Source organism: Onychomys torridus, chromosome 11 (genome assembly GCF_903995425.1).
Source record: "Onychomys torridus chromosome 11, mOncTor1.1, whole genome shotgun sequence".
NCBI classification, from domain to species: domain Eukaryota; kingdom Metazoa; phylum Chordata; class Mammalia; order Rodentia; family Cricetidae; genus Onychomys; species Onychomys torridus.
The window spans coordinates 61002591-61054386 of NC_050453.1; the positions used below are offsets into that span (position 1 = coordinate 61002591).

Consider the following 51796-nt stretch of genomic DNA (forward strand, 5'->3'; position numbering starts at 1 on the left):
TGGTGGCGCACACCTTTAATCCCAGCACTCGGGAGGCAGAGGCAGGCAGATCTCTGTGACTTCAAGGCCAGCCTGGGCTACCAAGTGAGTTCCAGGAAAGGCACAAAGCTACACAGAGAAACCCTGTCTCAAAAAAACAAAACAAAACAAACAAAAAAAAATTATAGCTTCCTTTAAAAACTGAAGGGAGGTTGTTTAACAGAACTCAGCCTCACCAAGTTATTGGGAAGATGAAGTGAGTCATAGTGTATGATACTTTTGTTTGTTTGTTCATTTTTGGGGGGAGTTGAGGATTGAACCCAGGGCCTTGCACTTGCTAGGCAAGCGCTCTACCACTGAGCTAAATCCCCAACCTGATACTTTTTTTTTTTTTAAATAAAAACCCTGTAAAAATATTTAGAGAAAAAACAATGGAATCCAAGAGACTAACCTGTCTTGGCTGGGGTGCTTATTTCATCATCTTAAGCAAATCCCTTGGCTTCTCAGAGCTTTAGGTTTTATTGTTTAGAAGGTGGAATTAAGCCTTCCCAGTGAAAAATCACTCCAAGCCCTTCATAGATTAATACAGAAAACTCTATAATAAAAGCGCACATCCTGATCCTGACCAATGCCTATGGGATTCTGGCCATGAACGGAAATCTTCCACAGCTAATATAAGTTGAGTTATAACACTATAATCACACATATGCTCTTATCAGTAGGTGGCTTTTTAGGTTCCTGCCCCAAGTTACATTTTCTGAACCATTGGGGTGGGTTTTGCAGAAACAGAAAGAAACTGCAGTCTGGATTATCCATATACACTCTCTGGGCTGCGAAACACTGATGCAGCTTTCTATTAAACAAGCCAGGTTTGTTCTCTGAGCAGCTGGCAACCAAGGTTATTTTCTCTTTGCTTCTACCTCTGATGAGATGTGGGGCCCCTCAAGAGCAAGCAGCCCCAAATGAGTGAGCTCTAAAGAAGCATATGCTCAGTGAATCTACATCCCGATTATCTTAGAAGTACAACTCTACCGCCCTTACTTTCCATGGTGTCTAAGAAGTTTGATTAGTATGTTGGAGGCAATGCGTCTTCAGACAGCAAATTCTACTGCTGTGTGACTATTTTCTAAGCAAACTTATTGGTAAATGCTCTAAGACTTGTTTGCCATTTTTAATTCTTTTCCTCAGTGGTCCTTACTCCATAGCATTGTGAAGGTTAAATGATGTAACAAGCCAAGCAGTTACCCGCTCTCTGTCCTGGGTCATGGCTTCCTGTCTATCACAGCTGTGCTCATTCAGGATTATGGGTTTTTTTTTTTTCCCCAAAGAGGACAGTATTTCTAAGAATATTTTGTTTTTGCTTATGAAATTGTCTACATGAATATTTATTAGCTAGAGGATTAAAGATCTATAAAATTGAACTGCTAAATGCATCCTACTTAATTATACATCAAGTATCATCCCAATGCTGAATATTTTATCAGTGGCTTTCCCTGGCTGTGAGGATGCAGAGCCTGGGGAAAGAAGGCAATCAATTAAAGAGAATTTGGTACAACTCCCAACAAAAATCATTTTTATTTTACGCCAAGTGGAAGAACAAGGTTTTCCAAAAGGGTTTTTGTTGTTATTGTTGTTGTCCTTTTGTTTTGTTTTGTTTGGAATAACTGACCCAAAAAATTTCAGAAGAAGCCCTGAACATAGCATGGCCGTGATTCATTTTCCCTTCAGTAGTGTCAGTAGACTAGTATTGTTTTCCTCCATGGATACGGACTGGCGCTGGCGAGATGGCTCTGTGGGTAAGAGCACATACTTCTCTTTCAGAGGACCCTAGGTGGTTCCCAGCATCCCTATCAGGTGGCCCACAACTGCCTGTAACTCCAGCTCCAGGGCATCTGTCACCCTTCTCTAAGGGCATCTGCATGTGACTGGTGTACGTAAACTCACACAGGCACACATTCACATAAATTTAAAAAGTAATACACATAAACGGTTATATCCTTTCTTCACCATGTCACCTGACAGTTCAGTAGACACCATCTGTGTTGGTTTGAATGAGAAATGTCTCCCATAGGCTCGTGTTTTTGAACACTTGGTTCACAGTTGATGGCGGTGTTTGAGGAAAGTTATGGAATCTTTAGGAATGGAGCTTTTACTGGAGGCATCACATCACTGGGGGCAGGCTTTGAGGGTTTATAGTTTTGATGAATCCCACTTCTGGCTTGACCCCTCTCTGCTTCCCATGTGGATGGAGATGTGATCCGCAAGCTTCCTGCTCCTTCTGCCTGTGGCCGTTCCTTCCCACCACTATGGACTCTAACCCTCTGGAACCACGAGCTAAAATAAACCATCTTTTCTTTAAGTTTCTCTTGGTTGTGTGTTTTATCACAGAAACAGAAAAGTAACCAGGACACTGTCTTCATTTGATTTCTTTATCTACATAGAACCATCTTACAATGGGTCATACTCTTGGAGTCACTCCTGTATGGAGAAAGATGGACAAATGAAAACCTAGTAATGCCGCCTTCTCCTGCTTTCCTGCCTTCCTGCCTTCCTTCCTCCCTCCCTCTCTCCCTTCCTTCCCCCTCCCCTCCTTCTTTTTAAAATTATTTTTCCTTTAAAAAAAAATAGAGCCTCACTGTGTTACATAAGCTAGCCTCAAATTCACAATTCTCCTGTCTCTGTTGCCTTGAATGTGTGCATCACTGTGCCACCTTTCCTAGCAATCTTTTCAAAGTCAGTACTGTCATGGTGAAGGTTGTCTGGAAGATTCTGAAGCCTGACTTCTGAAACATAATTCAACTGTCTACATATCCATAGTTGAGAAACACAGTGCTCGACACTAACGGCATACTCATATGAATCAATTCAATGCTTGGTTTCATCTCCCTGCCTGCCCCCATTTCTCATAATCTCAGTCCCGCGAGGAGGTGTTTCGATGGAGAAGAGGTCCAGGTTCTGAAGCAAGCGGAGATAAGAGGCATTTGGTCAGGAGGGTATTTCCAGCCCTAAACTTCAAAGGGAAAAGAGACCTCCAAGGGACAAGCTTCACTAAAGTCTGAACGTGCCACCTAAAGCCACATTCACCTGTGTCTGTTTCACGGTCGTATGCCCTCCCAGAGCACTGATCTAGTATCTTCTCAGAACAGGGCTCAGTGATCCCTGCAGGTAAGTTTCCAGTCCATATGAACATACTTCTTAAACAATGCATATGAAGACGTCAAAAGGGGAGGGGGAGGGGGAGGGGGAACAGCATTACATTTATGACATCAGAGAAAAGCACTTCGATTACATTTTCAACATCCCATATTTGAGCATCAACCATGATCATTTCTTAGTACTCCCTATCCTTACTCATGGTTTACCCAAATTTTATCTGTGTAGTTGATGTCATTAATTCTTACAATGACCCTGGATATTTTTAGCCCTACTTGACAGTCGTGTTAAAGGATTGGCCTAAACCCACATAGATAATAATACAGGTTTGTCTGGTTCCAAAGCCCTAATCCCAGCTCAACACAGTGTTGCATTTTAACGCTGTCACTTAATATACTTAAACATTGCTTTTTAATTTTTTTTGCCCCACACCACCCTCGCTTTTTACATTTTAATTTAATTTTTTATGCCTGCCTGTTTGTTTTTTGTTTGTTTGTTTGTTTTGCTTTGTTTTGTTTTGTTTTGAAGACAACATCTCACTATGTAGCTCTGGCTGTAGCTCCTGGAACTCACTCTGTAGACCAGGCTGGCCTCGAACTCAAAGAGATCCGCCTGCCTCTGCTTCTGCCTCCTGAGTGCTGGGATTAAAGACATGCACCACTACATTTTGCATAAGCCCTCCTGTTTGTATGTGCACCGTATGTGTTCCTGGTGTCCATGATGGCCAGAAGAGTGTAGATTCCCTGGGACTGAAGTTACAGGTGATGTGAGCTGCCATGTGGATGCTGAAAGCTGAATTTGGATCTTCTACAAGAGGAGCAAGCACTCCTAGCCACTGAACCATTTTGCCAGTCCCTAAGGGTAGATCCTGCCCCACCCGACTATGCACTCAATATTATTTTCTCCTTCACAGCAGCAAACCATTCTGTCACACCATTGCCGCTCATCTCTCTGTTCTTGGACAGTTAGGTTGTTTCAGGTTTTTTTTTTTTTTTTCCCATTACAATAAATAATGGCACTATAAATTGTGGTTGCTCCCGTACCTTGTTTTCTTCTTTCGCATTATTTCCCAGAGATAAATTCCCTGGAGGTTTCACTAGGTGAAAAGTTACAGGATCCATGTGGCTCTAGCTACGTATTATCAACCCTCCTCTAAACCGACCGCACTGTGGCATCACATCTTGAAAACAAGTACTATCTTTTCTACACCAGATGTAAGGCAGGCCAGGGTGGAGTCCTGCTGCTGCATGGGTATGCCCCGGGGCTTTATAATGCTCCCTGGAGATGATGTGTGACACGAGTATGTATATTCCTGAATAAGATCTCACGTGGGATGGTGTCATTCCAACTCCCATGAGAGGATTCCTGGATTAAGTTCCTCTTTGGGAAGTCATAAGATCAACAGAAGTTACTCATTTGGGTTTTTCAGTTTTTTCTTTTCAAGAAACTGACATTTTCTTCTTGAATCAGATAGTATCTCTCCACTCGTATATCCGAAACAAAGTGTGGCATCTGTTAGAAATAAAGGCTAGACTTCAGCGCGTGGTTTGCCATTCCAAACTGGGTCCCAAGGGGTTGAGATAAACTATACCAAGGAAAGGAAGTCCTGCAGAGCTAGATTTTCAGGATCTGTTAGGAAAGGATAAAAATGGGGGAAAGCTCTTTTCAATCATGTGGAAAGTTATTTGGAGATTGCATATTAATATCATACATGGCCAAGGACCCATTTAAAGGAATGGAAAGGTTTAGGTCTGAATCATACAGCACACAGTGGGACTCACATGACAGACATGATTATTGCCACACACAGCAATCATCACGTAGTCTAGGTGACAGTGCAGTAGGCATTGTGGGAAGTCTGGACAATGAAAGTAAGCAGACCTGGTTTGGCCTTCTCCCCAGCCACACAGGTGGGCTTGGACAAGATTTGATCCCATCTCACCTTCCAGGAAATGAAAGTTACACTGCTTCCTGATGAACTTCGCTTTACAGACGAAATGAAAGCGTGTGCCAGGCAGCCAGTGAGTGGTCATTTAATTCACACATGGGCCGATAAATGGCCAACCAAGTCTTTCCCTACCCTCATGCTTCTCAAGCTTCAGGATGAAAATCACCTGGGCCACTTCTCCAAAAAGCAGATTTTCAGATTCCATCTCCAGAAATTCCAATTCTGTAGAATAAAAAAATGAAGCCCGGGAATCCACATATATAACTAAATTCTAAAGTGTTTATGTTACTATTTCATAGGTCATGCTTTGAGAAACACTGTCTTATGATCTCAGAGAATTAAAAAAAGACAAGAGATTTCTACCACCAAGAGGCTACAAAAACTTGATAGTATGCAAGAGGCCTAAACAGTAAGTGATTTTATTTTCAAGACACCGCAGGTAGTTCCTACCTAATGGAATTAGGATTGTCCTAGACAACATCTTATCTTTTAGCCCTTGTGATGGATGACTGTGTCCTTGATCAGTCATAGCAATCTGTCCCTTTTCTAGACTTTGGTACATCTCTCCCATTCAGCAGGCTGATAGATGTTGCATCTCCAATCCTGTGTTATTGCACATTGGATGTGTGCCTCATTTCCCACAATTGGACTTTAAGTATCTTTTATTGTTTTATCCTCCACGAGCAACATGGAAATCCTTTGCAGTGGTAAGTATTTCAAATACATACTTTAATAAATACAGATATATGGGAGCTGGAGAGATGGCTCAGCGGTTAGGAGCACTGGCTGCTCTTCCAGAGGATCCAGGTTCAATTCCCAGCTCCCCCATGGCAGCTCACAACTGTCTGTAACTCCAGTTCCAGGAGATCTGACACCCTCACATAAATGCATAGATAATAAAATTAAATTAAAAAATCAGAATAAACATAGATATACATATTGAACTGTTGACCAATAGTCACTGTCAAATCTTTTGCCATGTAAGTGTCTCAGACTCAGCCGTGATTGGTTGAGGCCTAGGCTTTGGAAAAGGTGGGTAAGTGCTGTAGTCCCACAGGCTGCTTCCTCCTAGAGAGCAGGGAGAACTCTTACCTCTCAGGGCTGCTGGGAGGATTAAATAAGAAAATGTTCACAGCATTTCCAGCAAAATGTCCAACACTGTGGTTACGTTTAAGTGAGATACCAGCTCTTGCTAGTACACCTGAAAGGGCCACACAGAGTATACAGAGCTGTTATTTCTAAACAAAACTGGTATTTGATCTTTCTGCATGTGTGTGTGTGTGTGTGTGTGTGTGTGTGTGTGTGTGTGTGCCCGTACACTCAAGCATGCATGGATGGCACATGTGTAACGGTCAGAGGGCGATTTACAGGAATTGGTTCTCTCCTTCCACCATGTGAATTCTGGGAATTGAACTCAGGTCATCAGGCTTGGCAACAAGTGTCCTTACCCACTGAGCTATCTTGCTCATTCAGCTTGCTTCATTCAGTTTTCTGGCATAAGCCATGGGACCAGCACAGGCATTTCACAGGTACTGTTTACTAGACTCTTCACCTTGCTTTTTGAAACAGGGTCTCTTATTGAACTTGGAGCTCACTGATTTGGCGAGGCTGTCTGGCTAGCAAGCTGCAGGGATCCTCTGCTCTCTGTCTCTTCAGCATGTGCTATCATCACATCAGGCTTTTTACGTGGGTGCCCTCATGTTTGTGTGACAAGCGCATGAGCTGTCTCCTTAGCCCCTTTTTCTTTTATTCCAAGGTCTAGAATTTTAACCTTTAGGAAACTGGTTGTCCAGAAATGTGTGTGGATTCTCTATAGAGAAGAGAAAGTCATTTTACCATCCCAGCTTTCACAGAGCAGTTCAACAAGGTTTATGCTTCACAGACCTTCTCTGGTCATGTGATGATCATGAGTCTTCTCCCATTACTGAGGAACATCCAGCTCTCCAAATAAAGACTACCTGAGACAAGACACACAAACTTTCAGCTTTGTGCTGTAGTTAGGAAATGCTCCAGCCTGAGTGAGGCAGACAATGGGCTCTCGGGGCTATTGTGAGAGCAATGGGTTTGCTTAGTCCTTTGGAATATATTCAGTTAACTGTAAGAGGGACTGTGCCATGGAGGAAATGATATAAAATACATAAACTCTGTACATTTAGGAATTTCAGCCAAAAGCAAGAAACAGACAATTCTCGGTGTATAAGAATAAACTGGCTAGTGACTAAACCATGAGAGATTTATTTGATAGATTGTAATAGAATTGTTCTAAATGGTTACAGAGACCAAGAGAATATGAGTAAGTAATAACCTGGAATAATGTAAGAAATGCAATAACATGTAAAAGGCTCTGGGCACATTTTAAGAAAACCAGGGGAAAAAATGGCAAAGATTAGTTTAAACTCACAGCTTTCAGCAATTGTGGAGTGATATAGACCCTTCCCAGTGCTCTCTGTCTCTTACAAGAGCCAATGAGAACCATAGGCTTAAGTGGTGGGATTGTGACGTCATTCACCCTCCAGCCAATCTCTGTGATGATTATTTGCATAGTTTACTCCTCCTTTTCCAAAAGAAGTTTTCTTTTCATGACAGCACTGAGTGGAAGTGTTCATCTCTGACAGAAAAGGAAGAAGAAAACTACAGTAACAAAGAAATATTTGTAATTGACATTGGTATCAATATTACAGTGAGCAAAACTGTAACTAGTCCTGAGAGTGCTTTTCCTTCCTAAGTGTTTCACTCTACTTGGTATGCTAAATCGTAAAATAGCTCTCCAACAACTTGACAGCTCCTTATCCATTCGATGTTTAAATGTTTTAAAATGGATTCCTAGGGAGGTGGAGACAGGAGATCAGAAGTTCAAAGTACCCTTGGCTACAGTAGTGAGTTAGAGGCCAGCCTCAACTACCTGAGATTCCGCCAAAACAAACAAATAACAACAACAAAAACCCAAAGATTTAAAACAGACTTCTAACTCCAGACAGAGTAAAAGAATAATACGTACCAATTTTCTGAGATGCCCTACGAATCTCTCAGTGTTAAGAAAAAGAGAGAGCTCTAATTTCACAGCCCTAACTGTTTTTATAGAAAGCAGGAAAGGTCACCCACTCTAGACTTACCTGCCCATCTTCACTCTTTACCATCTATAGGGAAAAGCATCAGTTCACCAAACTGCCCTGGGTGTTGACAAGGATTCTAGGGTACTCTTCTTTTTATATATATTCGTTCACCAGGTTAGCAAATGCAAAACTAGTGAGGGCCGACTTGTTTATTATTCCAATTGAGATTTCTACTCAAAGAGCATGTTTAGTAGGTCAGTTCTGCCATCCTCCTGCAACCTAGGGGTGTGGAGCCATCGCTTGCTCCATTCGGGTTTACTGACGTCAGCCTTGTGTTCAGCATGGGTGTTTCGTAGGCCCTGTCCGCTTGGCTCTTCACAAAAGCAATGTGAGCATACACATCACAGCCCCTTCACAGTTGAGAGAAGAACATGGGTTAAAGAGGCTCATCGATTTGGTTGCCCAAAAGAGAACCAGAATTCTTACATAAAATTTTTGACATAAGACTAGCATTCTTTCCACTCCACCATATTTATTTATTATAATTAGACATACCAAAACAGAATGGAAAATTCTACCCCTATATGCCAAACATAGCCTCTTGTTTTGTGAGTCTGCAGATGTTCGTCCTATCTTAAAATTTAAACATATAGTTAGTGCTTGTATTTTCTCAAAGCAACAGAGGATGATCGACTCAATGCTTAAGCAGAATTTCAATCAGCCAAAGTGCTTCTGAGTTGTATCCATCTCAAGTACTTAATTGTTTATTAGGGCCAATGAAAATCTGCCACTGACTACAAGCCAGCATCCAGGTCTCTCCAACGACATCACTCCCAAACTTCCTTCGAGGTAGCATATTTGTTATGTAGTATGTCCCTTTGTGAAACTTAGAAATGGCTGGAACAGATCTGAGTTTTATGGTACCATCTGGAAACTGGATGACATCTGTTATAGAAGTCATGACCTTTAACCCTGTGCCAGGCAGTGTCTACATGCCTTCTATATATTACCCAACATTCTAAAAGGCAGACAGCCATTACCCCAATTTCCAAATAACTAGGAAACCTGGACATGGTTTAGAGATGGAGGTGTAGTTTAGTGGTAGAGTCTAAGCTTGGCATGTGTGAGTCTCTGGGTTCAGTTCCCAATAGCATGCCCCCAAAAGAAGGGAAACAAAGTGAATTTTTTGAAAAACACTAAAGACTTCCCATTGATGTGTCTCACGCTTTGTACATCATGTATAAGTATATGATGATATAAAAATCAAACAAGCTAGATGCTTGGAATCCCAATCCTTGGGAGGCTGAGCCAGGGGGATCCCAAGTTAGAGCCTGAACTGTATATAGTGAATGGCTTCCTCAAACAAATAAACAAACAAAATCAAACTCAAGGTGAACATCGATGTAGTAGTGAAATGAGGTATAAATAAAATAATACAATGTTTCTGTTTCCTGAAGGGTCTCTTAAGGTTTTCGTTATGTATATATTTACTTTGTTTTTTTTTTTATGTGTATGAGTGTCTTGCCTACACAGATGGCTGTGCACCCTGTGTGTGTACCTGGTGCCCAGGTAGGCTAGAAGAGGGTGGCCAGAGAAAGTGTTGGACCCCCTGGGACTAGAGCCACAGACCATTGTTAGCTGTTGTTTGAAAGCAGAGAATGGAATCCGGTTCTCTGGAGGAGCACCCAGTGCTCTTAGCTGCTGAGCCATCTCTCCAGGCCCATTCTTGAAGGATTCCTGAGGAACTCCCTTCTGCTTTGCTTCAGCTTGGAGTCCGTTCGTGAACATGGGTCAGGGTGGGCCCACTGCACTCGCCACACTCCTTACCACCCAAGGCTCACCCGGGGTTCTGCAGTTTTCCCAGCTCAGGCGGAGAGCAGTATGTTCCTCTCCTTTATACCTTGTACCAAGGGAATCTGCCCCCACCCGCTGTCTGGTCCTACCCACGTTCTGCTCTGGCACCCTGCCATTCCTCACCATTGAAAATTCGAAAGGCTTATAGCTTTGCATTCCCAAATTGTGCCTGATACTGTGTAGTGAATTATGGGAGGTGTTTCTGCATTCCCAGCCCATTCTAGATTCCAATTTTCTAAAAACGGAGCAGCTTAGTTTAGAAAGTGGCTCCCTGACAGTAGTAAATTCTTAACAACTTGGTCTCTTTTAGGATACACATCAAAATAAGGGGTTGGAATGGGAAAAGAGGACTTAACAGAGTCAGGAAACTCACAGACTAGTGGGACTGAAGTGAGGCGACCGCGGCCTGGGGAGTGTGAACGAGATGATTGGTAAACTGTAAAATCCTTCAGAGGAAGCTCTGTGACTCACTGGCAGCCCAGGCCAGTGGCTCTCAGACATAGCACGCATCAGGATGATCCAAAGGGCTAGATCTCTGGGTCCATAACTTTTGATTTAATAGTGTCCAGGAGCTTGTATTTCTGTCTGGATCCCTAATGACACTGATGCTCAGGTCCCTGTTTAGGCCTTGAGAAATTCTGGCTGCTGGATAAGGGCAATCCATCGCTGCCACAGTAGGCATACAGTTTGCAGGGGGAAATAGTAATTATTAATACTAGTAGTACTTCTCTCCATTTCTTGGTAACCCCAGCATCTGCTCTCATCTTCCACATAGCTCAGTGCTAGTATGGGGCAAAAATAGCATTCCTCCTCTGTTCTGCAGTATGTATCATTAATACCTGCCAGCAATGACCCATTCTTGTTTAAAAGCAGCTTTCAGGGAGCAGGGGACTCTCACATGTTTTTGTGCACCTAGTTTCTGAACGGAAAGCCTAAGTTCTTATGAGACGTGTATTTAAAACAGAGAAAGGGGCAATGTGGCGGAACACACCCTCTTCTTTGCATTTGTAGCTATGAATGCAGGCATAGGTTTGTGACTCAGACCACGTACCCTAGAAGGGAACAGCCTGCCCCTCACTGAAGGGACCAGAGATATAAGGTGCAAAGTTAGGGGAGTGATGATAAACACCTTCCTGTGCCCCAACATAGCGAGGAGACGGGATGACTGTAAAGGCCTAGCCTGGGAGAGGTCGCTCCAGAGCCCGCCCTCCGCAGAGCTCCTACGCAGCCTCCTGTCGCCCTCCTCCAGACCCTCCCGGGGGACGCGCGGTGCAACCAAGCCTACAGCGGTGTCCGCGCGCCGCCGCGCAGCCCTCCGGCCTTCCCATTGGCGGGCGGCGCCATCTGCGCTCGCCTCGCCCTGGCGCCGGCGGGCGGAGGCCCGGGCGGGGTAGGCCGCGCTCGCGGCGGGCTGTGGCCGCAGCTTTGCGCTGCTGCTGGCGAGGAGCGGGGCGCGCGGCGGGAGGAGGCAGGCCCATGCGGGGCGGCGGCGGGCGGCGGGGCCCGGTGCCCAGGGCGGCCCTACCGGACCCGCCCGGCCGGCTCCCGCGCGCCCTGCCTGGCCCAGCAGCCCGGCCTGCGGGCAGGGATGCGCCGTGTGGTCCAGCTTCCCGCCGCCCTGCGGGGCCCTGAGGCAGAAAGTTTGGGGGTCGGGAGCCGCCCTCCTCCCCGCCAGTGACTGCCCAAGGACTCCTGCAGCCCGGCTTCGCCCGCCACCTGCCTCCGCTCCCCAGGTCGGAATGAACTATCCCAAGGCTCCCTCTCTTCGCCCCTCCCTCGCCCTCCTTTAAAAAGAGATTTTTCTTAAATTCAAGAACTCGTGATCTGCCTACTCCCCTCGTCCATAATTTGAACCCCAGGTCTTTTGAGTGCAAGAGGGGGTGCGGTCTCCTCCAAGACAGCACGCTAGAAGGACAGATTCCCCTTGCCGACCCACTTACACCATGAAGAGGTGCAAATCGGACGAGCTGCAGCAACAGCAGGGCGAGGAGGATGGGGCTGGGATGGAAGATGCGGCTTGCCTTCTGCCGGGCGCGGACCTCCGGCCTGGGGAGGCCTCGGGTGCTAACTCCGCTGGCGGGCCAACTTCAGATGCTGGCGCTGCGGTGGCACCCAACCCGGGTCCCCGAAGCAAGCCTCCTGATTTAAAGGTGAGCGCAGACCGTCCCCAGGCAAGCCCAGCCCGCCACGTAGCTTTCCCCACCTCACGCAGAGGTCAGAGAGGATGAACGATGTCCCGCTAGGACCCCAGGGGGAAGTTAGATACCATTTGTGTCTGTCTATCAGTTCCATTTCAGGCCCCCGTGTTCTTCATTATTCAGCAAACGGTCTAATGACTCACCCATCCGAGATTGTTTGAAGAACGTGTGTGAAATGCTATTTGCAGACAAAGGGCTGGAGAGATCTAAGATGCTAACTTAAAAAGTTCACAGTACTCTTCCTTCTGTGGGAAGGCTGGGAAAGAAGATTGCAGCATGGGATGCTAAATAGGTTACCGTTACCTTCCTATGCCAATTAACCTCCTCCGGGGGGGATTTTTGAGCACCTTCCTGAACGAAGCTCAGTTTGTCCATCTATGAAAGGGGGGTGTAGATGTCTTGCCGTTAGGTGGAGCCAGAGGTTAAGCTAGTGCTTGGAGATCGCTGTCTGCCTGCTAAACCAACCCCCAGGGTGGAGAACTGACAGGTGGCAGGGCAGAGCTTGGGCTGGTTGGGGCCTCGGTTCAAGTTGCACACATGCTGAGCCGGCAGCTAGAACCAGAATTGGAAAGGGCCGTTCACATGGAGCTGTTTATTTTCCAGCCTGAGGTCTTCTAGATTTGTGAGCTGGATTGAATATATCTCTTGTGTGGATTACGGCAGCAGCCGGGATAAATAATGCGCCTTTGCTGGAGTTACCACTAAGACTGCCGGCTCAGGCTCCTCAGGCCAGTTCACAACTGGGCTGAGAGAGATGTCAGCCCCAGGAAGGAACTTAGATGCCTTCGGGATTAATGCCTGGGGAATTTTCTCCGGAGAGGTTGCAGGGTCTGGGATAGCGGAGCAGAAAGGACTCCTGTTCGTTAGGTTAAAGCCTGTGTCCCTCTGACTGTGGGCACTGAGGAGCTCACCAGAGTAAGCCAATGACATTCCTTCTTTGGCCTGAACAGCTCAGAGTCAGGAAGCCAGGTGAGTGCATGTGCTCTTTTGTGTGGTGCATTCATGTGTGTGTGTGTGTGTGTGTGTGTCCCTTGGGGGGGAGGGAGCTCCCTCACTCCTTGTGTGTACTTTTACAATTTTGTAGAAGTTTTGCAAATCTGACCTCTTGTCCACCAACCTTACGCCTAAACGGTGGGCTCTGTTGGCCACCTAGGCTCTCTTCACAAAGCTTGTCATCTCATCAGACCCCAAGAAGTCCCTCCCCCCAAGTGACATGTTTTCTGTGTTAAGTGAGATGTGCAGCCGAGTGGAATGGGGAGGGGATCCTTTGGCCTTGCTCCGCTGGCTGTGGTATGTGGGGCTGCAGTATCTCTGTAAATCTAAAGCTGCCGGGAGGCTGCTGTCTGTCCCCTCCTGTATCGTCCGTCTCTTTTCACTGCACTCATTTTGGTTGGAGCAGCAAGCCCTGCCCTTGACTGCAACATAGTAACTGCTAAACTGTCCTGAAGGAGAACTGTGAACTGAGGACCCGCACCCACACCTCACCTCCACCCACACACCCCACCTCCACACAACCCGGCAGTGTGGACCCAAACAAGGAGAACTCAGCCTCTGCAGCTCATGCAAGCACAGGGAGGCACACAGAGCCTCTGCCTGCTTATCTCGGCCTGCTTCATCACAGCATGTTTACCGCATCAGAGACTTCTCCGCCAGATGTGACTTAGGGGCCACCCCAGTCTGGCATGTCATTTAACTTTTCTGAAGAAAGGGACGAGGGGTCTTGGACTGTGGCCAAATTTGTTTTCCAGGACTGAACCGAGTTTTCCATGGCGGATGGTTTAATGGAAAAATTCCCTCATTGTCTCTACAAGTGGGTAGAAGTTGACTTGTTCTCAATTTGACGGCGGTGCCAAAAGGGACGTGTTTTCTTTTTAATTTGAGGTACTGTTTGTCCCGCACCTGTGGTTAGTGGATGCTGTTCAGCAGTCCTGGCTTGCCTTTGCTTTTCATTTTGGACTTGGAGCTAGGAACTTTCTGTCCCTTAGTCCCACTTCTATATCCTTGTGACAGCTCCAGGCATTGTGACCGATAGTGTGCCTTGGAGGGAATCATCTTGAGCAAGGAGCATGTAAGGCGCTGTCTAAAGCACCTCCACGGTAGGAGAGGAAGTGGAACAATCAGTCGTTGCTAGAAGCATCTGAATAATGCTTCACTGGTGATGGGCAGCAGTGTCAGGGGCTTCAGCTGTCTCTGGTCCTTTAAGAAGCACCATAGCATGTGTTGTACATTTCTTAGTTTATTTTGTGTCGGGGAGAGGTGGACGGCCTGAGATCATGACTAGAATCTTGGGCTTGCTAGCCTGGGATCTGTGATTATAGAGTGGGTAGGGCTGAGGGTGGGGGTGGGGGGAGGGAGGAAAATATCTACGTAGCAGGGATTTTTAACCGGTAACTATAACAGAAAAGCAACCTGCAAATGGGCCTGGCCCCACAGGAGGCTTGTGTAAACACTTCTGAGGCTTGCCACAACTTCACATAAGCATGTATCCTCCAGGGGCGATCTAGCAGACAGTATGCAAGGGGAGCGTGACAGTCTAGCGTGGATTCCTGACTAACCACCCCAACTTATGTCTCCGTTCATTTGTTCTCACGATCCCATCCTTTGCTGCTGTCCGAGTCCCTGCTCGTTGAGGAGAGAGGCTGGGGTGGCTTGTCACAGCGTCTGCTGTCTGACCAAGAGTGTAACAAAAGTCTCCAGTGAGGAGACTGGCTGCAGTGAGAAGGGGTGGAGAGGAGCTCAGGAGAACTCTGAAGACAGAGGTCCTGTTCAGTTGGGGCCTGGGTGAACCGCTGAGCTGAGTGTATGGTTCTGTCCTGCACACTGGAGAAGCCTGAGGTTGGGGGCAGGCATTGTCCCACTGTTCCCACCAAACTGTTCAGTTGAGGAACAGGGCCTTTCCCGAGAGGAAAAGCCTGGGGATGCTGGTCAGCGAAAGTTCCCAGAGGTGTTCTGTCTCCTTATAAAAGCCGGATTTCCCCCTGGGATTTCTGAGCAGTATCATGGTTGTTCCCTGAAGAAAGGGGAGAGTTCCACCATCCACTGTTCCCATCTGGTTGTAAGTACTCTTTTGACTCGAGACTCCTTTGGGAGGGTTCAGATCCTGTTCTGTTTGTACCACACTCTGAGTGAGGAGCAGAGAAGACAACAGACCACCAAGGGAAATTCATAGCCAAGTCCGAGGTGGTTCACCTGTATGGGTGCTCGGAGAGGCTTCAGTGCCCTGTGAATGGCTCAGGAGCCTTTCTTGGTCATCAGTCCCTTGACAAGAGGGTATGTTTGGGCAGTCAAGATACAGGACACTTTCAGAGGGAAAGATGTTATTGTAGACAGTGAAATGGGACATGCATATAAAAGTATCCACAGAGAAACATGTGTAAAGTTTAATAAAAACAAAGATAGACAGGTCATCTATTCACCACCCAAACCAAGAAAAGAACATCGGAATTCCCAAACCTCTGTGTCCCTGTACTTTTATGGGTTTTGTTTGTTTGTTTTTGTTGTTTTGGCTTTTTTTGTTTTTTGTTTGTTTGTTTGTTTGTTTGTTTTTTAAGACATAGGGGTTGGTTAAAATTTGTGTATCAGTCTTTAAATGAAGGAGAAGATTAGCTATTTTGGGGGGGGGTGGTATGAAGGCATGTGTGTATCCTAGGACTTGGGATGATTCAGTGACTGTAGAGAATGGCTGTCTGGAACCTTGCTGTGTCCTGGAGTCCTACTGTCCTTTAGAAACTCAGACTTGAAGATCCCCGCAATCTATGGGACATGAGCCCCCAAGGCAGATTTCATCAGGGAGGTAGGCTTGAGGGAGACCCTAACCCAAGAAATGGAAACTTAGTTCTTCAGCAAGGCAATTACCTTCACTTTCAGTGAGACTCCAGGTCCCCTGGGATGAAACACTTGCAGGAAAATTCCCAGGACACCCCAGGCTTCAGTGTGCTTGGAACACTATGCAGTGACATCTGGAACGTGGGTTAGGCAAGAAGGGTGCTTGAAGGGGAGACGGCTTTAGATCAGGATCTTAAAGAAAGGGCAGAGCATTAACTACCAGACGAGAGGAGAATTTCCAGCTAGGATAATAAGATGATAAGAACCAAAACCTCTATAGACTTTACCCTGTTCCCTGTCAGTGCCAGGGACCAGAGAGCTCTGAGAAATGCTGAAGTTGCTAGTTTTGACCCATCTATATACCCTTTGAGGACAGAGGACCCCGAGGCCCAGGATGTCCCCCACCCCTTTAGCCTGCAGCAGTATTCAGAGCAGCCTGCCCATGTATAGGCTCAGGAGGAACTAGGGCCGGCAGGACAGCATGTGGCACATGAAGCTCTCTGTTCCGCCACATATTGGGTTTTAGATTCACTCCCAGCTGCCCTAGTTGCAATTCAGAATTTTCAGAACGTGCTTCTTTTTTGTGTGTATCCAATTGTGGCTTCGCTGCCAGTCACACTAAAACCGCCTTCCTCTATAAGCAGTTGAAACATTCAATAAGTTATGAATATGGAGGCGAGGTAAAATGATACTATGGGTAGGGAGAGGTTCAGCCGGTTCTCAGGGTGTGGCTGGGTGGTCTTACTGCCAACCCAGAATCACCTGCGTTTACCTCTTCCATGATCCTTGGCATCTCCCTTGGAAATCCCCATCAACGAGGATGGTGCATCTTTGGACCGATGCCCTGGCTAAAGAAGGGTCCACTTCTCTGCCAAACACAGGAGACTCTCACCTGAATCAAAAAGTTAAAACAAAGCTGCTGGAGGCGGAGGAGGCAGGTTTTGGGTTTGACTTCTCAAACCAAACTACCAAAGGTTTCCTCATTCCAACCAAGTTAGCTAAGTGACATCCACTTCAGAAAATGAAGCTGGCTGCAAGGGCGTGACACCCCCCCCCAAACCCTCTCTGAGACACTTATGGGGACAGTAAGTTCATTCTCCTGCCAAGCCAACACATTCTTGGCAAATTACTGAGATGATAAATGGAGCCAGGGGTTTAAGCCATAGCAGGAGGGATCTGGGCTAGACACAAGCAGAAACCGCTCAGCTGAGCATTTTAAAGTTTTGGAAAAGATGGAGCCTTTGGAAAAGGTAGTTCTCCAGAGATTACATAACTTCTTAGGGTGGTGTTGTAGACTCAGGACAAATAAATAAATTGTAATAGGCATGCTTGCACTGCAGACTCTGCCAGGTAATAGGTGAGGCGGCTGCTGCTCGCCAGTCACTCAGCTTGTCAAGGATTCTGCACACTGCTGGGTGAAGAGTTGGAGAGCCCTTGGAGCAAGCACTGGAGGCCAGGTCGCAAGACAGCACAGGATTAATTGCAGAATGAGTGATACAGATAATGAGCCCTCATGGGTTTAGGGTAGGGGAGGCCGTGTACACTGGAGTGGATAGATGGAGAGGGATGTGGCTGTGATGGGGAGACGCAGGGAGAGGGCACGTCACGATGCAACTTTAATAAACAAACAAACAAACACTATGCTGGGGTACACGAGTTAGCTCTGTCCAGAGACCCCAGTGGATGAGGTGACCTTTCTCAGCTGACCTTCCTTAGCTCCAGTCAGACTGTTCTAAGTTTAAAAAAAAAAAAAAAAAAAAAAGGCACAAGAATTCAAATGGGGGCTTGAACTTAGAGTCAGCTGCTCCTGGGTTAAGTAAGCTCTGCTTTGTTTTATTGTTTTGAATGTGAACTGATCCTGGGAAAGAAGAATGAATCCAGAAACCTTCCATCACTGCGTTTCCAATAGAAACTCCCGAGCAGGCTGAGAACCAGCAGCTGCTGCCTCTCCATCACTCTGTGGTCAGCGGCAGGGAGCCTGGGGTGATAAGACCTTCCTCTGCACCCCCTCTGCTGCCCAGCTCTGCTGCTTCTCAGGGGCATGGAGCTCACAATCCCCTCCGGAAAATCCACAGTTTCTGTGGGTTTTCCCAGTGACACATTCTCTAGCGCTGGTCCTGTTTCCATAGAGACCCTATAAATAGAGGAAACGTTGGCGACCTAGGCTTATAAAGGCTCGGGGTGACCCAGGCACCCCCTGAGTCCTCACAGCAGTATCTGTGATGGGGTAGAGGCAATTTCAGACTAGGTGGAGGAAGGTTAAACCGTAGCTACCTGGGGAACGTTAGTTCCGGGTTAATTGTGCCTTCCCAAGACTCTTTCAGCATTTCTGGGATTGATGAGGACACAGGGACCTGTGGGTATTGGAAACTGCTTTAGGTCATGGTTTTTTAGCCAAATGGTGCCAACACCGCACCCTGAAGTCTTTTCCTTTTGACTTCTTGAAGCTGTCTTTGCAGAATCTGGAGCAAACTTCCCTTTGTTGGGCCCGCACCCAGGGAGGAGAACAGCTGAAGCCTTCTGTTCAGAAACCGCGGGGCTCTCAGGAAAGAGCACCATTCTTGCTGAGAGCACAGTGCTGCCCAGGGAGCTCGGGTCCTCCCCACTCTTGGGGACAGCTCCGGGGAAGGGCCCGTACAAGGCCCTCCCTGCCCTCCCCGGGTTTAGTGCCTCCTTCTGGAAGCTGCCTGTGGATATGGAGAGTTTATGTCCCATTCCTGACCCGTCGGCCTCATGGCTCTCTCCCTGACGCCTGGTTTTGTCTGGCCATCACGGTGGCTTTTGGCAGCTGGAGGACAGCGAAAGTCAGTGTGGAAGGGCTAGTGACATTTAGAAGCTGGAACCTGTTAGTCAGAGCAGGTGGTGCTTTCTGCTGCGTTGGCGGCTAAGTTCCCTCGAGCCAGTCGCCATGGTATTCCTCACTTCTGAGACTCAGGGCTGGGTATGTATATGCGCTGAGGTGGGTTTTTTTTTTCCCTCCCTCGTCACGTTATGTCAAAACCCTTAAGCATCTTCCTGACACCCGCAGGTGGGAGAGCTGGCCTGTGTGTCACCTTGCCTGCTATTCCTGCTTTTTACTCCCCCTACCCCACATTGCCTCTTGACTCCTCTTTGTTCTCTTCCCTTCATATCTTCTGTGGACTTTTAAGAGAGTCCCAGGTGCCGCTGGCGGAAAGGTCCTTTACCTGCAGAGCACCCGGGGAGGGGAGAGATGAAGAAGACCTGAAGATCTGTGGTTAGAGGCTTGCTCAAGTCCTGGGGTGAGACCTGAGCAGACCTCCATACAGTTCAGTGGTCCTCCCCCTGACCCTGAGGTATTTATTTGCCTTTGGTCTTGTCCCAGGAGACATACCCCACCACAGATACTGTAGCCTCATGTCAAGTGTGGGCCCGGAAATCGGACCAGGAGTTGGAGGCTCATCTTTTTGGTTTGGATGAGCTGCCTAACTGTTATGTGCCTCAGTCTTTTCATCTGCAGAATGGATTGTGACTACTATGATCTGTCAGTCTTTAGCTCCTGGAATAAGTCAGGTTAGACTGGCAGCATAGGTTGAAAAGCACTTTGTATGGTTTTAAAAGTAAATTAGACAAGGATTGTCGGGGTCAAGATGATACGGCTAATGGGTGGTTGAGATTCTCCAATCTTCCCACTGCGCCCCGGAATCCACCAGTTCCCAAGGCTGTGTACCCAGGACCTCAACTAAAGTCTTTTAGGGGAAACACTGTCTCCCTGAGAGAGTCGTAAAGAGGGGCTTCTGTGTAGGCGAAGCAAGTTAGGAATAGGGTGTGGAGGAAGGGCCTAGAACAGAACGTTAAGTTCAGAGGATGTGGTGTATTTAACAAAAACAGTTGGGCAAAGACCAGGGCCAGGAAGCCCCATCTGGGGTGGTGCCTCATGGGAAGTCTTGTGTCAGCTTGGGCCTGACCATGTGAGGAAGAGGGTGGGTAAGTCAGCTGTAGTCGGAAGGCCCAGGATCTGGCTGACTCTGAGTTTATGGTACCTATATGCTGCTATCCACTCTGCCTTGGACATGTTGGTTCTGACCCAGTATAGATTCAGTGGGCTTGGGGTACTGCCTCTCTCATTCTTGAAGAGAGGGCAAGTCAGGGAGCACCTGACATTGAAGACCTGTTTCTAGGGCTGCCCTGAACCTCGCTTCTTGAGAAGGAGTAATTTTCCTATCTGTGGATACAAGTGTGTGGTTGTTGCTTTTGTGGATGTCTAGGGAAACAATGAGGTTGTGCAGGAGAGAACATACCTCCAGAGCTCCAAACTCGGCTCATCCTGAGGTGTGAGGATGGATAAATGCAGCCTATGAAGTGGCAGGCATCAGGGGTCCACTATAGGACTCGAATGCAGGTCCTTCCCTTTTGTGCAAGTGCAGGTCTGATAATCACACGGAGTGTGGGCGCAGCCAGCATAGACAGTGATGGTGAGCAGCACTGAGTGGGCAGCCACTCAAAAGCTGGAGACTCCTGCTTTCCTCCTTCTCAGACATGGTCTAACCTTTGCTCTGTTTGTTTCTGGAAGAAATAAGAAGACTAGTATATGTCATTTTTTTTTCCTGGACTGTTTAATGTTTTCTAATGATGAAGGTTGCTGTGTGAGGTTATAGGATGTTACACAGAGAAAACCCGGCTGTGGCTCCTGAGCCCTGGGTGACTTGGCTCTGTTTTCCTCTTAGAGGACAAAGTATAGTGTTTCCCTGGTCTTCTGAGTCCCACCCATCCTCCCACAGCTCTGGAGCTCTACAGAGGACATGGCCTGCAGGGATAAGCATCTCCTCATAAGGAAGCTACCTGCCATTTCGTGACAGTTACCACGGCAGCCCATCCACCAGCCATTTGTCCTGGGCAGTGCTGTGGGGGAGCAGCTGAAGTCTCAGGGCCGTGCTGCAGCAAGGCAGGACCAGGCTCCAGGGCTCCAGCCTGGCTCTAGTCTGCGGGGGAATGAGTCCCCTTACCTGGACAGCTGTTTCTGCTGTAGCTACTCCGGGCTCGGAAAAGTGATGTTTATTTCACTGTCAGCAGCAGCGTCAGAACGTAGGGGGCTGCAAACAGCAGAAGATCGTGGTAGAGTCATGTAGTCAGAGGTCGGTTTTCTAGACTCTTCTCTTGGATGTGTCAGTCACCCATCAACTGTCACCTCGTGGTGACAGTATGGCCACTGCGTCCCCAGATACGATTTTCATGTTCCAGATGGGAGAAGCAGAAAGGGCTAGTGCCTTTGTCGGGAAAGCAAAGGTGTTTCAGAAACCATAGCTACGAGCAGATGTGCCAAAGTAGGAAGTTCTAGCAAGGTGCATTAACACCTCGCAGCTTGGCTGGTGAGAAAGGGGAAGGTGCTGGGCACGCGATTAGCCGAGCCTGCTCCGATGGTATGACCTGATTATATGGCCCTGCTTTTTCCAAGGAATGTCACAGGGAGACCTCTTTGGGGATGGATGTTTGGTGGTCTCAATGCCCCCGTGCCGCTTGAAGGACAGTCTGTCATGGGAGAAGGGAGGTGATGGGCCTGGGGAGACCAGCTGAGAAGGATACAGCCCCAGGGGTGCCTTGTGTACTGCTCATGCGCTCCTAAACCCCAGGCTCCAGTCTGAGAACATCCTGTTAAGAAACCTGAACTTACTTTAGGAACCGAAGGGTAGATGACCTTGTAGACATGGCAGGCCACCCCTAGGGATCCCAGTATTTAGATGTCTCCTAAGAATAGACCCACCTTCACCCCTAACTAACAAGGCATCCGGGAGCTTTCCATTGACCAGGGCTTTTTTTTTTTATCTCTTCCCCCTTAAGAAAATCCAGCAGCTCTCGGAGGGCTCCATGTTTGGCCACGGTCTGAAGCACCTGTTTCACAGCCGCCGCAGGTCACGAGAGAGGGAGCACCAGGCGTCTCAGGAGGCCCAGCAGCAGCAGCAACAGCAGGGCCTATCTGATCAGGACTCCCCAGATGAGAAGGAACGCTCCCCGGAGATGCACCGCGTCTCCTATGCTGTGTCCCTGCACGACCTGCCTGCCCGACCCACTGCTTTCAACCGGGTGTTACAGCAGATCCGTTCCAGGCCCTCCATCAAGCGGGGCGCCAGCCTCCACAGCAGTGGGGGGAGCAGTAGCCGTCGTGCCAAGAGCAGCTCCCTGGAGCCACAGCGTGGCAGCCCTCACCTGCTTCGCAAGGCCCCCCAGGACAGCAGCCTGACTGCCATCCTGCACCAGCACCAGGGCCGACCCCGCTCCTCCTCTACCACCGACACAGCCTTGCTCCTGGCTGAGGGCAGCAACGCGTACCTCCTGGCTGAGGAGGCCGAGGGCATCGGGGACAAGGTAAGCCCCCGTCAGCGGCGGAAGGAGGGCTTTGAGAGAATCTCTGAGACCACACTGATGCCCTGCCTGGCACTGCTGGCCCCCTGCTACCCCATTATCTGTCCTGGCTGAGAAGTCAGGCTATGACCAAGCCAAACACAAGGGGCTAATTTTTGTTTGTGGAGGAGATTGTTTTTTTTAAAAATGGTTGTTTGCTCAGATCATTTGATAGTAATTTTGGTTTGTTTTCCTTAAACATGCTTTGAAGAGAGGGACCTGGTTATCCCTCTTATTAGCAGCATTAACTGGCCTTAATCTCTTTGCTCTTCTGTATCACCAATTGAAAAATGGGATGAGACTGTTGAGCTAGCATAGGTAAGGCCCTGGACTGGAACCTGGCATAGTATGTTTACTGTGAGTATTACCAACCAGAAAAGAAGGGGAGGAGCCCATGAAGTGTTATCTGGCACTTGTTGAATGTATCCAACTCATTTGTGGCTTGGTTTAACAAATACTTAGTGAGTGAACAAACAGTGCTGCTGTTCTCATGCTTCCTGGTGTCTAGAAACACCGGTGAATGAGTGGAGAGGCGCCGATGAACGCTTTGGGGGTTGGAAACAGTAGGCAGTGAGGGTGGAGAGGAATCGGCCGAGACTTTCTGGAAGAAACTATTGAACTAAATCTTAAAGGAGGGAGGGAAAGGGGGCTGGTGGCAGCTGCTTCTGCTTTTGGAGGCTCAGGGAAGCAGAGTCCAGAAGGCCATGCCATGTCCAGTCTGGGGGTCAGCTGAAGCTCGGGGAGCCTGTTAGTCGGGGAAGTGAGTACAGAACGCATTAGGACAGCAGGCTGTAGATTAGGAAGTGGGGAGAAAAGGAGCCAAGGAAAGCGTCTTTGAGGTTCCTTCAGCAGCTGCAGCCGCAAGGATGTGAAGAGAAGGGTTCAGAAAACACTGGGGAGTCAGAAGCAGTGGCTCCAGAGGAGGAAGAGGCTGGGAGGGTGAAGGAGGAGAAGAGGAACCTCTGGCTTCTGACTTAGCTTAGTGGCGCTCTATCTGGTTGAGTTGGGAGAAGCAGCAGGGTCCAGGAGAGAGGGCCCGCTGGCTGGGGGCGAGTGAAAACAGCATTGAGGTTGAAGTCACTGATGCCGGTGAGTAATCCTCAGAGGCATTTCGAGTGAGGAGAGGGCTGCAGCTGGCTCTGACCTGCTCCCCTGCCACACTGGCTTCTCCCCCCTTGCCTCCTTTTCCGTGCCTCACCAGTGCCTCTCCCCAGGTTTGCTCCCACTCACACCTGCTTGCCCTTCCAAGGCTCTGAGACTGTGATTCATTTTCCCTGCAGTGGTCTCCATCAACTGAAGAAAAGTCAGAGCTGAAGGATTGGTGGGAGGCATGTTGGAAGGTCAAAGATGGCAGAGGGTTTGGAATTAGAGGGCTGGCACGATGTCTTGGCTCACAGAAAAGGAGGTGAGGAAAGCTGATGAGGTGGAGGAAAGGGGAGAGGGGGTTGAGGGAGTTAAAGAGCAAGGGCATTGAGAGATCGTAAAGAGGAGGTGGAGACAGAGATGCCATTGGGTTTAAGGACTGGGAACTTGGATGGATGTGTACGTCCTGTACATACCTGTAATCCAGCACTATGGAGCTAAGGCGGGAGGATCATGAATTCAAGATCAACCTGCATTTCATAGTGAGACTCTCAATAAAACAGGGACTAGGGATATACTTCAGTGATTGGGTGTGTTAACATGTCCAAGGCCCAAGGTTTGATCCTTAGAAAAAGCTAAAAGGCGTTGGAGGCGCACATCTTTAATTTCTGCACTTGGGAGGCAGAGACAGGCAGATCTTTTTCAATTTGAGGCCAGCCTGGTCTACAGAGCAAGTTCTAGGACAGCCAGGGATACATAGAGAAACCCTATCTTGAAAAACCAGGAGAAGGAGGAGGAGATAGTCCACTTGACAGAGGGGGAGCTAGGCCCGCGGGCTTTGCTGGGGAATGATGGAGGAGGTCAGAGAGAGATAAAGGCAGCCTGATGTGTGGAGGGTGGAGGGAGGAAAACCAGGGACCTCGAAGCTGAGGGCAGGCCTGCCTAGGAGAGCTTGAGGAAGTGGGTGGTCCTCCTCCTGGAGCACAGGAGCTATGGGGAAAGGGCTGCCCTGGGAAGAGAGCTGCGGGACAGCCTGTGATGGACAAGTACCTGCCTCTGGAGGACGGATGACAGAAGATGGGCACAGTGGAAAAAAGGAAGAGTGGGAGAGGTGGCGGGTGACTGTGGAGTCCTGTTTGGGGGGAAGAGGGCTACTGGGTTCTCCAGCATCAAGGTTCCAAGGACACTCTGCTATAATGTTGTTTCTACTATAGACTGTCACCAGCAGATTCAACTCCCTTCCTAACATTGACTGTGACTTCTGTGCATTTGACTTTTGGAAATACTTGGACATTACTGCTCTGGGTGGACAGTAGCTCAGGTTTGGCTTGATACCCTTCCAATGCAGACATCTTTTTGTGAATTCATTAAAATGATCCTCTAAGCCAGGTGATCCAGACTAGAAGAGCCCAAGTGTTAGGATAAAAAAATATATCCAAAGTCTTGTTAAAACCACAGAGCCCAGAGCGTGTAGCACAGTTGCGATAGATCCTGGCTTTCCTAACCCCAAACCTGGTGCTCTTCCCACCATGCTAGGCTGCCCTGCATGTGTAACTGGCGCTGGTGACGGGGCTCAGCCACCAGCTCGTCTGACCCAGGGTTTTGCTTTGGCAGAATTATCACACCCAGGGGCGGCTTTGCAACAGTTTCTGACCATGAGCTGGCGAGCCATTTCATATGTTCTACATGTAACACGGGTTCTACGTTTCTTCAAGGAAAAGGACTTTCCCCTGTGGTTCTGGACCACCTGTCCATAGCAGGGCCTCAGCCCGCAGCCATCAGTCAGCAGATGCCCCTCCCTTCTTGGGTACTTTCACTTACACCTCCCTGCTTTCCCCTGTATTCGACAATGTTTATTGAGCATCTCCTAAGTGCTGACTACTATTCTAGGCGTGAAGGATAATTCAGTGAGTGAAAGAAAAATTCCTGCAGCAATCCATCACCCATGGTAGTGGGAGGAGACACCACCAGATGACGATGCAGTGTATTTGGTAGCGAGAGAAGGGAAAGAGAAGCAGAGAATGAAGGCAGAGAATGTGCCATGCTATTTTTAACAAGTTGGTCAGAAAAGCCTCTCTGACATTGTGATGGGTGAATTGTGGGGATATGGAATGGAGATAGCAAAGCAGAAAACACATAATCAAATCAGGGACAGGCTGGGCTGGGGCCTGGGGAGGAACAGGGAACACTGGAGACTGCTTTGGGGCCAGTATGCCAGGAAGAGGACTTTTGAGTACCTTTTTTTTTTTTTTTTCTTTTTCTTCAAGTGATAGGGAAGGTTGCTGGAGAACTTGGTATAAGATACTTGCGCTGCCCTGTGAGAACTGACAGGGTTGAGCCAGGGGTCTGGTCAAAAGCTGATGCATACTCCAGAGGAGCTGATGGTTAGTGCAGGGTGGCTGTGGAAAGGATGTTGGCTGACCTCTCGATTTGCTTCAGATGTTGAGGCCGAGGGTTTCTGATGGATTGGATATGGGGCATGACAGAAGTCAAAGATGGCTCATGGTGTGGGGCCTGGCTGCAGGACAAAAGAAGTTTCTGTGAGCTGAACAGCAAGGAAGATGGCAAACTGAACAGCTATTCCTCCGGTGGGGGGCGGGCAGAGCTGGGTTTTGGCAGTGTTAAGTCTGAGGCAGCTATTAAACACCCCTGTAGAAATGCCAAATAAGCAGTAGAATGTACAAGTCTGGAGGCCTGGGGAGAGATCCAACCTGGAGGCATAAATTTGGGAGGTGTCAGCATATAGATAGCATTTAAAACGATGGGGACTCTGTTTGCAAGCCTGGCTTCTGCTGGGAGAAGCGTGCAGAAAGAGGGGGGACTGGATGCACTTGACTGAAAGGGTGTGGCTTCTTGAACCCGAGAGCTGGTGGGGGTTGTTCAGCCCTTAATGAGAAAGCTCTGTATGTACAGCAACAGCCGGGCCCACCTCTCATGGGTGAGTCAGTGAGTATGTTTAAAACTTTTATTTGGAGATATCCTGTCACATGAGGGGCTTGAGTTTGGATGGGGGGGGGGTGATCTTTGAGACCTCCAGTTAATTGTGGTTCTCCTAGGGTTTTCCAGCTGCCTGGGAAGACGGAATAGGTGGGCCGTGGGCACCTTCAGAAGCTGGTGATGGTTGCTGCTTGGGAATACAGGGACCTGGGGTACTGGGGTTCTTTGGGCAGGTATGCCAGCTGGACAGCTTTCTGGGGGCTTTTCCAGCCCACTGTTCAACTTGACACCGTGTCTGAATGATGTGTGGGAAGAGGGAGTTCCTTCTTCCTGTGTATGGAAGGCTAAACCCAGAAGAGCCTTGGGTGACCTCACTGGGGAAATGGTTGTTATTAATTACCGTGTAGGTCCTGGGAATTGAACCCAGGTCTTCTAGAAGAGCAGGCAGCGCTCTTAACTGCTGAGCCATCTCTCCAACCCCCTCTTCCCTATTCTTTTTTTTTTTTTAAGATTTAACTTTTGCTTAATTAATTAATTAATTTTAGGTAGGGTCTCACTGTGTAGCCTTGGCTGGCCCGGAGCTTGCTCTGTAGACCAGGTTAGCCTTGAGCTCTTAGAGACCCACCTGCCTCTGCCTCCCGAGTCCTGGAATTCAAGGTGTGCACCACCACGCCCGGCTTCTTATTTAGAACTTTCAGCTTTGTTACTATTTACCTGGTCCAGCTTCGTAACAAACAACGCAGTTGGCAGAGCAGACGCCGTTATTTCCGTTTCCTAAGTGAAGACTGAGTCCTTGAGGGAGGAAGGGACTGCTTGCTCAGAGCACCAAGCCAGGCCCTGGCAAAGAGGCACTGTTTCTTCCTAAGGTATAGACTTCCCAGACCTGGAGCACTTCCTTTAGAGATGGGTGTGGCCCTGGGGGTCTTGCGGGGAGAGAAGGGCCTCCCTGTCCTCGGAAGAGGGATCTCCTAGCCACCTTAAACCTTGAGGCCCTATCATCTGATTCTCCAGACACAGAGGCCATTGGCTGGTATGAGAAGCGTGTGGTTCCGCTCTCGGTCCGGGTATGAATAGGAAGTATTCTTCTCTCTAGTAAACACAGCCCACATGCTCTCTTGCAGGCTCCCAGGCGATTACTAGCACCTATTTTTAATTCATAAGCCTCCCCCCACTCCCCACACCCCTCACCATTGTTTGCAACTCACCAGCTGGCTCTTAGACCAGGGCACCCTGGTAGGGCTTCAGTTACCAAACATCCCGGAGGCAGGTTCCTGACTGGCCCTGCAGAGGCTCATACAGCACCCACTCAGAGAAAGCAGGGGATCTAGAGCCCCTACTTGAAGGAGCAGGGGGTGACAGAGACAGATGGGGGCTCACAGAACAGCAATTTAGTCCTGATAATGGGAGCTGAACTATCACTTGGTCCTCCGAACCCAGCTATCCAAGCTCTGCCTTTAGTTATTTCCCTATTAAAAACAGACAGCATTCCCTTTTAGCCCCACCCCTCTGCTTTCCATTACATGTGACACTGAGAAAGGTCACCACACATGGTCTTACATGTGTCAAGTAGGGGGAAATCATTGGTTGGTGTACTGGGGCATCGCAAGTGAACAGACAATGAACGTAACGTACGTACATACGTACGTACATGTGTGTGTGTGTGTGTGTGTGTGTGTCCCTAACTTGGGGAGCAGGCCTTGGGGCATGGAGAGGGAGCCATTAGCTGGGTTAGGTCGCTTGGCTCCTCGGAAAGTAGAGGGCATGCGTTCCCTACCCCCTCCCTCCCTTTCTCTCTTTCATTTCCTTTTTTCTCCTTTCCAAAGCAGCTCCTGGAAAACGTGGGGTTGGAGGCTTCCCATCCTTTGTTTCTTCTCTGCCTGTTCTGGTTGGGCAACCCTGCATCCTCTCCTCTCTTCAGCTGTCTCCATACTCCCCACCCAGCTTTGCCAATCCTGGACCAGTGCAAGACACACCATGCCAGAGGCTGGTGAGAGGAGAGTGGCACAGGAGCCAGCTAGGTGCCTAGTTTCTGACCTTGGCCTGGTCCTGCCTTCCCTCCTGTCCCGTGTGATGGAGGAGCCATGAAGGCCAGGGTCTGTGCAGCCTTGAGAGAATCCTATAGCCAGTGAACTCTTCCCTGCTGCCCCTGGGGTAGGTTGAGGTAAGGGGGCAGGTTCTCCATAGTCACTCGGTGGTGAGGGGGCGAGAGTCTGCCCTGCCTGGACAGTTCACTCTAACTTGGAGGTGTTATCTCTAGTGCCAGACGGTGGAGGGGGAAGCGCTGGGGTGCAGCTCATCTCCCCAGGCCAGGGCAGATTGAGGACATCCTGTGTACTTTCCACCAGATTTATCCAACAGCAAAATTTCCCTGCCCCATGTAAATAAGTTCCCTGTTTACTTCCAGGATGGTGAGGGAGGGGAGGGCCCACCCTTAGCCCCACCTCTTGCCAAGAAGACTGAAGTTTTGGCAGACACCCAGGGGCCCTGGTTTATTTATGTCTGGCAGTCTGCTGGCTCAGTGGAGGGGGCGGGGCTGCCTACTGAGAGAGGTTTCCAAACATGTCCCCTAGGCACTGGGGGCCCATGAGGCCCCTGGTGTCCTAGGCCCGGCTACACAGCGACTGTGGCGACTCCTCTAGGGTCACACCAGTTGTTCAGCGTATTCACACAAATACAGCCACTTCCCATACAGTACTGCCACTAACATGGTCACCCAGGGTCCTGAGGAGGGCAGCTACTGCCTCAGTGCCCTCTTCTCCCCTGTCCCTTCTCCCCTTTCTCCCCTTGCACAGAGGAAGAGCCAGAGGCAGCTGTCCCACTGCTTGGATGACCTTCCGAGACTGTGTAGTACTTCCTGGGCACGTACCAAGCCAAGGCTAGCCAGCTCCGCTTCACTTTGAAGCACTGCTCCCCTGTTCAGTAAACCCTGAGCCCCCAGCTGCTTCTGTAGTCCCTGCTGCTCCTGGAGAGCCAAGATCGACTTTAGTGTAATTTTATCCCTCGTGTTCTGGCGAAGCCTGTCACCTTGTTAGGGTTCTGTTTAGACAGGAGAGAGGTCAAAGAAGGAAGACTGCCATTCACTCCAGAGGGCATAAACAACACTGGCCCCTTTTCTTCCAGAACCAAAGCTGGGATCACTTACCCCAGTACACTCCCAGCCTCCATCCTACCCCTGCTGACGTTCTCTCTGGGTAGAAATACCTCATTAGCTCTGGATTCTGGAGTACACAATTGCCTGGGATACTGTGTGTGGGTTAGACAACTCAACTGTTACCTAACCCCTTGCTGCCAAGCTCAGCCCAGAGCTTTGTGGGAGATGAGCTCTTTGTCTACAGCCCGTGGGGCTGAGGTGATGCCAGTCTGACATAGGTAGGAGACTACAGCCAGGGCTCCACTCTCTACCTTTCTAAGCCACGGCTCCGTCAGCCATGCTGTCAGCCACTGCCCATGAAGGTGTGCTCAGGGTCTGGGTGTCAGCCCCCAGCCAGGGCTGGTGACAGTCAGCGGTAAGCAGAGCTCTGTCATCAGGCTCCAGACTAGGAGGAGCCAGCACTGGGATGTGGGCATGGGGCATGGGAGTTGGCACACATCTCCCAGCTATCTAGCACACTCTTCCCTGCATTTGCCATATCCGTGAGAAACGTGACCCTGGTCCCTTGGCGCCAGGTGAGGCAATGGAAATACAGTACCTTTAACCTGATCCCTGCATCTGCCTCGTTCTAGCTGCAGTCGGTACTTTCTGTCTCTGTTCCCTGTAGGGCAGAGGGCTCTGGCATAAAAAACAGAGGTACAGAGTGCATGCCATTGCAGCCCTTTGAGGAGTCTCAGGATCAGAGGCTCTCCTGAGCCACCATGGGGAGGTTAAGGTAATAATGTCTTCTCCCACCTCTCCTTTTCCTCCAGGGACAGGTGCCCAGCTGTCACAGACAGGCCATCGGGCAGATCTTAGTGGCCCTTGTTCCTCAAATACTTTGGAGGTCCTCTCTGGCCTCCCCAAAGCCTAGTTTCCAATGTGTCCCTTTCCTCTTCCTCACAGCTCTCCTGATACCCCTACCCTCGCCCCAGAGCTGGCTTGCTATCCATAGCTAGTGAATAATTCAGCATGTTCAGCAAAAGCTAAATCAGATCCATAGCGATACTGTGATCAAGAGGCCCCCTTGGGGCAGCTGGAAAGGCGAACCCTGCCCTGGAAAGACAAGCGCCCTGTAATATTAACTTCATTATATAAGGTTTCATCACCTCCTGAGAATGCTACTTCAAACCCAAATGTTGCCTGGGCCCCCGTTCCTGTCTGCTTACTTCTTGGGACTCAGTGGCCTTGGAGGCATGCTTCTGGGACATGCTGGTGCCAACAGTCAGTCAAACAGCATGCCGTAGTTTGCAGAGTGCTTTTGTGCAAATTTCTTGTTTAATCATATCAGCTCCTGTGGTAAGCTCAGAGCCCTTGAGTCAGCGGGAGCCTACAGGAATTGTGTTTCAATCCCCTGCTTTAGAAAAAAAAAAAAAATTGTTCTCAATTATTTGTGGCAAATGGGGTCGGGTAGAGGGTACTTTGTGTCCTAAAAATTGTGCAGAAAGGAGATGCCATTTCCTCTGGGTCACTTTCTTCAGGACCTGTTCCCAGTAAGCCCTCCTCCGGGGAGCAGAGTACCATAAAGGAGTACATTTGTTTTGCCCAACCATGAGCCAGATATTTGGCTGTTTCTGCTGACCAGGTTCCCGTGCCCTGGAGTGACAGCCTCTTTCCCCACCCCAGAGTATCTGAGACATTAGATCGTCCAAGGCCCCCAGGTAGAGGAGATGCCTCCTCCCTCCCTGAGAGCCACTGAAAGGTCTCATGGTCTGTACATGCCAATGGTGTGCTGTGACATCCCCCTCGATGGCCCTTCCGTTTGCTTCTCCAGTTCCTGAGGCTGTATCTCTCCGTGTACTCTTAGGGTACACAACTACTGTGACTGCTGCGTTTCACAGGGAACAATACCAACCATTCTCTTGTCTTCCCAGGGGAAAGCCGTTTCTGATGGTGACCTGGTTAGGTTTGAAAGTAAGTGTGGGGCAATGACCTCCCTGGACCCAGTTTTCAGGGGAGGCATGATGAACATCAGGGAAGCTGCCAGCCTCCCAAGAAGAGCCCTCACTTTGCTCATCACACGACGTGTACAGCCCAGGATTTTTTAAAGCCTTACCTTGTCATCATTGTCATCTTTTTGTTTTGTTTTGTTTTGTTTTGTTTTTGAGACAGGGTTTCTCTGTGTAGCTTTGCACCTTTCCTGGATCTCACTCTGTAGACCAGGCTGGCCTCGAACTCACAGAGATCCACCTGCCTCTGCCTCCCGAGTGCTGGGATTAAAGGCATGTGCCACCACCGCCTGCCACCTTGTAATCTTCTAAGGTACGATGTGAGCCTGTCTGTTGCCCCCAGACTTATCTCTGTGTGGAGGTGAGGCCAGACACCCCCAGCTGTAGCACAGCCGCCTGGGCCTGTAGACCAGTGGTGAGCACCTGCCATGGGCCTGTAGACCAGTGGTGAGCACCTGCCTGGGCCTGTAGACCAGTGGTGAACATCTGCCATGGGCCTGTAGACCAGTGGTGAGCACCTGCCATGGCCTGTAGACCAGTGGTGAACATCTGCCATGGGCCTGTAGACCAGTGGTGAACATCTGCCATGGGCCTGTAGACCAGTGGTGAGCACCTGCCTGGGTCTGTAGACCAGTGGTGAGCACCTGCCATGGGCCTGTAGACCAGTGGTGAGCACCTGCCATGGGCCTGTAGACCAGTGGTGAGCACCTGCCATGGGTCTGTAGACCAGTGGTGAGCACCTGCCTGGGCCTGTAGACCAGTGGTGAGCACCTGCCATGGACCTGTAGACCAGTGGTAAGCATCTGCCATGGCCTGTAGACCAGTGGTGAACATCTGCCATGGCCTGTAGACCAGTGGTGAACACCTGCCATGGGCCTGTAGACCAGTGGTGAGCACCTGCCATGGCCTGTAGACCAGTGGTGAGCATCTGCCATGGTGTTGCCTCTTCCTCAGCCAGATCATAACAGCCATCATAAGAGCAGGAAGTACGTGCAGTGGCCTTCACCCAGCAGCACAGTTTCTTTGCAAAAGGAGAGTTGCTTGGTAGCTGGCTCCTTCCAGAAGCATCGCTTGAACGCTTGTGGCAGCTCTCCCCATCTCTTCCTGCCTCTCTCTCAACTCCCCTTCAGATGACATCTGCTTTTCTGTCCCAGGTTCAGTGTTCGAGGTACCATCGAGAATACCGTGATGTTTGTGTGCATGTGTGTACACATTCCCATGTGGTAAGGGGGCCTCAGTCCTAACAACCTATTTCAGTAAGGCCTACAGAGTGTCAGACTCTGTGTACCATTTGTAGCTAGGAAGACTGAGACACAGCTGGGTAGCATCAGAGGCTCAGCTTACACACTGTCTCCATGCCCCATTTGGTTCCTTGGCCTCATCCTGCAGCCTCCTCTGTGGGTACTCCTGACTCCTTTGTGACTAGTACCGGTCCAGGCTACCTAGCGTGTGGGGAGCAGGGTAAGGATCTCTACCAGCCATTCTGACTCCCAAGCACTGCCAGGCTTGTGTTCACCTTCAGCTCTTGCCTGTTCACATTCTTCCCATTGCACCTGCGGATATTTCAAGTTCTGGAGCCACTATGGAACCAAGCTTGAAACACAAGGTTGTAAATGTCCCCTGCTGGTCATCTTCGCAGTTTCAGGGTCTCTGCTTATGGATAAGGACAAGGATATCACAGAGCAAAGGACTCTCTGCCTGCTAGCTTGCCAGGCAGACACTGCCCTCATCACTATTTGTTCCTTCTCTCTTAGAGATAACTGGTTCATCCCTTGACCCCTGCCCTCCCTCTTCCTGTCTGCCATTGTGATGAGTTGCTCCAGGAGTGGAGCCGAAATGTCCCATTAGGGGCCAGTTTTCCCTGTGGTCATCTTAATGCCATGTGGCCTAGCAAAAAACTTTCTGCTCTTGTTAGCTTTCTGGATCAGGAAGTCTGGGAAGAGAGCACTGCCGTTCAGAGACAATTCCATAAAAAAAAAAAAAGGGGGGGGATGTGGGGAGACAACCCCAGTCTTAGCCCACTCTCAACCTCTGGTCTCCTGTGGCCACTGCCACAGCCCAGCTTGTTGTTGTTGTTGTTGTTTGTAGGGAGAAGGTGATGGGTCAGTGAGATTGTTCAGTGAATAAAGTAAAGGTACCGGTTGCCAAGCTTGATAACCTGAGTTGTGGGAGGAGGGAATCAATGCCAGCCAGATACGCTCTGCCCTCCACGTGTGCCATGGTATGTACACCTGCATGCGTACATACCCTGCACATGCAAATAAATAAAATGGAACTTAAGGAAAGGGAAGTTTAGAAGAGACAGACAAGGGAGTGCCTTGGAGGATGTGGGGTTTTCCCAGGCAATCATGGGATGCTAAAGACCTTAAGGCAAGAAGGGATGCTGTGCTGGTGTACTTACTGAGCCCGCTAGTCCTCTCAGGTAAGCAGACTCCAGGCAGTCCAGGATAGGCCTGCACACCTCTCCTCACGTGGTCTAGATGCACTGGGACTCTTGTCGTCTCTCATACACTGTGCTGGGTATTTTCCATACTCTGACCCTTCCCAGTGGACAGACGAGGGGTCCCTCCTGATGCTGAAGACTGAGAGAGTTAACTCAACTCTTTACAAATAAGACATGGTGATGAATATGAAGCGATTACAGACTGCATGTATGTTAAAGTTGTGACTTTAGAGTGGTTTGGCCAGTAAACATATATATATGTAATAGTTTTGCAAGGAGGAAGGAGGGTTATATGGGAGGGTATGGAGAAAGGAAATGGAAGGGTGACATTTTATAATTATATTATAATCTCAAAAAATAAAAGAAATATTTTTTTTAATCTACCTTGGGGGTTGGAGAGGTGGCTCAGAGGTTAAGAGCACTTTGCTCTTCCCATGGACCTGAGTTGGTTCCCAAGCCCCCACATCAGGTGGCTCTCAACCACCTGTAACTCCACCTTCAGGGGATCCAGTGCCTCAGGCACCTGCTTTCACATGCATACAAAACACACACACACACACACACACACACACACACACACACACACACACATATATATAATTTAGTTGTTTTTTTTTTTTTTTTTAATTTAAAAATCTTAACTTGGTGAAGCCCAAACAGAGGGGGCAGGGAAGGGCTGTCTCCAGGGTAAGAATCTCAAACCATACTTGTTGCTAACTAGGATGGACCTGCTGCTGAGAACTTCCATTACAGCCCAGTGAGACAGTCGGCTGCCGTCCTACTCTGTCAGTGTCAAGGAGACCAGCCTCATGCTGGCCGCAGGAAGGGGCCCAGATAACCATAAGGGTTACTCCTTTCCTTCCTATAGTTTAACAGGGACAGCAAAACTTTATATTCATAACCGTTACACAAAAGGAACAGTACTTGTCAAAGAACTGTGTAAACTGGGAGGTCATTTATGAAAGTGGGAACTGTTTAGAGTTTTCCCTGACCCTCGGGATCAGAGATGGCCCCAGTCATGGAGACCCGTGTAATGTGCCTTGCCGGCCTCCTCACAAACCCTAAGTCATCAGCTGACACATGTTTGTATAGTTTCCAAGACCCCTGGGTGGGGGATTCCTGGTCTCGGTGATTTTGGCTGCAAACCTTGGCACTGGCTCCTAGAGATAGCACTGGGCCCTTCTTATCTCTTGGAACCTTCTTGAACTTGGGACTGCCCCATCAGCATGATCCACATTGACCCTCAGTATTTAAGCCCCGTGTGTTCTCGGGACTCACATGAGTGCGGCGTCTCTGCGTGGGTATTCTGCCTTGGGAAGCCGCTGGTAGAGAGACAGGGGGACGCAGGACTCAGCCGGCTTCTCCATCTCCTTCCTCAACATTTGCTGTTCCTGATCGTGGCCCTCTGGCCCCCTCTGCTGACCAACAGGATTTCCTACTGGGACTGCACAGATGAAGTCCAAGGAAAAAGGGACTGTTGTGAGTTTGGTCTTTGTTGTATCCTGGGTGGTTTCTGCCTGGGCAGTGCTGGGGGGCAGGAAGCGGAGAGCAGGAAGTGGAAGCTGGGAGGGAGCCACAGTGGTGTCCAGAGCAGAGTGGGTTCTGGGGACACAGCCTCGGAACAGAGGCATTCCCTTAGAGAGGCTGGCTGACTTCTCCAGGCCATTATTGGGGAGTCTGGGTTGGAAGTGACTCTGAGAGGGACCCCTTCTGGAAGACTTGACTTCCCTTCTGAGCTGAAGTCGGGAGTTGGTGCAGCTGAGCTGCAGTGAGAGGGTTTCTGATCACCGCGCATATTTTTAGACACGGAAATGGGAGGAACTGGTCAGTGCCTGTCTGGTGGGTGAACAGTTGTTTGTCCTATACTTCCCTGTGGCTTCCCACCCCCTGCACACAGCTAAGCCAGTCATACTAGGACATCCTCCTGCACACTGGGCTTGGGGAGAGGTCCCTAATCACCACCCGATCCTCCCGCTGGATAGACCTCGATCCTGCCAGATGGGAAAGAGCGGCCATGCACCCTGGGGGAGGAGGAAATCTAGAGCAATCCGGCCCTAATCCCTGGCTGGACCTCACTCAGACTGGAGATGGCGGCTTCAGAGCCTGGGAGTTCTGGCATACTGGCTCTCAGACCCCGATTCCCAGCAGCCAGCCCAATGCTGCCCAGGGAATGTGAGTGTGGGAACCAGGCATTGTCCTCTGACAGCTGGGGCCTTAAAGCTCCTGGCAGCTCTTCGCCGGCATGGCTTTGGGAAACAGCATCCACGCAGGTGAGGCGCTGGGTCAGGGGAAGGAAAGACTACCACCCGGGAGATAGAGTGGGGTTGTAGAAGGGAGGAAAGCCATTTCTAGGACTTGTTAGGCAGCAAGCTCCCTCCCTGGGCTCCCCCAGAACCAACCTCTCTCCTGCCCAGTTATAGAGAACTCCAGATACAGGGGAGGTGGCATGTAATTAAATATAAGGGGTGCTTCTGATCGTGGCTGCCCTGTATTCAGAAGCAGTGGCAGGGGGAAGGAAATGGAGAGAGAGGTTCTGGGAGCATCGACCCCCCATGGACCAAAGTGAGTCCGGGACCATAATGTTTGGCTATTAGAGAATCAGAGGATGGAATTGAAAGACCAGCTCCAAGGTCTCAACCAAGAGTCTACGCCTCTAAAGAGATGGAAGGAGAACAGTGGACATTTATGTGGACAAAAGAGCTCTGTTCTCAGGAGGGCCAGGCCCGAAGAGGAGGATGTAGTTCTGACTGCAGCCAAGGAGTCGCCCTAACAGAAAGGGTCACAAACCAAGGTGTGGCTGAGATTAGGCCCTCCACCAGCTCTGGAGAGTGGTCGTTGAGGGGCAGGGTGAGCCTGTTGGCTGCAGAAGCCATGGTGATGGAAGGCAGCTTCCTTGAGATGGCTGGGTGCTACATGCAGAAAGACTGTGTTCCCTCATCTGTGTGGTCTGCACCCAGCAATCCCCTTGTAGAAGTGAGGCACGGGGGAGGGGGCATACTTTGCCTCCTCGTGTGGCTAGAGCCTTGCTGTGGGGATGTTTCTACCTCTCTCCACATATACAAATGCTCTTTTTGTGTCCTATTGAGTAGCTGAGAGTCTGACCTCCTAACCTCGGGAGACAGGACTCTAGGCTTCCTGGGTATTTCCCCCACACTTCCCCCTTGCCCACCTGGGAGTGCTTGGGTCAGTAGGATGACCGATGGATCCAAAGCTGGATTAAACATTTCCATGGGCCCCATATGTCCCCACTGGGAAGAGAGCCACCAGCCAAATAAGGTGATAGCTGCTGTACTGAAGGGGGAACAGCCCTGACCTCAGGACCCGGGGCTGGTGAGGTGGCCTTCCCCGCTGCTCTGGCTGAAATGTCAGCTTTGTCAGAAGGCCAAACAGCAGCTCTCTAAGGCTGGAGGATTTTAACTGGCCATGGACTTTCCTCACCATCCTGGGGTGGATTTGCTCTTTTCCTCTGGGACTTAATTTTTAAAAGGCAATCAGTGCTCCCCATCCCAACAGAGTTTACAGAATCAGAGTTTCTCCAGGACAGCAGGGAGCTGGTCCAAGCATCTCTGCCGAGTCACTGCTGAGTCACTAGCCCTGACAGCCTTCCCCCACCAGCAACCTGCACACCTTCTGGGCTCTCTGACACTGTGGAAGCCTAGACCCTGCCTTTGGGAGCAACACCTGTTTGGCCAGGCCCATAGGCAGATCAGAGTAAACACTGGACCTAAAGGGAGGGATCGGAGACCCAAAGAGCTGTCTGTTTCCTTTGTCCTTCTCCTCCTCCCCCTCCTAAGAGTAGCCTAACTGTTGTCTCTGCAACTAGACATGCCAGCCCACTGTGGGTACCCTGGGCTGCCTGCCCCAAGGTGGGAAAAGGTCATGGGTGCACTTGGGAACGCAAGCAGGAAGCATGAACTCCTCACAAGCAGTCATTATTGCTAAAGAAAGAAAATGAGGATTCACGTAGCAACTACCTTAGGGTTTCTCTGTGTAGCTTTGCTCCTTTCCTGGAACTCACTCGGTAGCCCAGGCTGGCCTCGAACTCACAGAGATCCACCTGCTTCTGCCTCCTGAGTGCTGGGATTAAAGGCGTGCCCCACCACCGCCTGGCTGTCTCTCCTTTTTGAAAGCATCACTTAAGCTGGCACTTTCTGTCCTGATTGTCTACCGTTTGCCTGCCAACTGCCAGGATTCCAACTGCTGGACTGTCATGCAGTGGGGAGGGCAGGTTAACACGAGGACTCGGGTCCAGGAGGAGGTGAGAACCGCAGAGGGTGATGGGAGCCAAGGCTGGGGAAGCCCTGATGCAGTCGCTCCTGTGATTTGGTAGTGTGCCTAATTCAGTGGCAGTTTGTGTTCTGAAAGGGAGGGGGTGGGGAGACAGGTCTGTGACACACTACCAGAGCTAAGTAGACAGGGTGCCCAGCTATTCATGGACCGTGGGGGGATCTCCCTGAAGCTAAGACAGAAACAGGAAAAACTGGCCCCAGAGACTCAGAAAACACTGCAGCTCTGCCTTACCAGAACGTTAACCTTCAGTCTATAGCTGCAGCCCTGGCTAGTAAGCTCCCTGAGTAGGACCATGTCACGGATTCCCCAGTGGCTTAGCATGTGCATGACCCTCCCCTCCTTGCCAAATCACCCCTTAAAGTCTGCTCAGCCTATTCATGGGGAGTCATCCCAAGTCAGGTATCTTTAGAGTGACCAGCTTTTCTCAGTCAGGGGAGTAAGGTAACCATGCCGTGGGGGCTTCTGCTCCAAATGTAGTACTGGCGGCTGGTGGTGCGAGCCGAGTGTGAGGCTCTACACCATTTGGAGAGAGGAACAGTCTTTGTAGCCAGGCCCTGCTCCAGGCTGGGGGTCTGAGTCTCCACCTGCTGGCGGCAGGCACTGAGTGGCTGTGCTGTGCCTCTCTTAACTACCTCATCCAAGAGAGAGCTGCTCTGGCAGAGGCTTCTTCTCTGCTGAACATGAGGCAGTGAGGAGGTCCAGACACCCTCCTGCAGGCTGCTCTGATGTGGTTGGATCCCAACCTTCCTTCCACGTTCGTGCTGCATGTTACCTCCCCCTAGTTCCAAATCATCTTTATAATCCTCAGGGAGTCCCAGTACCCATTAGGTTCTCCCTCTCCGTTCCTCCTCTCCCCCAGTCCCCAGCACCTCTGGAAAGCTCACATAGTGGGACCATTCAGCACGTAGCCTCTGCTTAACAAACTGGTTTTTAGATTCATCGTCTACGTTCTGGCATTATCAGAATTCCATTCCTTGTTGTGAACGAACAGTCTTCCATTATATGGAGTGTCTCATTTTGCTAGCCCATTCATTGGTTTAAAAGGCCATCTCTGAGTTGTGCCTGCCCTTGGCTATTGTGAAGTGGGCCACTGTGAACTTGTACCAGTGTCTCTTTGAATATCATTTTCAGTTCCTTTGGGCGTGTCATAGTTGCCGTAGCTGTCAATTTGACACAGCCCAGAGTCCCCTGGGAAGAGGGAACTTCAGTTGAGGAATTGCCTAGGTCAGATTAGCCTGTGGTCATGTCTTTGAGGTATTTCCTTCCTTCCTTCCTTCCTTCCTTCCTTCCTTCCTTCCTTCCTTCCTCCTCCCTCCTCCCTCCTCCTCCTCCTCCTCCTCCTCTTCTCCTTCTTCCTCCTTCTTTTTTTGTTTTTTTGAAACAAGGTGTCTCTGTGCAGTCCTGGATTTGCTCTGTAGACCAGTTCATGTGTGCAATGGTCCTGGCACGTCCAGCAAATGTTTCCCTGCAGATGTCCACTCCTCTGGCTCTTACTTTCTGCCCCCTCTCCCAGGATTATCTCTGAGCCTTTGGGGATGGGGGAGTGATATAGATGTCTCACTTAGAGCTGTGTAGAGCTGAGCATCCCGCAGTCTCTTGTTAACCAGTTGTGGGTCTCTGTATTAATCTCTGTCTACTGCAAAAAGAAGCTTCTCTGATGAGGGATCAGAGATGCACTAATTCTGATTCAGGACTGGTCCGCATCCTGGGTCTGCAGTTTCCACTGCTGCTGAGACATCTGTATGTATTTTTAAGGAACTGCCATATGCCCTTTACTTAATATTTCATTTTATATTGGAGAACCCCTTGAAGGAAGTAGAATCACTCTCTTCTTCCAGGTGAGAAAAGCAAGTCTCAGATCATAAGAGGGCACACAGCTGACATCTGACCAAGCCAGGGTTCCAAACGGCTATCAGGTGGCAAACTGGGGCCCGTTCACAGGCTTGTATCCTATCACTATTTTTAAATAGATTTATTTTATTTTATTATGTATGTGAGTGTTTACCTCCATGTGTGTATGTATACATGCATATCTGGTGCACCCAGAGGTCAGAAGAGGACATTGGATCCCCTAGAACTGGAGTTACAGATGGCTGTGAACCATCATGGAGGTGCTGGGAACCAAACCAGATCCCTTGCAAGAGCAACAAGTGTTCTTAACCACTGAGGCATCTTTCCAGCTCCACCCCCTATGTGCTAGGGTTTGAACCCAAGGTCTTGTGTATGCTGGGCAAGGGCTGAGCCACTGAGCTCCGCCCAGTTCCCATTCTTCTTCCGCAACTCTTATCCATGTGCTTTCTCACCTCTTGAAGAACTGTCATCTTTTCTTTCTTCAACATTCCTTTCCTTGTTAAAATATAATCCTTCTTTGTGTCTCTGTGGCTGTCTGCCAGACCCTTGGCTCTCTATCCCTTGCCCTGTCTCCCTTCAGTCTTAAAGGGGTCTTGGGGGTGGCTGATCCCTCTCATCCCTGCACTATGGAGCCCAGACTACATAGTGAGTTCCAAGCCAACCTAGGCTCCAGAGGGAAACCCCACTAACACAAAAGGACTTGGAGAAAGCAGGCCGTGAAGAGCTCTGACCTTCCTAGGACATCTCCTTGAGGAGGATGGGTGTGGGGACTATGAGACAAAGACACACTAGCAGGTGGCAGGGGGTATTCTCTGTGCTCTGGCCTCTCTTTGTACTCCTCTGGGGTCTGCGTCTTCTTCTAAACCCTCAGCCAAGACGGGACTGGGTGGAACTTTTCTTTTGTGTGCCTCTGTCTTTTCTCAGTGCATTTATTCAATTCCTTTATGTGTGGGCAGAGGTCAGCTCAGGCGAGTTGGTTCTCTCCTTCCCATGTGGAGACTGAGTCTTCAGTCTTGGCAGCAAGTGCCTTTTCCCAACACTAAGCCATTTCACCTGTCTCCACAATTCCTTTCCTTCCCTTGCTTACGTGGGATCTAAGACCCCTCAGCCTCACTCTAGGAAATGCCAGCCTAATTGCTTGAGGGTGAGGCCAGGTGTCGACAGGAACCACTAAGAGAAATCCTGCTTCTTGAGAGAGTGACAGAAATGCTCATGAGACCACTCGAGGCAAAAATGACATCCCAGCTCTCCAAGGGGGAAGGGTCAGGCCCCGGGGCCAGGTGCCAACTAGGATTCAAATCTTACGTCTTTCACTCACTAGTGTACTCCTGGGCCAGGCCTTGGTTTCCGCTTCTGTCGAACGGGAATGGTAGTGCTGTCCAGCTCTTGGTTGTGCCCAGGACTGAATGGGTGAAAGTAGAAATCCTGGAGAGCCATACATGGCACATAGCAACAGATGGGAGCAGTGCACTGTGCTGCCTTTTTCTGCTGTGGAAGACATTAGAATGAAAGTTTGGGAGGAAAAAAGACCCTAGGGGCCAAAGGGGAATGCTGCCACTTCTCTGGCAAGCTATTGAAGTGAGTCTACAGAGGATGCTGGTCTGTGACTTGAGATGTGTCAGCGTGAGCCAGGCATTTTATACCCACCCGTCAACATACAGTTCTCCAGGCAGGATGCCCAGGTTGGGGTCTGGGCTAAAAGACAGAGAAGTTGAAGGGGGCGGGCAGACAGCCACAAGGCTCTGCAAGCTTTAGGTCTCAAGAATGCCTAGCCTCACCAGATGGTGATGACACACACCTTTAATTTCAGCACTCCAGAGGTGGGTGGATCTCTGAGTTCGAGGCCAGCCTGGTTTACAGAGAGAGTTTTAGGACAGCCAGGGTTACAGAGAAATCCTGTCTTTTAAAAACTTATTTAAACTAAACTTAAAAAAAAAAATGTCTAGCCCCCGGGCACTGCATGGCATCCACTCTGACTTTTCTGTGTAAACCAGACAGATGTCATGTGGTGGGGGAAACAGCTGCATCTCCTGAGAGGAACCCAGCAGGCAGGCAACAGACTGTCTCTCCCTAAGGGAGGCATTGCAGCTTTCCCAGCATTCCACATCCATTCCCATCTGCTCTGTCCACTGGCCCCATTCACAAAGAGTGAGTGGCAGCATACAGACTGCCCAACACATTACCATCAATGCCCATTGCCTGCATATGCTTTGCCCCAGGACATTAAGGGGGTTGGACATCTGTGTTAAGGCCAAGTTCTTTGAGAGTAAAGGCCACATGTTATTTAGAGAACTGTCTTTGTACAGGCCCATCAATATTGAATAAATGTGCTTTGATAATCTCTTAGATGTAGCCCAGCTTGATTGTGGGCATCACTCCCCTGGAGAAAAATCTGCCTAGATTCAGATCTGGCATGTCTCCTGTGCCTATGAGACATCATCCATGTAACCCTCCCATGAAACTGAGTAGGTATGATTACATCCATTGTACAGGCAAAGGCACAGAGGCTCTGGAAAACCAGAGGGGTCACTGCAGGGAGTGACAGGCACAGGAGGGTGAAGTCTAACAAGATGAGACAGACCTGGGGGTGGATTGCTTTGGTGGGGCAGGGGACATGGCTTGGATTTGAAAGGCTAGAGTCTGAGGAGGGTGAGGGCTCATAATGGGACACCCAAAGCCAGGAGGATAGCCCTTACTTCAGGAGATTGTCCTCTTAGCATCCTTAGGGGATCCATGACTCGAGAGACCCTAAAAGGAGCCCCTCCCTGCCTCCTGAGTTGGCCAGCACTGTTTGTATGGGTGATGTTTGCCTATAACTCTCGCCTATAGTTAGCTCTGGCTCTTTCTGGTTCCAGCATGTGTGAATAGGCTGCTTTCTTTTATTTAATCCCTTCTACAACATGGGGTTCACCTCACCCCTGCCCCCCAGTGATCTGATCCAGCCTTGCTTCTGTTGTGTAGTGATAAGGTACAGGGACTCCGCTGCGGACAGTAGCCTGGGGTTAGTGGGCTCCCGGCATGCCGACACATCTATCCTGTATTCAGTATCTTCTCTGCCCCTTCCTTCCGCTCCCCCTCCCCCACCCCTGCCTTATTCTTTCTCAGACCTTCCCCCTGTTTCTCTGAGTTTGTGCCACACCAATGCACTCAGGAAGCCTGCCTGTCTGATGGGGAGAGAGCCTCTTGTCTTCCTTCCTGCTCATTCTCTCCCTTCTCAGCTCTTCCAGACTCCCGGCCTCTCTTGGCTTCTGAGTTACCTCTGGCTCTTTAGACTTCAAGGACCTGCCCAGAAGGGTGGGTGGGTATACTCCCTTCCCCTAGTTCTGGGAGAGTGGGAGAGGTCGAGTGCTCTCACCATCATGAATTAAGGAGATTGCTGGTACCCTGGGAGAGCAGGAAGGCAACAGAAGGGCCTAGGAGGGGGTGTCAACAACGCCAGTGACCCATGCAGCTGTGTTAGTGAAAACATGGTATGAGGCCGGAAGGCATACATGCAGGCTTTCCCAGGGATGCTCAAGGCAGGAGCCTAATTGAGAGACTGAATCCAGAGAGACAGCCGAGCTCACCTCTGGTCTCAGGGATGTGTGTCCCCAAGTTACTCGCTAGAACACCCTGTTCCAAAGCCAAAGTAGACATGCCTAGACTTCATTTCAGAGAAAAAGCCCTTTATGAGGGTCATGCTGGCATGCAGCTGTGGGAACCCACTGTAGAAGCTCAGGCTCTTCCCCAGAAGTTCTCCTTCATCATGAATCTATTGTCCAGATAGAGAAGCCACACCCTAGGGGTGTCCAGGGCTGCACAGACAACCCTGTTGAGCCCCCTACCATGTCTCATGACTTATTTGTGCTTGCCTCCTCCCCAGGGTGACAAGGGAGATCTTGTGGCCCTGAGCCTCCCCTCTGGCCCTGGCCATGGTGACACTGATGGCCCCATCAGCTTGGATGTGCCAGATGGAGCGCCCGACCCCCAGCGGACTAAAGCTGCCATTGACCACCTGCACCAGAAGATCCTGAAGATCACCGAGCAGATCAAGATCGAGCAGGAGGCGCGGGATGATAACGTGGCCGAGTACCTGAAGCTGGCCAACAATGCGGATAAGCAGCAGGTGTCGCGCATCAAGCAGGTATTTGAGAAGAAGAACCAGAAGTCAGCCCAGACCATCGCCCAGCTGCACAAGAAGCTGGAGCACTACCGCCGGCGCCTGAAGGAGATAGAGCAGAATGGGCCCTCGCGGCAGCCCAAGGATGTGCTGCGCGATATGCAGCAAGGGCTGAAGGATGTGGGCGCCAACATGCGCGCCGGCATCAGTGGCTTCGGGGGTGGCGTGGTGGAGGGCGTCAAGGGCAGTCTCTCTGGCCTCTCGCAAGCAACCCACACTGCAGTGGTGTCCAAGCCACGGGAGTTCGCCAGCCTCATTCGCAACAAGTTCGGCAGTGCGGACAACATCGCCCACCTGAAGGACCCTATGGAAGATGGACCCCCTGAAGAGGCAGCCCGGGCGCTGAGTGGCAGCGCCACGTTAGTGTCCAGCCCCAAGTATGGTAGTGATGATGAGTGTTCCAGTGCCAGTGCCAGCTCGGCTGGGGCGGGCAGCAACTCTGGGGCTGGCCCGGGGGGTGCCCTGGGGAGCCCTAGATCCAACACCCTCTATGGTGCCCCTGGGAATCTGGACACTCTGCTGGAGGAGCTGCGGGATATAAAGGAGGGCCAGTCACACCTGGAGGACTCCATGGAGGACCTGAAGACCCAGCTGCAGAGGGACTATACCTACATGACCCAGTGCCTGCAAGAAGAGCGCTACAGGTCGGTACCTCCTGGCTTCACCGCAGTGGCTGGGCCTGTGGGAAGGAAGGAAGCTACCCTGAGCTTCGCAGGCCACTGGAGAAGCATCCAGGGGGGTCCTGCCATGCCAGCAGGAGGCCCCGAGGAGCCTTCTCCAGACCTCTGGAAGGAAGGTTGTGCAGGTCTTGGGATGCTTTAGACCAGTGGTTCTCAGCCTTCCTAATGCTCTAATGCTGCCACCCTTTAATACAGCTCCTCATGTTGTGGTGACCCCAACCTTAACACTATTTTCTTTCTTTCTTTTTTTCTTTTCTTTTTTTTTTTTTGGTTTTTCGAGACAGGGTTTCTCTGTGTAGTTTTGGAGCCTGTCCTGGATCTCGCTCTGTAGACCAGGCTGGCCTTGAACTCACAGAGATCCGCCTGCCTCTGTCTCCCAAGTGCTGGGGTTAAAGGTGTGTGCCACCACCGCCCGGCCCATAGCATTATTTTCATTACAATTTCATAACTATAATTTTTCTACTGTTACGAATGGTAATGTAAACATCGAATATGAAGGATATCTGATATGTAACCCCTGTGAAAGGGTCCTTTGCCCCCAGGTTGAGAACCACTGCTTTAGGGTGTTATGTGCTTAACTCACAAAGGAGAAAACTAACACAACAGCCAGAGACTCTGGTTCAGAAGGAACTTTGGAGGCAGCCACCTGGGTTCAAATCCCAGCTCCTCCTTATAGCACCTTCAACGGGCAGCTGGCACTCCCCATCTGGTGTCCCTGTCTGTGGAGTGAGCAAAGCACTGGCTTGACATTATGGAGTGGTTATAAAGTGCAAACGAGTCGGCTAGGTGTGATGGTGAGTGCCCTTAATCCCAGCACTCAGGAGGCAGAGGCAGTCAGATCTCTGGGAGTTGAGGCCAACTGGTCTACAGAGTGAGTTCTAGGCCCGCCAGAGCTACATTGTAATACCGTTTAAAAAAAAAAAAAAAGATTGAAATGCAAAGTGGAACTAGATGTATAGCATGGACAGTTGGAGCTAGGGGGCTCCTGAGGTCAAGAATGGGCTGGAGTTTGGTCCTTCCCCTGCCTTCCTCCCTCCCTCTCTGGGATTCGGGGGACCTTAGCACTTCTTCTTTCTAGATGATGGCTTGTAGAACTGAGGGGAACCTCACCTAAAAACTAACCACCCTTACTTTGTAGTCACCTTTTGATACTTGGTGCTATTCAGAGCAGGGATCACATCCTCTGTACCCCAGGGTCCCTTCTACCCAGGGAGCATCTTAGCCAGGGTTGAGAGTCAGGTTAAAGAACCTCAATCCTTAACACCCCCGTCATGAGCCATGATATCCCAGACAGGTTCTCATCCTCCCCACCCACCCATCGATACAGATGACCTAGTACCATCTGGTGAGGCTGGACGAGGGTCCTATGAGGCGCTGCCAGTCCGTGCTTAGCACAGAGCTGGCACAGAGGAGAGCAGGCCTGGACACATGGGCGGGCTGCCAGTCACTACCAAGAGTGATTTGTAAGAAGTGATGTTGCCGCCTCTTTTCCTCCCAGGTATGAGAGGCTGGAGGAGCAGCTGAACGACCTGACTGAGCTCCACCAGAATGAGATGAGCAACCTGAAGCAGGAACTAGCCAGCATGGAGGAAAAGGTGGCCTACCAGTCCTACGAGAGGGCCCGAGACATCCAGGTACAGCCCCAGGCCGCCACACTGGGGATGCGGGGCCCTGACCCATTGATAGAGCCATAGGCACAGGGTGCAGGTGACAGTATCGGGGTGGATATATTACATAGGACAAGATGAGCAGAGATTATCCATAGGGCAGATAGGTACAGGATGCGGTACAGGATGCAGAAGAAGGCAGTGTTGCCGGGGTAGAGATAAGAGCAAGGTAAGTCCTTGGCCAAGTGCACTATGTAGAGGCAGTCCAGGGGCAAGGACCACTTATGTTTGCCACATCTTTGGTGGCAAATTTACAAACGAATAATTGTTATTTCTGGGCACTCGCCCGGAATGGAGCTGGAATCAATGAGCAAGACTCCCATTCCCCCCCCCCCCATCCTCCTCAGACAGCCATCAGTCAAGTGTGCTGTCCCCAGCTGCAACTGATCAACCTGTACCCTTCTTGGCCTTGAAGAAGGGCCGTATGTTACCACCTTCTTGGTACAGTGGCATATTGGTCTAGTCTTTGCTGCAGCAAGATGTGTGAGGTTGGATAATTTGTAAAGAGAAAAGATTCACCCAGCTCTCACCTCTAGAGACCCAGGAGGATGTCATCCTCTCCTTGGAGCTGGTAAGCACCTCATTGCTATAGCCTCCCAAAGGCAGGAACTGGTAGAGGGGTCACATAGTGAGGCCGAAAGCCAGAGAGATTTGGGTGGTCAGACTTTCTGTCACAGGATCTGAATCTTTACATCACACACACACACACACACACACACACACACACACACACACACACACACACACACACACACTTTAAAGGTTCTGCTACCCTAACATTGCCATACTAGAAACCAAGCTTCTGGCTTACGAACCCTTGGAGATGACACTCAAGGAATGAGAACAGGTAGATGGGGCTGCGTCTAGGCTCTCACCCCTCCTGAGCTCTCACCCACCCACTCTGTCCCTTGCAGGAGGCCGTGGAGTCCTGCCTGACACGCGTCACCAAGCTGGAGCTGCAGCAGCAGCAGCAGCAGGTGGTGCAGTTAGAAGGAGTGGAGAATGCCAATGCGCGTGCCCTGCTGGGCAAGTTCATCAACGTGATCCTGGCACTCATGGCCGTGCTGCTGGTGTTTGTGTCCACCATTGCCAACTTCATTACGCCCCTCATGAAGACACGCCTCCGCATCACCAGCACCGCCCTCCTGCTCCTCATCCTCTTCCTCCTCTGGAAGCACTGGGACTCGCTCACCTACCTCCTGGAGCACGTGCTGCTGCCCAGCTGAGCAGCTGCCCTCCCGCCCTGTGCTCTCCGGAATTCCATTGGCCACACATCTCCGGGAGGGCCTGGGACCCCTGAGTCCCTGGGATTCTGTCATGTGTCCTGTTTGGCCTCTTGCCCACACTGCCCGCTGGGCAGCTCCTGCCCCTTCTCTGCTCTGCTTGTCTGACACCATCTCTCTTTTGACCTGAAGGTTGCTGAGAAGCGGGAGGGGGTCCAGGCTGGAGGGAGTGGAGACAGCAAGACCAGACAGAGCAGGGGAGGATACCAGGGCTGCAGTGTTTGAAGTATTTACAGTCACGTGAGACTTTCCCAGGCCAACCTGAGACTGTCCTAGGTCATGAAGGCCACTGTGATAGGAAGCCAGTCCCAATTCCCCTAGGGAAGAGCCCATCCTGGGGGTAGCCACAGTTTCCTCCCGTGGAGATGGCCTGGATATAGCCAGTGGGATGCTGTGCTGAATGAGTACAGGAAGGGGAGGGTCCCCAGCCCTGGGGCCAGAGGGCAACCACTGGGAGCTCAGTCTAGCCTTCCCCCTGCTCCTCTCCCCATTGAGCTGATGTGAGACCGGTTGCTGGAGGCTGGGTGAGGCGTGGCTTTGGACTTGTGTTTTCTCTGCTCATCTTTCTGCCTGTCACTGGGTGTGCTGTTTTCTGAAAAACAGGCCCCAAGGGCCCTGAGCCTCTAGCCCAAACCCTTAGGTCTCTGGGATCAAGTTGAGTTCTATTTATTTATTTATTTATTTACTTATTTATTTATTTGTTCCTACCTTTCCCTTGCTTCTGCCCAGCTCGGCTCCAGGGAGAGGCCCTGGCCATCCTCTCTCTGCAGCCCGGGCTTGTCCTTGGCTCATTGCACTCCAGTCCATGTATCCTCTGGTGTTTCTGGCTGGAAGAAGGGGTATGTGGCTACCCACCCTGCTCTCTCAAGCAGCCAGCCCCACCAGATGGGTGTGAGGATCATGGCCTCTTTTCTATATATCTATTTATTTTATACATGTGTCTTTGTGGGGAAGAGGATGTTTGTTGACTTACTCCTTTAAGGCTCTGGAGTGTTGTGTACAATTCTGCACAGCCCAGCCTCCCCATGGGCCCTTGCAAGCACAGTGGGAATTTCTCGGGATAGGAGAGAGGGATCCATGAAGCAGTGTCTGCCAGCTGTGGTGGACCTTCCTGAGAAATAAATATCCTCTACGTTTTCCAACCATCCTGTCTGCTGTTGGCTGTCTCTGAAAATCTCAGGCTCTCTCCCCACACTCAGGCATTCTGGGTAGCACAGGCTGGGCCTCATCTGTTGACCTGATGTTGTCTTCCTTCAGGAGACAGCCTTGAGTGAGGCATATCCACCCTCCGGCCTTGTTCTGAGCAACTGAAGTGACTACATCCATCCCATCCAGCCCCAGTTTCCCTGGAGCACGGTCCAGGAGGGACATGGAGAGGCTCCCATAGCAGTTATGACCAGTTATGGCCACAAGGGGTCAGCAGAGTCTGTACTCCGAAACCTCTCTCAAGATGCAGGTCCAAACCGCCATCCACTGGGATTAGCTTGGCTTTGTCACTGTGGTCAGGCTGGGGCAGGGAGTGCCTGCTTTCCAGGAGCTGTGGTGTGATCTTTTACAAGAAGGCCCAGAACTTAGTATCTGCCCCATGGTTGGAGCACCCAGCCCTCACAGCCCCAAAGCGCTTCCCGGCAGGAACTTGGTGGGTACTTATGATAGGCCCTTTGAAGGAGGAGGCCACAAGTGGGGGTATGGGGGGGGGGGCTGTGATTAAAAACCAGCCAAGAGCCTTGAGTCTTGGCCCATAACTAGTGCACTGCAACCAACTCCCACCTTCCCTGGGCCTCAGTTTCCACATTGGTAAAGTAGGATGGATGTGGCCACTGTTCATGTCAAGGAGCCCTGGTATGCTGTGGTTCTGAATCGCACACACCAATTGCAGCTGTGTCTGTGGCCTCAGGCTCCAGGAGAGCCAAAGCCTGGGGAGGACGCCATCCTGGCACCACAAGGAAGGTGGCATTGACGATCTGACTTTGCCCTCTGTGTTATGTAGGAGTCTTGCCAGACAGCCTTCCAACTATTCCATTCCTGGACCTTGCACCCCCTGCCTCTTCCAACCACATATGTGTGTGCACCTCTCTTGGGGGCCACAGGTGGCTCAGAGCCCACATTCCTGGGCCACAGGTAGGGGGTGGCTGCTCCTGGCTACAGACATTCCTGCATTCCTCCCAAGGTCAGATGCCTTCTCCGAATTGGCCTTAAATGTCACTGCCAGCTGCAGCCCACACTGAAAGGGAGGAGGAAGGAAGGAGAGGCCGTTCTGGGCCAGTTCTGAGGCTGCAAAGCAAACAGCCCGAGGGAGGTGGCAGGCCCCCAGCTACATCTTCTTTGTAGATGCCAGCACTGGCTTGTTTTCCTCCTCAGAAAGACAATGGTGCATCTAGCAAAACCCCCGCCATGCCGGAGCTTGAGGCGGCCATGTTTGCGTCTGACTGTGCTACCTCTGTAGAAAAAAAGGAGGATGAGCGGCCGCCACCTCCTGCTCTCCCCTGAGGTCCAGAGAGTGAGACATTGAGTCAGGGTTACCCCTTGTAGTCTGCCTCCTTCAGACAACAAGACCTAGAGGCAGGGCCTTCCCTGAGCACCTGTCCCACGAGCATTGGTCACCCCCAGGGTGCTCCAGGGCTCAGTCCCACTGCCTGGGTCCCTTCAGGTGGGGGCAGATGAGAGAGAAGACTCAGTGCCTCCTGGCTCCTTGGCAGGCAGCTGGCCCAGAGCAGGTGTGCTTTGGATCCTGCAGAGCCGGCCCACTCGGTATCCGTGTAGATCACAGCCTCATCAAGTACAAGCTCGGCAAACCCAAAAGGCAGCAGACGGCACAGAACTGGTGTAGGGTGCTGCTGATTTGTCTGTGCAGTGAGGGAAGGGATCACAGAGGCCATAGCAGAGAGAGGAAGGAGAGCTGCTGTCGGATCTTTAGAGCAGGCTAGCCTCCCCCTGCAGTGGCAGGCACTGGAGTGAATCCCAGATCTGGGCTTAAACCCAGACACAGCCTTAGACCTGTTCCAGCTGCTCTCATACCAGCTCCCCATCAATAAGAATGGAGACTCCAGCTGGGTGCCACCTTTAATCCCAGCACTGGGGGTGGGGGTGGGAGTGGGGGATGGGGAGAGGCAGGAGGATCCCTGAGTTCGAGGCCAGCCTGTTGTACGGAGCGAGTTCCAGGACAACCAGAGCTGTTATACAGAGGCACTGTCTCAAAACAGCAAATCAAAACAAAAAGAATGGAATCTCTGATGCACAGGTCCGGAACAGGAGACATCGCATGACATCACATGCCTAGACTTAATGGCACAGTACCTGGAATTTAGGGAAATAATCCAAAGAGTGACCACTTCACCTGAACACTGACACTGGGTGGCAAGGTCCAGAGCTGCTTGGAGAAGTGGAGGTGGGCTCTGTAGAAACACGCAGGGTGACAGAGGCAAAGTCTCTGACCTAAAGCCCCAGGAGAGGCCCTGATCCTTTTCCTCTGGACTAAGAGCCTGCTCATTTGCCTCAGTTTCTCCCTCAGGTCTCAGCAAAGCAGGCCCGGGCCCCAGGGCTCAGCTCAGCTCAGCAGGGGATGAGATGAGACCCACTTGTCCTAAGCCACTTCAGTCTTACAAATGTATATCCATGTGGGGCTCTCCCTCTTCTACCAGGTGTGGCATCTAGGAGAGAAGGGTGAGAAGCGATGTCAAGATGGCTGTGTATGAACTAGGACTATCAAGCCCTACCTTCACGTGTCCCCACTTTAAGTGTGGAAGCAATGCCCGCACTGCCCACCTAGTGCCCGCACTGCCCACCTAGTAGGATTTGGCAAGGCACAAAGATGTCAAGCATCCCCCAGTACCCCCGAAGGACCCCTAGGGAGCTACTTTCAGGAGGCTTCGCAGGCATCTGGGACTGATCTGCCATCAGGGCTGGGCAGAGCTTAAGAAGTGGCCAGAGCAAAGTGTCTTGAAGGCTTATAACCAA

At 50.5% G+C, this 51796-nt stretch overlaps 1 protein-coding gene across 3 annotated transcripts; it reads left to right on the forward strand.

Moving 5' to 3' along the window:
• The first annotated feature begins 11728 nt into the window (after window positions 1-11728).
• Tmcc2 (transmembrane and coiled-coil domain family 2) lies at window positions 11729-48984 on the forward strand. 3 transcript variants are annotated; one of them, XM_036202260.1, is made up of 5 exons: window positions 11729-12137; window positions 21807-22331; window positions 43913-44853; window positions 46388-46523; window positions 47471-48984. In XM_036202260.1, the coding sequence occupies exons 1-5, from the start codon at window positions 11931-11933 to the stop codon at window positions 47780-47782; spliced, it is 2121 nt and encodes a 706-aa protein (XP_036058153.1). In that variant the 5' UTR covers window positions 11729-11930; the 3' UTR covers window positions 47783-48984. The 3 variants fall into 3 exon arrangements, with proteins under 3 accessions (XP_036058153.1, XP_036058154.1, XP_036058155.1); XM_036202261.1 differs by having other exon boundaries at window positions 11920-12137; window positions 21816-22331; XM_036202262.1 differs by lacking the exon at window positions 11729-12137 and adding an exon at window positions 12686-13154.
• Window positions 48985-51796: the final 2812 nt, after the last annotated feature.

Coding starts and splice junctions, on each gene's coding strand:
- Tmcc2 (XM_036202260.1), top strand. CDS start 11,931: ATGAAGAGGTGCAAATCGGACGAGCTGCAGCAACAGCAGGGCGAGGAG. Junction 22,332..43,912: donor CCGAGGGCATCGGGGACAAG/GTAAGCCCCCGT, acceptor CCTCCTCCCCAG/GGTGACAAGGGAGATCTTGT. Junction 46,524..47,470: donor AGAGGGCCCGAGACATCCAG/GTACAGCCCCAG, acceptor TGTCCCTTGCAG/GAGGCCGTGGAGTCCTGCCT.